This window comes from Doryrhamphus excisus, linkage group LG19 (assembly GCF_037039965.1).
Source record: "Doryrhamphus excisus strain RoL-2023G ecotype Guam linkage group LG19, RoL_Dexc_Guam_v1.1, whole genome shotgun sequence".
Lineage (NCBI taxonomy): Eukaryota > Metazoa > Chordata > Actinopteri > Syngnathiformes > Syngnathidae > Doryrhamphus > Doryrhamphus excisus.
The window spans coordinates 13,201,961-13,274,049 of NC_136375.1; the positions used below are offsets into that span (position 1 = coordinate 13,201,961).

Below are 72,089 nucleotides of genomic sequence, written 5' to 3' on the forward strand. Positions count from 1 at the left end.
CGCTGCGTTTATTACGTTTATTAGGACTCCCCGGGGATGTGCGTGTGCGATGTTGTTGCTAGCGTCATGCCATTTCCTCTCTTGGCCCGTTAGGACGTTAGTTTTTATGTTTTATATGTTTTGTCACCAGAGTATGTGTTTTGTGTGTGATCTTAAGGTGGGGGACACATTGTTCTAGTTTAGGTTTGACCAAGAGAATAGGGCTTGGCAGGCAACAATGTACTTGTTGCCGCTTAAAGGTAATTTAATATAACCCCATTTGAAAGTGGAACATTCCAACAATCCTGTTTTTGTTTTTTTTTGTCCTTTTTGTGACTTTAACTCAAGTGGTGTTTGAGCTGCATGAGCAATGCTATGATGATGACACGAAAGATACGCGTTTAATTCAATTGCAACAAATGCCTGGTTTAGAGTCTCTAACTTAGGGGTCTCAAACATGCGGCCCGCCAGGAGACTAGTTTGAGGCCCCCGTCTTGATATGAAAGTTTAATGTTAGTACGGCCCGCGCAAGTTTGATATGGATGCTGTATGGTATCATGTACCCAGAAAAAAAATTATTATTATTATAATTATAATTATTATTATGAAATTATAACATTAAATTATTGTAAAATTAAATTGTTATAAAATTATTATTATTATTATTGTGTAGAAAAATAAAAAGTAAGATATTTGAGAACAGTGGAATGTTTTATCAGAGCTTTCCTTGTAGAAAATTGGAACCAAGGCGAAGTTTTTAAAATTTTTTAGTTTTTAATAAATGCGTTTTTTTTTGTTTTTGAAAACCTGATGCGGCCCAGTCTCACCCAGACCCGAGCTCCAATTGAGTTTGAGACTCCTGCTCTAACTGCATTATTTCTCTTTTTTATGAAATTATTGAGAACAGATGTATTGAACAACCGCACATTTTTGGGCGGGAAATTTACTCAATTAAATTTATTTTTGCCCCAAACTTGACCAAACTGCAGTTCCCAATTTCACCACTAGGTAGAGCAACTCCTAGCTACTCCGGCATGCCATTCCAGGTCTGATTTTTGTTGTTATTCACAAAGTTAATTTAATTCAAATGATCCTCCATTGCCATCTTGAAGTCACTGGCGGTTAAGGCGAGTAATAAATAAAATAAAACATTTTTATCAAGCCTGACTCGCGTTTTTAATGGATGCACCTGCTAGTGTTTGCAAAATAGTGCCTCATAGTAAATTGGCGTGTTTGTGTTGGGATGTTGGCGTCCCTCGTGGGATGGGCGTGCCGCTGACACGTTTCTACTAGCGTGTTGAGACAGAAATATCATCTTTTATCTTTCAGCGCGTCCTAAGAGCTTCCACCATGAAATGGTGAAATGATGAAATCAGATAGACGCCTCCGCTAGTGTTTATGTTGTTATGCTACTAATTGCAAGTTACTTTTCTCTACTTCGTACTCTACTTTGTGTTTTTAAGATTCGTGTGTGCCAACCTTTCTGAAATTGTTTTTTTTTAAATAAAATGAATTGAATTCTTAGAAATCAAAATAGAGGTTCTATGTTCCACAAAGAGGTGACAGCAAGGTCATGTAGGGCAGCTTTTTCACTTCGGTGTCAACCTGGCAACTTTTTGATTTACAGCTGAGGTCGTGCTCCCATTCATCCACCCATGGCCCGGCTGGGACGTGGCAGCCTTTTAACAGGGGACCCGTTCACTGTGGCACCACTCATTCTTGCCCATTGTTTGGCCGCCCCACTGACAGACCGAGCCACAATGGACGTCAGAGCGGACGCTGTGTGCCAAGTGCGCGGCGAGTGCAAGTTTACGAGGTGAGCAATGCCTTGCCAAAGAAATTAGATTGCTCCACTGTGGAAACATCTAAGCGGGACCGTCTTGATCACAAACGGTCGTACCCCATCACCATCACAAAGGCAGAATGAAGTGCAGTACTTGGATGCAACCAGCAGAGGTGCTGATGAGTCACTCTCAAGACCGAAGAAGGAGACCATGACAGAGGCTGAGCTCCTCTTCACTCCCAAACATCTCATGAAAGATAGACGTCATTCATTCATTTTCTACTGCTTATCCTGGAGCCTATCCCAACTGTCTTCGGGCGAGAGGCGGGGTACACCCTGGACTGGTGGCCAGCCAATCACAGGGCACATATAGACAAACAACCATTCACACTCACATTCATACCTATGGAGAAAACCCACGCATCCAGGGGAAGAACATGCAAACTCCACACAGAGATGGCCGAGGGTGGGATTGAACTCGGGTCTCCATTTTTAGGACATATTGAATTATTGTAAAATGTCGTCGGACTGTATAAGGCAACCAGAACGTTACCGTGCAGCTCTAGACTGCAGTGTTGAAGCTTCTAAATGGAAATGTTGTGGTTGAAGGACTTGTGTGAAGATGGCAAAGCCGGACTCGAACACAGTAAAATCCCATGAATCCTCCTCTCTAGCGTCTCTAATCCTCCCTTCTATCATCAGTCGCCTTTATTTCTTCCACATGGACGTCTTGCAGATGTCTCGCAGACGCATCGGTGAACTTTGGCTTTTTCTCCAGTGAGATAAAAGTGAAAGTGTTATTGTGCGATTACAGCATCTCATTAATGCCCCCCCACCCCACCTCCTTCCTAGATCAGTCATCGGCCGTCTGCTCCCCCTGGCCAGCGTCACGTACAAGGCAGCCCTCTGGTCCCCATTAGTGACCATCTCCCCCACCCCCTCCAGTACAGTATCTGTGAGTGCGATGGATAAAAGAGCCTGGTGGGTTCCGTTTTGCATCCGTTTGGTTTGTGCTCCATGATGGAGCGGCGCTGCGTTTCCTTTGCTTTGATGGCCTCACATTTTGTCTGATAGACTTTTTTTTTTTTTTTTTTACAGCGACCGTTTTGGCGGGAGGCTGGGTGGGGGGTCGCAGCAATGTTAGAAAGTGAAAGAAGGCGGTGGCGGGCGGGCGGGGGTGTGGGGTGGGGTGAAGAACCCAAACGGAAGGTTTTAGGTTCCTCTTGACTTGATTGGATTGGTTTTGTACTAAAAGTAATGTGCTGTCATTAGAAATGTGAAAGCCCAGCGGCATTGAACGCATCAATGGGAAGGAGACAGAGACCATTGTAGCATCAAATATCACAGAGTGGATGTGGGGCCCGTCCTCGTCCTCGTCCTTGCTCCAATGCTTTCACAGATCATACGAGGGAGCGCATGCCGCTGATTCATGGCAAACAAGGAAAGAAGTACCGATCCCACTCCATCCTGATTTGCCGATCTGCCTCCAGTTGGACGAGGCGGCCTTCGGAAATATTCCGATAGCTTCAAGTTGCATAACGACAGTATCTGTTGGTCCAAATCCTCCGACAGCCAATCACTGCTCCACCGTCTCGTTTTCCCATCCTTGGAAGTCTTCTGAGTGATGGTGGCCATAGCAACAGCCGGGCTACCCGGAAGCCCCCCTACCACCCACCCCACTGTGTGGATTTTGATGCCATCCAAACGTGTCACAGAGTAATTATTGCATCGTGGACAGGGACGAGACGCGGCCCCCCGAAGGTGTGACACAATGTGTGAAGTGGAGCAGGTGGTGGGTGTCCAGGACCCCCCTTCCACCCCCAGTGGGCCCCTGATGACAGTCAGCCAATGGTTGTTCCCACATCAGGTGTAAAAACACTCAGCCTCTCTGGGATGTGCACTTGTCTGGAAAATAAGCTTGGTTTCTAACGTTGTTGGGTTTTTGGCAGCTTTTCTTCGATCGCCTTTACGAGCACTTACATCAAGTTGGCCGCCCGCCACATGCAAAGCGGGACTCAAAGTAGACTCTGAGGTTTGTGCTGGTCAAATTCTCCGGTTAAATTAAGACTTTGTGCTGTTTTTGTGGCCCCTGTCATCTCCAGATGAAAAGAATATGGTCGGTTGTTTTGGTAAACACAACACAACTGATCATTTTTACAGCGCAAAAAAGAATGAGTCTACTTTGGTTTCATTCAGAGCTGGACTATGGAATCACCAGACGCACAAAGACCCTTTAAACCAGGGGTCTCAAACTCAATTTACCTGGGGGCCACTGGAGCTAGCGTCTGGGCAAGGCTGGGCTGCATCAGGTTTTCAAAAAAAAAAAACCAATGCATTTATTAAAAACAGAAAAATATACAAACTTTTTCAGTGCTTTGGTTCCGATTTTCTACAATAAAAGCTCTGATAAAACATTCCACTGTTCTCAAATATCTTAATTTTTATTTTTCTGCACAAAATAAGATGAAAATAAATAAACAAATCAAGAATAAAGAAAATCAATCAATCAGTAATAAATAAATAAATATAATAATAATAATAAAACGGTAAATAATAAAAACTTAAGAAACCACATATAGTTGGTGGGTAGACAAATTATTTTTTTCAGATTAAAATGAACAAAGCATTATTAGAGCCCTGTAGACATGACAAAACACGACTATAGTCACATTTATACTATTTTTATTTACAACATATTGCGCAACTGCAGGGTCTTGAGACACATGCTAACTCGCAAACTAGAGAGCTAGCGACCTAAACGGTAGCCTTCAAGTTATTTCCTTTAAACTTAGATAGCCAAAAACTTACCACTTCCACACGGATAGGGAGGATAACTATTAGCAGTTATTTAACCTTTAACATGAACATTAATCAAACGTAATAATTTTTTCGGGGTACATGATACCATACAGCATCCATATCAAACTTGCGCGGGCCGCACTAACATTAAACTTTCATATCAAGGCGGGCCACATTTGGCCCGCGGGCCGCATATTTGAGACCCCTGCTTTAAACGGCACAAATGTAGCACAAACAATTAACGATTAATTTGATGAACTTTGAGAATGATCTGGATGAAAGATGCAGTGTTTACTTTTAGTATTACCTCGGGAAAAGTATGTTTTTCTCAATCATCTGAATCTGGTTGCAAAATCCTTTTTTTTACAAGGTTGGAAGCAACTTCCTGAGCTGTCGAGCGTAGCTTTAGTTTAGCCAACAGACGTTTAATCCTGATCTGGATTAAGGATGTGGATGCTGAATACAGCAGGAGAAGGACTTGCCTTGAGTTTTTTGATGTGGATCCAGATTGGGATGAAAAGATACAACACTTGCTAATAATCATCAATATTACCGATTTTTGGTGTGCTGGAAAATGTTGGAATCCAGTTGTGATATTTTTTGTGTAGCAGACAAAAGTTTAATCCCAATTGGGCTCTGGACCTCGAGTCTTTGTAACATTTACAGCATTTTTGTTTAGTGTGAGTCTTCATGATGCCTGAAGAAAGACCTGATTTACGCTTGATAGTGATCTGGATCTCAGGTTGAAATCTGAACCTTGAATCTGGATCAGGATTAGGATACCCGACAAAAAGATGTGAACACATTTGATCAAACGAGGCATCACTGATGTATTTAATATTGTTTTTACTCCTCATTTGCAGAGAATGTAATTTAGAGTAGAATGATAGTTTATTTAGTTTTTCGACTACAGCATCAAAAACCGTTGAGCCTGGATTTGTATTCCAGCAGCTGCTGAAACAATCCAGCTGATTTGTGTTGGATCCGTTTCACTTGTCCGGACCATTTCCAGGACGTTCCGTCTAAGTTGGCCAACAACTTGACGAAACCAGGGATTGTTTTCTTGTGGTTGCGATTAAAATGAGCGAGTTTTCTCCCTAATGGAGCTTGACCGGCGCTTTAGCTGTCATGCATACTTGATGTCTGAATCCTCCCTTGCAGCCCTCCTGACACAGGAGCTTATAGAAAAGTATGCATGCGTGTTTGCCAGCCGCTCTATCAGAGTGTCCAGATGAAATGGAGCGGATGTGGATTGGAAGGAAGGGAGCTGTCACGTTACACTTGTACATCCATCAGCGGCGGCGTCGGGTGTCGCAGCGATGGCATAGCTTACTTGTTTCTGACATGCTTAACAAGTTACGTTAAGGAACATGCATTACATTGAAAGGAGTGAGACCCCTTCTCCAGCTCTATTATTAATCATTCACAGCATATCTTATACACAATGAAAAGGTAATAGAAGTCATAAAATTACAATACATTTAGTTTTCATGTTCAAGTAAATGTTTAAAATATTAAATTTAATTCTTATTAGTAATTGTATATGTATAATTAAAGAACAGGAAGAAATAAAATGAAGTAATGTAATAGGAAAATTACAAACAAATAAATAAAGGACTTAGAATAAGTAGATATATGAAACATAACTAATTTCTGCATATATTTTCATAACTTATTGGTGAAGTTGAATGAATGAAATGTATTGCTGAATTGACTACAAGCGATGTTAGCGTTATTGGAGCGTTATTGTTGATGACATGAAGCTGCATGGTGGAGATGATGCCATCGTTTTTCCCCCTGCTTCCTGAAGTCGTGTGCTTTCCTGGCGATGTCGGTGTTTTGTTTCATCGGATGCTCACTTACACAAAATAGTGTCAGTGTGATGCGATGAAGTTGTCATCCCCACAATAATAAACACAAGGCGATTCCAATCAGTTTGTATTGCTAAATATGGCCGAAATGGCACAATTATGCACATAAATCTGCGGCTGAGGCGTATGTTAAAGGATGGGGGCACACAAAGGTTTTCCTTACGTCACTGGTGCAATGAATGGAAAATAATAAACAAAAAACTCCCTGTTCCTGTGCCCGGCCCCCATAAATCCCCAGCGTGAAGGAAGTGTGTTTAAATCATCAGCCAAGTGCCGTCGCTCATTCATTCTCGCTGGAAAAGGCATTCCCATGATGCCCTCAAAAATAAACAGTAGCTAGCGCACGGTGCGGGACACAATGGTGTGAAATTGTACCCTGCTGCTGGACACGCAGCCGGCATGGCAACCAGGCAGCACGGCGTGCCATTCCCAGGGAGGAAGTTGGTCAGGAGAGGTTGGCCATTTAGCCTCCAGGAGGTCGGCTGGGTGTGCTGACACCACATCTCTTTCAATACGAACCCCAACACAAATCTAGTCATCATTCCTTCTCCAGCCTGATTTGACTGAAACCCTTCTCCAACCCCCCTGGGTCTCACTTGACTCATCAGAGCAAAGGGGAGGCAATTACGTGAATGGACAGACCCACACTCACCTTTCATGTGTATGCAAATGGACAGAGTGAGGAGAATGCTGTTAGATCATGTTTGTGAACGGAGAAACAGATGTTCACATTATAATATGTGAATGGACAAACTGACCATCACATTGTGTTTATGTGAGCAAACAAGTGGATTCTCATGTTCTGTGACTTGACAAACTATTTTCTTTTACATTATAAGGCATGTGAATCCGAATGGACAAACACATCTTCACATTGTGTGAATGAACCGACTGATGTTTAGAATAAATGCCTACGTGAATGGACATACAGATGTTCCCATTACATAAATGGTGTAACAGTGAATGGACAGATCACACTGTGTGTATATGTTTGGATGAAGTGCCTATGTGAATGGTGTTTACGCGAATGGAGAGACTTGCATAGTATGTGTGAATCTTCATGTTATCAGTGACAGTCCCTGTGTATGTGAATGGACTGACACATGGGTAGTGTTTACGTAATGTGAATAGTCGTCTGGTGTTGACGCCGTGTGTGTATAAGGTGTTTACATTGATGGGTAGAAATGACTGTGTGTGTGAATGGACCGACACATGGGTAGTGATGTTTATGTAATGTAAATGGTCGTCTGGCGTTGACACTGTGTGTGTGTATAAGGTGTTTACATCCATGGGTAGAAATGACTGTGTGTGTGAATGGACCGACACATGGGTAGTGATGTTTACGTAATGTGAATGGTCGTCTGGTGTTGACACTGTGTGTTTGTGTGGTTGTGTGTGTATAGGGTGTTTACATCCATGGGTAGAAATGACTATGTGTGTGAATGGACCGACACATGGGTAGTGATGTTTGCATAATGTGAATGGTCGTCCGGTGTTGACACTGCGTGTGTATAAGGTGTTTACATCCATGGGTAGAAATGACTGTGTGTGAATGGACCGACACATGGGTAGTGATGTTTATGTAATGTGAATGGTCGTCTGGTGTTGACACTGTGTGTGTATAAGGTGTTTACATCCATGGGTAGAAATGACTGTGTGTGTGAATGGACCGACATAGCCACTAAACTAGAAGTGAAGATGGAGCCACCATCAACGCCAAGCGTTTTTCCTCTTTATTAAAAATGGTATTTGAAGATATCAGTATAAGTGAAAGAAATCAGGCAGCTGTCTTGATTCCAGCCAATTTCATTTGCAGGGAAAGCAAATTGCGGGTATTTGACCATCTGCTCTTACGCCTTCCACCCAATCTCCTCCTGCCCGGGGGTCCTTGTTGGACTAACGGGATTGGGCAAGACATACTCAGGCATTAAAGCTCTCGCTAAGTACACCACTGGGGAAGAAGGAGCTTTGGCTCTCTGGGGGCGGGGGTGCGTTCAAGCCTTGAAAATAGTGATTTGTTGGTGTAGGCGGGAAGCATGCCTCCAACTGGTTTTTGTAGCATCTCCGTGCCATCCAGAGCTTGCAGGATCAAGAAGGGAAATAAATTTAAACAATTTGGGATGGGTTGGTGCGAGAATTTTTTTATGGCGAAGTCCTCCTGGACACAATTAAACGCATTTTTGTTTCATTTTCTCCCAAAAGATTTACAGGAAAGTTCCTGGCGATTACTAGCCAACATCCTGTACTTCTTTTATTTAGCCATTTTAATGGAAGCAATGTGCGCGTCGTGATGTAGTCCTCATAAGGGACGTGCCCTAAAAATACATTCCACATTCATCGGCGATAAATGCAACCCAAAGTGCTTAAACGGGCCCTCGTGGCCCCGCAACACAAACATTGGCGAGGCTACGCTTATCAGGACGGCTTAATGAATATTCTCACTCTGTAAGAGTGACTGTGAGGCTGAGATAGCAGCTGGGACCGAGAGATCGGGGTCTGGGCGGCCTTGACAATTAGAAGGGATGCTATTTATCACACCAATACACCACACCTGTTGCCAAGAGGGCTTTGGTTCGGGTAAAAGGCGGTAGTCAAGCTGGACTGGTGTCCAACTCAAGCCGAAATGAGTAAAGAGGAATACTTATACACCGTATTTCATCAAATAGTACTTGATATGTGTACCTCCGTGTTTAGTACAGGGAGCTACGCAACATATTAGTACCACGTAGTCAGCCTCATTTCAAGTCCAGTTTCACCTAACATACAGTATGGTACAGGGGTGCCTTGGTTAAAGTCATGAGGGTGGACTCAAACCAAAACGTACTCTCACCAAAGCACATTTTGTAATGTAATTTCCAAAAATTTTAACATTTTATAGACAATAGTTAAAAATCAGGGCAAAATCATTCTAAATGAAAAATGAGAGTAAACAAAACATGGACCAATGTGGCAATACGTGATATGTCAATCCAGGTCTTAATGGCTCTGGGCCTGGTGTCCTTAAACTGCACACTTAAGCCATAAAACATCTGTTTCAGTGTTGTCATAATGGACTTTAGTGGATATTTTATCAGTGTTATAAACTGAAGTCATCCAATAAAGTCTTATTGGCCATATGCTCTTTTTGATGTTGGAACTGGACAAATGAACTTCTTGTTTATCGCATGGCTCCTCGGTCAGTCCCTCCGGGATTTCACAGGGTGTTTGTGTGAATGTTGCGGCCTACAATTCCAGATGTCAACACACTGTACCCCTCATTTTTGTTGAGAACATTGAGGAACCATTGAGAGTGCTCCATCCATTCATTTCCATCCGCTTACCCGAGGTCGGGTTGCGGCGGGAACAGCCGAAGCTTGATGAATTCGATAATTGAACCACGTGACACACCAAACTACAGAAGAAGAAAGAACCCAGAACTACAAATTACAGAACCAATCGTTTTCCGCTTTCCAAGGTTCATCTAGACTTGGGACAAAATAGAAGTCCAACTCCAGGATATCGTGTCAGAACCTCTTCTGGAGGCCATTAGTAGTTGTTTATCGTCCCGAGTGGAGCATCCTTCCTGTCTGCATCTTGTGCAGGGGTGGACTCTTTGCCACAGAACCAAACAAAGCAATAAATATTCCAAGCTTGTTTGATGCCGCAGGACAAGGAACAGGCTTTGATGGTGTCCCGCAGCTTGGGACACTTTATGGGACCGAGTCGGGGAGTGTTTCCTCATGGATGGACAAAGATTTCACTACCCGTCTGTGTCGTCCATGTTGCTGTCATGGCTCTAAATGAAGGCGGTTACGATACGAAGATGTGCAGCAAGATAAATATTTTTTATGGAACGTGGCCCAGATGCATTTTTTCTATATATAATATAAAAAAATAATAAAAAAATAAAAAAATAAAATAATATAAAATATTTATTTCAATGTGAGGAAAAAAAATTAAAAGTCAAAATAAAACAAAAAGAAATACTCAATGACTGATGTTGCCCAATGTCTGACCACGTTAATTATCGGTCCCATTGCTCACTGACACCCCTAGTGGTCAACAGAAAAAATGATTGTAGCAATTGGAAGCCATTGGGCAAGATAGACCTATAAAAATATTTTTTCAATTAAAAACATAAAAAATAAAAATACAAAAAATATAGAAATACTTATTTAAGTTGACTTAATTCTTATTTATTTTAATTAAAATTAAAAAATAATGTTATTTAGTGTTTGTTTGTTTCATTGCCCCTAGTGGCCAAAGCAAAAACACAAAAAATAAAAATACTAAAAATATAGAAATACTTATTTAAGTTGACTTAATTGGTATTTATTTTAATTAAAATAAAAAAATAATGTTATTTAGTGTTTGTTTGTTTCATTGCCCCTAGTGGCCAAAGCTAAAACACAAATAATAATCACATCCAAATAATGCAATAATAATCCAAATAATCCCATCTGCAGTGTTTATTATGTTAGTTCGCTTTGGAAAGTGCATCTGGCGTCTTTATTGATTATTTTATTTCAGCAAAAGACATTATATACTGTATTCTTCCAAGCCCACTGGGATTCTAAAATGCGACTCTACAATGATCTCCATTTAGTCTTATTTCCTTCTTTTGATTTCATCCATTCATTATCCCCCCCGTCCCCCCTCCCCTCCGCCCATCTATCCTCCCCTCCCTGCCGTTTGACAGGGTGTGTATGTTGTCTTTATCGCCGTGACATGGTGTCTCTTCCCAGGGCACGTCCCCTTGGAGGAGCAAGTTCACCCTGATGGCTCCCCCGGGGTCCTTCCTGCCCCCGGCCCCCTGTCCCCCTGCCCCCTTTACATGAGCGTTCATGCTCCCTGTCTTGCTAACATACGGACACTCCATGCAAGCACCAGCAGGCTGAAAGCATGTCATAAAAAACAAACAAAAAAAGAGGACGTCTCCCTTATTGCAGGACACAGTGCATGTTTATTCAGGTATATCCTTCCTGACTCGGCCCTTTCGTTGTCATGAGGTTGTCATTGGCGCTGCAAAACGCCTGAAAACTACACGTTAGCTTTCCTGCGGCGAAAAGGTTGTTGCAGTACAGTAGCTAGCTTTTACCGCGGTGGTGGAGGTTTTAACACAGGATGCCCCCATCATCCAACATTAACCCTTAAGGAGGGCGAGACCCCTTCACCAGGTCACCGGCTAACACGCCCAAAAAAATCCTCGACGTGAGACACAAACACAGACGCAACGAACAGCAGGCCGCCATTAAACTGTCCGCCGTTTTACGTCTTCTCCAGTCTGACTCCTGGCAGCTTCCACGCACGCCGCTTGTCAGCAAAACGGCCGCTCGTATTTCTTCCTGACAGCGCTGCTTGAAGCGTCATGCCCTGACGCCCTACGCTTCAAAATCTCAGGAACCTGGTAACGATCCCGCGAGATTATGACGTGATTACAAAAAAAATATTATGATCATAAATGAATGAAACACTTCATATTGGGGTTTTATAGAACAACGGCAAACAGAGTGAGACCTCCTGTCGCTTTGTCTCGGTGGGGGGAGGCGGGGCTGCGAGCGTGCACACGAGTGGAGCTTTGTGAGGAACAATGCCATGTCACCTAGGAAACGGCCTAACGCCACGGCGTTGACCAAGGTGAGCCCATCAACACCAACTAGCCATTATGCTAAATTTATTAAAGGCAGATTACTTTATCACGTCTCTACTACATCATATTTTGTGTCAGCGACAGGGTCAAACTTACAGCTTTATTTTAAGACATGTAGCTAAGCCTGAGGAACGTGTTCCCCTCATCCCGCAAACCATCATTTGAGCAAAAAGAGAGGGACACGCGTAACTGTTAGAACGTCATCTGAAAAGTGTGGTGCTGTCGTGGAACCAAGTAAATCCAAGCATCCTAAACACAACTAGGACCTCAAGTCACTTGCATCATTAGCGAAAGCACACATGTGAATAACGGAACTTTTGACCCCCATAACGTTCTGCCCTGTTAATGATGCAGAAACACGCATAGTGGTATTCATGTGTGTGTATGTGTGTGTGTGGAGGGGATGGAGTAGCGATGGCGGGCCTTTAAGGAGGAAAACGATACCTCGCTAATCTCCTTCTCCTTTCAGCTCCCTCCTCTGCTTTCTATTGACAGCCAACACTCTGTTTGTTTTTTTCTTTTCTTTTTTTTTCCCTCCCCACCTTTATGCATCTCCCGCCCGTGCCGCTTCTCCAAGCGGTGTCCGTTTCTTTCTTTCCATCACTTCTCCTGCTCTTTTGCCGCGCTTGCATTAATCTGCGTTTATTGTCAAAGGAAGGAAGTACTATTACTACTACTACTACTACTTTACCATTAGGTTGGCTAAAATTGTTCTGTTTTAATTTTTTTAAATAATTTTCTTACTTTTTTTGTTAGTTATTGCTTCTTTTGCGACTTTATTTTCTTTTTAAAAAAATGTAAAAAAACCAAAACAAAACCAGGAATTGAATGTAATGATTATCGTTACGGGCGGCACGGCGGTCTAGTGGTTAGCATGCAGACCTCACAGCTAGGAGACCAGGGTTCAATTCCATCCTCGGCCATCTCTGTGTGGAGTTTGCATGTTCTCCCCGTGTATGCGTGGGTTTTCTCCGGGTACTCCGGTTTCTTCCCACATTCCAAAAACATGCGACTCCAAATTGTCCATAGGTATGAATGTGAGTGTGAATGGTTGTTTGTCTATATGTGCCCTGTGATTGGCTGGCGACCAGTCCAGGGTGTACCCCGCCTCTCGCCCAAAGACAGCTGGGATAGGCTCTAGCACCCCCCTGTGACCCTCGTGAGGAAAAGCGGTAGAAAATGAATGAATGATTATCGTTACATCCTTGGCTTAAATCATTATATTTGCAATCATTCCAAAGCTATTAGGATTAGTAGGTTTAAGCCACATTTATGAATTAAAAATACCAAATAAATAAAAAGAGAAGGTTTTACAGTAATTACAATTTTGGTATAAAATCCTAGTTAATTTACTGGTGTCCTACTTTGCTCAAACGTCTGCTTTAGTGGCATTACTTTTACTATATTTGTATTTTTCTGAATTAAAATGTAATTACTTTTTAGTTTAGTTACGTTTTTATACATGCTTTATTCAGGGATTAATTTGAATTGTATAAAAATATTAGAATGTATGATGAGGTATTATCTGTGCTTTTCATTTGTAAGCCCCACCTTCCACCTGCAGGGCTAGAAGCTGCATATAATTAATATTATTTCATGAAAATATGTATTTCTTCATATTCATACCGTTTTTATGCATATTTTCTATTCAAAAGTTATGCATCTGCTAGATACATTTGAAAAAAGTATTTTAAGATTTAAAATGATTTGAAAGCAAACTGTTTTTTGTGTAGCTCGAAGTTGAGATGATGTAATGAGGAACGAGGAGGCTTCTGTTCTCCGTGATGGTTCTTTCAGCTCCATCCTTCCTTCCATCCGTCCTTCCTTCCTTCCATCCTTCCCCATCGCCCCTTCTTCCCTTCTCCCTCGCTCGCTCTTCGGCCCACTCAAAAACTCCCACACACGCGCTCGTCTACCTCTCACCTACATCCTCCTCTCTCTTCTTTTGACACACACACACACACACACACTTCTCACCCCTCTCATTATTGTTTCCATGCCAACATCCACGGCAACAGTCCTCTTCCAACGCTACAATGACATAAAAACAGGAAAAGCTGGAAGGTGAACGCTATTCCCCGATATGTTTTTCCACATAAAGATACCTTGAACCTAACCTACAGACAGGTGATGATAACCATAGAACGGTAAATAGCAACACAGGAAAGGGGTCAGCGAGGCTATGCGGTGTATCAGATACAAACACCGCCGGTCAAAAGTTTGGAGACGCTCCCTCGGTCATTACAATGTGAAATGTTGGTTACTCGGTTACTCGATGGCCACAAAAACATCTTTTTAAAAGCACTTCCAACCCCTTTAAAAAATAATTTGGGGGTGTCTAATTTGTCCTACAGAACACACACACACACACACACACACACACACACTTGGGTCAAGGCAATGGAGTGGCTCCCATTTACACACAACTGTAAATTACCCAACTCCTCTCAATCAATTATTCATAATCCCTAATTAATTATGAAACGATCAGTAATCCAACACCGGTCCGCTGGTTGTTGGTTGCTTAGTAACCAGCGCCCATATTAAATGCCACCATTGTTGCCCACCGTAACCAGAGTGCCAATTTCGGGGGGCTTGAGGCCTGGGAGGCAGCATGGAAGGGGGTGCGTGGGGACGGGGGAGAGTAAACAACATGTGCGCCATATCATAGCGGGGAGAGCGTAAACAAGCGGCTGGTTAATAATGCAGCAGCGGGGGTGTCTCGTGCCGCCAGTGAGTTGTAGCGGGACGCTAATGGGGCGTGCTAGCAGCAGCAGCCGCTAATGCTGCTACACGTCTCCAGGGACGCATAACTGCAATATTTTGTCAGCAAATTCGGGGATGGGCCCGGATGGGGGACTTATGGAAGAGTTTTGGGGGAGTACACGAGTACGATGAATGTGATGATTGTGGTCACATGTTTCCCTCCACGGTATTTTGCTTCCTGTTTCTGTAAATCCCACAAAAGTAGGGAAAGGTACCAAAACATGTGATCTATACCATTATGTAACGTTTCTGTGCTACTAGTACTAGAATTTGATTTGAGACTCCGTCCAGTGCCTCTGCAGTGTTTAATTCCAGGGTCCAAACACCAGCTATAAATACAGAAACCATATTTGTATCAATGCCGAGCCAAAATATCCCGTCAAACATCCTGCCGGTGCTGAGCAGTTTTTCACCTGGACGGGGTAAAACCTACTTGGAGCTCGTCCACTAAGGAGGCAGCTTGGGTGAAAACCTGAAAGAAGTGAGGAAAGGAGCTGGAGGGTGGGTCCAAGTGGAGGGGAAGTGGCGAGCACCGTGTGACCAGACTGCGGTTCCTTCCTCGCCAGCCTGAGAATCAGGAAGTGTTCCTACATTATTGGAACTAACAGGAAATGCATGAGGTCTTCAGGAGGGGTGAAGTTGTCTTGACGCTTTATTTTGTCCTGTGTAACAGGGGCACCATGAACACAACGGTTATACTGCTGTTGTTTTGATTTGATTGTGAATCCCGACACTGTTTTCCACTCAGAAACGTACAGTAGATCCCAAATTCATGAGGTTGATTCCTAGTAACTTTACATATGAACACTTGATGGACCATCCATAGTTCCAGTTCTTGGTGCTCTGATGTTGGGGACCATATCCAAGAAGGATTCCCTCATAGACTATTAAGAATTCATTGGTTTAAACCGTGTCGTGCTTATGCTGATGGAAACTCAGTCACAGGAGACGTGGTTTCAGTTCGGTTCTTGGTTCGTTCCGGTTCTTGGTACTCTTATGCTGGTGACTTTCATGTCATCTGTCTCCAGAGACCGCCTTCTCTCCTCACTCTCTCAGCCTCGTTAGCTTACTTGTTGCATGCCAGGCTGAAGTGCAGATCCATATCTCACTTTTCTGGGCTATCTATCATAGACCACTATGTCTGAGACCATTGTTGCCCCCTCCAAGCTAAGACCTTGACCTGGAACACTGCTGTTATGATCAGTTGGTACTAGACTAAACGGTACCAGTTTAACACAAACACAAAACACGACTTCTGACCACGTTTCAGTGCAGTTCCCACTCATTTTTAGTGTTTTTTCCACAAAAGGTGAAAAATTCAGGAGCAAAGTAGCAGATCCTTAGACCACAAACTAAACTCTTTCTTCCCTACTTTGATGAACACACTAGAACAGGGGTGGGCAAACTTTTTGACTCGCGGGCCGCATTGATATGACAAAATTTACGGGGGGGGGGCAGACTATATATTTTACACGTAACAGTCCACCTGGTATTATTGTATTTGTAAAATTGTCATGCAATCTGCTATTATTATTTATTATTTTATATTTATATTTAAATATTTTAAAAATAAGAAAATATTATAATAATTACAATAAAATTAAAATAATAATTATTATATTATTATTATGTAAAATACACAAATATAACATTATATTATATATAATTAATATAATAATTAGCATTAATATAATAATTATAATAATCATAATAGTTCTAATGATAATTATAATAATCTAATAATAATCTAATAATAATAATAATAATAATTATTATTATTATTAGATTATTATTAGATTATTAGATTATTATAATTATTATTAGAACAATTATGATAATAATAATAATAATAATAATAATAATAATAATAATAATAATAATAATAATAATAATAATAATAATAATAATAAAATAATAATAATTATTATTATTATTATTATTATTATTATTATTATTATTATGTGCTTGTGTCCCTTTTTTCAGGAGCACTTTGTAAACAACAGACCATGTCAAAAAACGATATTGATAAAACCATCAAAAGGTTGGCTCAGGCCATGATGCCAGGTTGTATGTTGAGTTTAAATGAAATACTTTGGAAAGATTGGGCGGGCCGTATTCAAACATTTGGCGGGCCGGATGTGGCCCCCGGGCCGTAGTTTGCCCACCCCTGCACTAGAACCATCACCAGGGGGGCTCGTAGCCTGGAGGGGATCGTCAAACGGAGGTTGACTCATGTCTTGATTGTTGCTCTTCTTAACTCCGAGGTTTGGACTCTTTCTTTGTGTTTTTACTTCTGCGACTCCTCGTTGTCCTCCTGCCCAATTCCAGCTGTCCAAATGGACGACAATCCAGAGGGAGATGAGAGCGAGAGAAGAGCATAAAAATAAGCAGCCCTGCTTGTGCAAACAGTGTGCAGGTGCTCCACCCTCCGTCCTCCGATGCCACCTTGCAAGAACCAAGCAGCAGCAGGTTGCCTTGGGAACCCTCGGCTACCCCCTTTTTCTTGTCATCAGGCCCTGCACCCCCCCCCCCCCCCCCCTTTTTAATCTATCTGTGCATGACAACCCCCCACCTTCTTTTCTTGAAATATACACACAGTGTGCACACGCTCTCTCAACATACATACATGGACATCAGGCCTGTAAAGATAAGCGCGCTATTATATCCATCGCTGAGCCCGTAAAGCCCTTTTCAATCTGTCTGTGCCTGTTTTGGGCGGGAATTAAATCAAGCCACAGTAAGAGTATTAACTACTTTAGCTTTGACAAAAATATATTTATATGTTGTGGTTGTTATGTTCCTAAAAGACTACTGATGAAGGTAGCCTCTGATGCTTCAAAGCCTATTGAACAACCCCCAAACCCTCAGGCCTCAATCAGCCCCCCGCCCTCTTCCAAATGTCTACATAATATACATATACCATTCAGAGTATACATTTAATGGATGCTGCTTTTTAGGAGGAACAATGTCAGTCAAAGTGGATGATTGTGACTCTAATTTCAATGTACGCCTTTATTGGTTTTAATCCAAGATCTGACAAGACGATGGCACTGCTTCTTGTCATTATCGGTTTTATTGCCATTTATGCATGAATATTGGATGTTTTGGGGTTGCTTCAGGCTGTTGAAATTAAACCGGAAAAAGAGGAAGAAAAAACAGCTGTTAAAATGTTATATGGAACATAAAAACGTGCTAAAAACGCTTTCAAATACTACATTTAATCTGTGCTTTTATGACAGGAATTACTATGTTGACACAAAATGTATTGTTGCGTACTTTCAGGTAAGCATATAAGTACTATGCTCCCCTCTAGTGGCCAAAGACAAGAACTGCTTCTCCCATTTTTTTTTTGAACGATAGAGTTTTACATGAAATGTGACTGTTTTGTCTTCATGTTCACTTCTTAAAAGCACAATTAACAGTAAGTATTCCAAAATAAACAACGAACTCTAAACTAAATCATTCTAAAATGTTTCCCAAAGGTCACACACACACATACACATACTGGTCCATTGGTGGTATTTGAATGTGTCAATCACACAGGAAGTTGTTAATGGCTTCCTTTTCCTCTTCTCAGGACGAGCAGGGCAGAGCGATCCAGACCTGACCCCGCAACAAGGTCATGCCAGGAGGTCTATGTGGTACCCGTGGGAGGGATATCCTGTAACCCCCATCGCCCCACCCCACCGCCCCCCACCCCTCTAAGGACTCCTTTGTACCAGTCACAATAAGTAAGTACAGCAACACAATGAATATGACCTGGAGCGGAGTTGTCAAGTGAGACAAGTGAATCTACTGGAGGGGAGGGACAGCAGCTTGAAAATAATAAAAAGATATGTTATGAAAATTAGTTTTTCTGGGATGGAAACATCTTGCAAAAAAATGTGGAAAGATTTCCCTTCAATCCCAAATGAGGGAACAACAAACTTCTCTCCGCACATATTAAGTAGCTGCTGTCGTTATTTGTAGCTGAATTGGGCTTTTGTCATGATCCTCATCGGCCTGGTGAGTCTTTGTGTCAGCATGACAAAGTTTTGTCAGAGGAAAATACTGTAAATGAACAAGGTGACAGTTGTAGAAGTACTGGTAGTTTCATAAATGACCACTAGAGGTCAGTGCAGCCTTAAAATAAACCTCTATCGTCTGCATCCATTCATCCATCCATCGTCTATGCCAATTATCCTCACTAGGGTGGGGGGATGCTGGAGCCTATCCTAGCTGTCTTCGGACAAGAGGCGGGGTACACCCTGGACTGGTAGCCAGCCAATCACAGGACACATATAGACAAACAACCATTCACACTCACATTCATACCTATGGACAATTTGGAGTGGCCAATGAAGCTAACATGCATGTGGAGAACCACACGGAGATTCCAACCCAGGTCTTCCCATCTATGTGGCCTCCATGCTAACCACTCGTCCACCATGCAGCCTGCAGCCCATTTTTTTGAGTCTTGAGTATTCTAAAAACAACCTCTACACGCCCTGTGATTGGACCTCATTGACCAGTCCAGAGTGTACCCTGCCTCTCAACCAAAGACAGCTGGGATAGGCTCCAGCATCCCCGCGACCCTTGTGAGGAAAAGTGGTAGAAAATGAATGAATGAATGAATGAACAACCGCTACACCACATGTGTTAAACTCAAGACCAGAGCCAGATTTGGCCTGCCATGTTGTTTTATGAAAGTCTGGAAAAATACACTTTAACAAATGTATTTGATTTATTTTATTGTTTCATTCTTAAATAGTAGTGGTGTCACGAGACGAAACAATACCCGGTTGCGTCTACAAAAACGAGACGTACATTTCCTTTCCTTATCCATGTGTGAATGTCTCCTTGAAAGGTAAAGCCGTGCAGGCGGCCATGAGCGGAGCCGTCGACTCCAAAAGGATGCAAATGTGACATTTTAGCATGAATAAGCGCCATCCATCTGGACAAATGTTGGCATTTTTTTGTGAAACACGATCCAACGCCTCTGATTGTGATATTGTGAGACTTGGAAGATACCATCTTTCATAACTTCAAACACGTGTAGAGGACCAGGATGTTTGTGGACGTTCCTATCGATTACTGCAGTTTGCGTTGGTACAGTGGACCATTGTTAAAACCCTTTGTTAAAGATGTACTCGGCTCGGCTCGGCTCAGTTTGGCACAGCAGGAAGCTGTGTGTCTACATTATGCTTCAAGCTTGCAAGCTAACTTGCATCACTTTTAATAACCATCAGTGGCCCCAGAGACCAAATGTTTGCTACGAGACGGTCTACGGCGGAGGCGGATTGGCAGTCAAACGCATGAAGCCATGTGGAAAAAGTTCAGTTGGTTTCCCATTAAAAGCCAATGTTTGCTTTGGACTATATTAAGGCCTGCTATTGACTCCAGACTCCAGCCTTGCGCCTTCATCGATCCGCTCTGCCGGGGGAGTGCCCCAGGTCGCCTCCCCTCCCTGTAGGTGCTCCGTGGAAAAGGTCACACAGACCCTCCACATTGCAGGGAGCCTCATTGAGATTGCCCGCCAGAAGCCTCTCACTCCCGGAACGAGATCCCGGTGGCGTTGAAATCCAGGCATCGATCGCAGCGGCCGCGCTCTCATATTGTGACTTGATTTGGCAATTAGGGTCTCTTTTCACACTCGATAGCTGTCAGACCGAGCGTTAAATGGCCAACTGTTTGCACCATGATGCTGGGCCACCATTGTCCACTAGATTGATAGACTGCCCTCCTCTCCGAAGCACCTCCATGCAGCCTGTCATCATTCACATCAGCAATCCATCACCATGGATTAGGATTAGGACTCAGCACTAAGGCCTGTCAGGGGACACTCGGTTCACGTGACGACAATCCACGAGATTGGCTCTACGAGACGAGAGTTTGATGTGACTTTTAAGAAAGGTACAATGAAACAATATTTGACAATATATTGCGATCTGCTTGGGTTGTAAATAATAAACCGATGCTACCGGACATCCGGTTTGACAAGCGATGAAGTCCTGGATCGGCCGCCAATCCTTCGACGAATGGATTGTACAGACACGCACGGCTATCGCAAGGCTAGCAACCGGTTGGCAGTCCATCTCTTAAACAACGCAATAGCCTGGGCCGCCGTCCAAACGATTGTCTTAGCATGACTGGAGGCCAGAATGGATGTAAATACGTAGCATTAGCGGCACACTAGCTCGTCACCGGGAAAGAGTTCCAACACCTCGACAATACGAATACATTTATCTTATGTATGTTGTTTTGTCTTATGTAAGATTCTGTGATTATATGTGTGGAAAAAATCACTTCTTGAATTGGTAACTGCTCTGGCGTGGAGAAGGGGTAGGATTTAATAAGCTTTGCTTCTGCCTGCTCCTTTTCAGACATGTGTAGCAATGAGGTGTTTTGTATGTATGTATGTATTTATGTATTTGTGTATATATATATATACATACATACATATATACATGTATGCATATACGTGTATGTACGTATATGTGTGTGTGTATATATATATATATATATATATATGCGTATATATATATATGTGTGTGTATATGTATGAATATATGTATGTATGATGCATATATATATATACGTGTATATATACATATATAAGTATATATATATATATATAGCTATTGTAAGTACATTGTATTTTAAATGTATATGTGAGATACATTAATGTAACATAGCATGCATGTCTGAAATAAATGAAGAAGAAGAAGAAGTAAAACAGACAGGAACAGCATCAAATTAAAAGCACTAAATGAATACAGAGCCACAATCCACCAGTCCCAGCCTGGACTTTGTTTTTTCAGAGAGCTGAAAAACTGTGTACCCAACAAATACATACATTAGCACCCAATCGGGTCATCAAATGTTCCCTATATCCACCCCCACATAGTACCAGCATTTGGGACCAAACGTGAGGGGAAAGAAAAAGATAGTAAATGCAGTATAGTCGTCTATTTGCACAGAGTCGGAGGAAGTTAGATGGTGTGTTCAAGAACCATCGAATAAACACTCGCAACAAACATTTACTCTCATGTGGTATTCACTGAGGAGGAGATGCACAGTTTGTTTGCTGATGTGCTGCTTCTTCTTCTTCTTTCTCTTTGGGCTTTAGCAAATACATCTTCTCCATCCAGCTTCAGCTTTTGGATCCTATGTAGCTTGAATGGCGAGTCGTGTGTGGCTGTTTGCTTCACCCTGCCAACCAAGAAGTCGCTTGATGAGAAGAAATCCTGCCAGGGAAGATCCGCACCACAAAAACTAAGCTGATAATCTGCCAAAGAAGCTAAAATGAAGCTGGTGTGGGATCACCTCAAAAAGGGACGAGTACCTGTCCAAAGGGACCCTGTACGTTCCTAAGAATAGACTATCATCCTCATCCTCATCCTTCCTTAGACAGCCTTGGTAATTGCTTCTGGGCTATTTGGGTTCTTGTTGCTGCAGCGCTTTTTTAAAGTGAATTCCTCATTTGGGAGGCAAATATTTGTGTTGTCCCTGGTGGAATATTTGTGTTCTTGCGGGGAGGACACCTTCTCTGTCTTCATCACTGCGTATGCTACTGCTGCTAGCTTTGCTGTCACTGGAAAACATGCATGGACACTAATCCCTCACCGCTTCCTGCTTCCAATTTAGCAGCTTCACTCTTTCACAGTTTTACTAAGATACGTTCATTAAGAAATCATACTGTTTCGCTGTTGAACATGGCCTTTTATTACAAAAATATTCACACCTAAATGAAGCATTTGTAAGCATAAAATTGTCTAAATGTATGAGGCATTAAGTAGATGTAATACTCGACACCGGTCACTAATTTTACTGTAATATTCTGAAGAATGCCACAATAACAGCCTTTTATTGCAGGATTGAATTATCTCACAACATGCACAATAATCCCTTACATAGGCTGCACCAAGCTAAAATGCAACACTTCCTGTCTGTGGCCTGTGGGGCACTGGCCTCTACTGCCCCACCCAGCCGAGAAAGGACAGGAAAGGCAGCAACTCAGTCAAATCAACGACTTTTCAAGGTTTGAGTCCACTACTCTGACAAGATAGCAGATTAAATAATTTCATTGGTTGTTGGGTTTTTGTCTACCACAGCTCCATCTGCTGGATCTGGTGGGGCAGTGTTGGTACCTGCCCCTAGAAACGGCCCCTGACTGTGGCAGTTGTGTTAAATAAGCCATTGGCAAGTCACGATGTAAAAGAGAAAAATAAATAAATTAAAAATAAAAGCGCTTAAGGCGGTGCCGCTTTCCAACATGGAGGCCGACTTTGTCGATTCTCTTTCAGTCTGCAAAGGTTTTTGTTCCAGATAGTCTTGACGGGTGGAGTTTCATGCTGCCTCATTATAAGCAGCCTTCATCAAACGCTGCAAACCGTGCGTGTGTTGATAGGCGTTTTTTTTTTTTCTGCGCTGCCTGCAGAGATTTGACTCAAACGGAAAACACTGCAATTAAAAATCAAAGAGCACTTTTGTGGTATAAAGCTCTTGTTTTGTTTTTCTAAGGAGGATCTGAATGGACCTTTCACAGGACATTACATATATTTCCTTTGATAAATTCCACTTGTTTTTCTTTCTCCCGTGGTCCTGAACGCAGCAGGAAAGTATAAAAAGCTGCTTCCCAGGTGAACTGGAAGCAACGTCAAGCGTCATTAACCTATTTGTTTTGACAGCCGCCGGTTTTGCTTTTGGGACGAAATGCACTTTGAAGCGAAGACCCGGCCTGAACCGGAAGACGGCTAACGACATCGGGATTTGCTGGAGCCGCCAATCAAACGGGGTGGCCTACTTTAAATCAGCAACAACCTGTCAAGGTAACACAAGCATCCCACTTTAATGCAACAGGCTTGGAAACACTTGCTTGTTATGCTCACAAATGGAAACATAGCGCCAACAAGATTCAATTTCCATAATGTATAGCCATCGCCATCACTTACGCTAATTTTGGTTTTGGCTCACTTTTTCCTCCCTTCACATTTTGATCCATAGTATAAAGTTTGTACTTTGACTTTCTTACTGGTGCAATGTGACCTAAAAGCACGGAAACGACCCAAGCAGGACCGCAGCGTGTTCTGAGCGATCCAGTCCAGCTCAGAAGAGCTTAGACGGTCCAGTCAGGGCTGAGGAGGATGAAGTCAAAGTCAACAGAAGCGGGATCAGCGGGGAAATGCGGCTTGAGATGGGAGAGAAAAAGGTGAGCATCCAACGTTTGAGCACTTAAAAAATATATAAATATATACTACTATTCTTCCCTTTAGACTGAGAGTATGACCCGTTGCCATGGAAACAACACAGCCTATAATTACTGTTGAAAACTAAATTGCTTAGTGATAGTTAGTACAATTAAATAAAATAAAAGATTAGATTTGCACCCATTTTAATGATATAATAAAAAACAGTAATAATTGAATCCAATTATATGCAATATTTTTAATAATAGTAAATAACAATCTGTGCTATAATAATAATAATGTTAATAATAATAATGTTAATAGCAACTATTAATATTATTTATTATTGTTAATATAATAATACCAATGTTAATAATAATAATGTTAATAATGTTAATAATAATAATGTTAATAGTAACTTAATATTATTATTGTTAATACTATTATTATAATTATTATTATTGCTATTATTAGTATATCATTGTGATTTCTGGGTTGGTTTAAAATGTGTAAATAAGATCTTATTTATTACTGAATAAAAAATTATCGTTTCTGTGACCACAACAGTGAGCGCTCTTCTCGCTATTAGACAATCTTTGAGGTATTTCCTCCCCAGTGAAACACAAGCAAGGCAGAAAGGAAGTCCGAAAAATATAATTAAAGAGATGTTAGCTCTAAAACTTTTGAGCCTCAGCAAGCCTTCGTCTTTGTGAGTATCTTTGAGTACAAACACTTCAAGTAGTCTCAACTATTCCTGAAATTTTACTTGGAATATGTTTATTGAGACGTGCTGGTAGAGTAACGTATGTGTTTTGGCTAGCGATAGCTATAGCAGCATAAGGTGGCGTGATGAGAGGAAAGGGCTTGTAAACCTTGTCTCGTGGGACAAACATAGTCAGCTCATTCAGGCCACAACATTAGGTACACCTGCACCATCCAATCAAATGCAGCACACAATTCTCCTGTATGATATACCTTACAGTGTGCATCATGCAGGCCTTGCTGATACTGTGGCTGGCTTATCTTACCTCCAGTGTCTTGCTTTCATTATGAAAAATAAATAGTGATATGTCCAGAAAGAACAAGCACAGTTGAATATACAGAAAGCCAAAGCAGACAGTTGTGCCTGAAATGAACTCTGAAAGATGGTGACACACACACACACACACACACACACACAGTATACATACACACAGTGTATTTCCTTAGAGAAAATAGAAAATCCGTCTGTGGAGGGAAGAAGCACAGATTAAGAGGAGGGATGTCCATAAAGCCTACAGGATACATTGTGTTGTTACACCTGTGTACTATTTCCATATAGATTACCTGTCCGTCATTTCCATTTTGACACTGCCGGAGAGGATCACGGTCGGCCATAGTAGTGTTATATATTGCTATCATACTCTAGTAGTATGTACTCTATGTACTGCTATCTTTCTGTAGTAGTATGTACTGCTATCGTACTCTAGTAGTATATACTGCTATCATACTCTAGTAATATGTACTCTATGTACTGCTATCTTTCTGTAGTAGTATGTACTGCTATCGTACTCTAGTAGTATGTACTGCTATCGTACTCTAGTAGTATGTACTGCTATCGTACTCTAGTAGTATGTACTGCTATCGTACTCTAGTAGTATGTACTGCTATCGTACTCTAGTAGTATATACTGCTATTGTACTCTAGTAGTATATACTGCTATTGTACTCTAGTAGTATGTACTTCTATCGTACTCTAGTAGTATGTACTGCTATCGTCCTCTTGTAGTATATACTGCTATCGTCCTCTTGTAGTATGCACTGCTATCGTACTCTAGTAGTATGTACTGCTATTGTACTCTAGTAGTATGTACTGCTATTGTACTCTAGTAGTATGTACTGCTATCATGCACTAGTAGTATGTACTGTATGTACTGCTATCATACTCTAGTAATATGTACTCTATGTACTGCTATCTTTCTGTAGTAGTATGTACTGCTATCGTACTCTAGTAGTATGTACTGCTATCGTACTCTAGTAGTATGTACTGCTATTGTACTCTAGTAGTATGTACTGCTATCATGCACTAGTAGTATGTACTGTATGTACTGCTATCATACTCTAGTAATATGTACTCTATGTACTGTTATCTTTCTGTAGTAGTATGTACTGCTATCGTACTCTAGTAGTATGTACTGCTATCGTACTCTAGTAGTATGTACTGCTATCGTACTCTAGTAGTATGTACTGCTATCGTACTCTAGTAGTATGCTCTGCTATTGTACTCTAGTAGTATGTACTGCTATTGTACTCTAGTAGTATGTACTGCTATCATGCACTAGTAGTATGTACTGTATGTACTGCTATCATTGTGTAGTAATATGTACTGCTATCGTACACTAGTAGTATGTACTGTATGTACTGCTATCGTACTCTAGTTGCATGTACTCTATGTACTGCTATCATACTCTAGTTGTATCGCACTCTATTAGCATGTACTGTATATACTGCGGGGCTGCACGGTGTTCCAGTGGTTAGCATGCAGGCCTCACAGCTAGGAGACCCGAGCTCAATTCCGCCCTCTGCAATATATTGAGGCCGACAAAATGATCCATGATTTTCATGAATGATGTGATGAATTAATTTAGGAATGTCCCAGGCCTACTGACCTGGAGACAGTTTTTTTAGGAAGGAGAAATCTTGTGACACCCAAAGTAGTATTATTAGTAGTAGGAGTAGTAGCTGGTGTACTGCCCATGCAGGATGCATAATCTGAACATACATATCTTATTACTGACATACAGAAATATGCATATGTATGTATAAGTGTGCATATGAAATATGTATAAGTGTATATGACACAAGGCACCATGCCCCCCGCCCCCCATCCCCCTTCGACCCTGAAAGAACCTCATTCACAATCCAACATTGACCCCAAACACCTCAATTATTGCATACATTAATCCCATCACTCTTAACCTCTTAACACACACACACACACACACACACACACACACACACTCCTCATGTGCTAAAGTAATCAATCAAGCTTTATTTGCAGCCCCCACTAAATAATGGAGTCCCTTTGAGTAGGTTGGTACAAAGCTGGCATCCTTTCCTCTTTCTACCACCCCCCGCCCCCACGTCCCAACACCGTCTGCTTGTCCAGCGTCGTGAGGACGACAAGATGTCTGGTCTTTGCATGGATCCGCTGATAGCGGCCAACTTATTCCCCATAAATGGATCAAATTCTTATCTCCGGCCGAGGTCACTTCCCGGGGTGCTCGTCTGAGATAATTGCCTTTTTTTTTTTCTTGCCTAATCAAGAAGCAGCGAGACAATGAAGGCGGCCCAGTTTGGTTCGGCGAGACGGAATGATGGACATTTTAGGCTGCGTCAATATTCAAATAGTTTTAGTGTGCAGCTTGAGCCGGTTAACGGCCGCTGGGCTTCTATTGGGGATGTAGCTGGATGCATGCGACTGGCTGTCATGCATGATTGTATTACATTACTCTAGTATTACTACATTCATAATAGTATTATACAAGATCAAAGGTATATATACCTGTATTACTTCATTTGTTGTTGGGTACTGCAGAGGACGTAATAAATAGGAAGTTGCTTGTCGATGTGAAATGTTGATCTGTGATGGTGGCCATCTTGAAATCCCCCATGAGAACATCCAAGTATATTCCACCTCTGTTTGAGCAAAGAGACGTTTGTGCTGCCGTGGACACATTTTGTATCCACTGGGAGGGACACTGGGGGCAGCGTGTTGGTTTTATCCTCAAGAAAAGTCAACGTAAAGGTGGCGGCTTCCTTGCGCCTGCGGCAGAGGCTCGCAAATAAGAAGAAACAAACAGAAAAAAAACGACTGCAGAGCGAGGTGGTAAGAGCTGCGAGTCTCCGTTGTGAGAGGATGCTGCCGTTCACCTCGTTTGTCTTCGAGGAGAAAAGGTCACGTCATGTCTGCTCATCTTCAGGCCATCGCCGTGGCGCCAGCACACATCAACAATGCTTGATAAGTTCTAATTTATGGGTCCGTGTCACCATAATAGGAAAGATTGGTTACGCTCTCTTAACAGGCAGGGATGTCGGATATCGATTTTCCTCTCACTTTGGAGCATTTCATTGTACGTCAGTTTCCTGTGGTACAAAAATGTTACCAAAATGTTAGCGTCTTCTGGATACTAAGAAGCTAACATTGCCATCCTGGGGAACCTCGCTCCATTTCACCAGCCTGTCGTATGGTTGACAGTTCTACACAACATGCCTCCTCTTCCTGTTCAGACTACTTCCAGTATTGATTTATTTTTTCCTACATTTTTATTGTCTTTTATTATTGTTTGTTTTTTTTCTTTCAGCTTTTTTAAAATTTTATTTTATGGTCCATTTGGAACACAAATATTTTGTGTTGAAAATGTTGAAAGTCCTTCCTGTTTTGAGTTTTCCCGTAGCCCGTTTAGGCAGCAAACTAGTCGGGCCTGAATTAGTTGCACTCTCATTCCTCACATTTGTACAGTTGTTGACGGGTTGTTGTTGCGTTGTCGCAGGGCCCCACCAAAAACGGATAATTTCGCGGAAAATGTAAACATTTTGGATTCTGCCACATATCGTGGATGCGATGACGATTGGCGTTGGCTGTTTGAGCGCTAAAATCAAGAAGGGCGGCCCCCACCAATTTAATCTGAATATCTTAGATCAGATTAGATTAATCTAATCTGATCTAATGTATTACAACCTCTAAAGATTAGATTAGAGTAGATTAATCTAGATTAGATTAGAGTAGATTAATCTACTCTAATCTACTCTAATGTATTACAACCTCTAAAGATTAGATTAGAGTAGATTAATCTAGAGTAGATTAATCTACTCTAATCTAATGTATTACAACCTCTAAAGATTAGGTTAGAGTAGATTAATCTACTGTAATCTACTCTAACCTAATGTATTACAACCTCTAAAGATTAGATTAGAGTAGATTAATCTACTCTAATCTAGATTAATGTACTCTAATCTAATTTAGATTAATTTATTCTAATAAAATCTTTAGAGGTTGTAATACATTAGATTAGATTAGATTAGATTAATCTACTCTAATGTAATGTAATCTAATCTATTCTAATCTAATGTATTACCACCTCTGTTGGGTTCAACATGGACACAATATAGTTGTTTTGTTTGTCCCTCATGTACTAAATCCTTGTGTAAAAAGGTTCTGCTTTGCTTCTCAGTAGCTTTCTGTCTACTTCCTCCACAGATGACAGCTTTACAGATGCCACGTATGCTGTTTTTACTGGTGTAAAAAGGTAATTACATGCATCACCTGGGACAAAAAAAGCCTATTTGAGGTGGGGTGATTAATTAGGGCTGCGGCATCCATTAGAGTAGAGGCTTCTATTTACCTCTGTTGTATTGGATGTCACGGTACGGTTCAGGTCCTACCTAGTAATGTATGCTAGTTTATTCACTTTAATAGGAAGACGAGGCATTGTTTAATATCAATGACTTATGTATAACTTGATATATTTTTAATGTGTGTGAGTGTTTGTGTGTGTGTGTCGTACGCTGACGTGCACGAGGCGACACATGAGGTCAAAAAAACAGAGGAGAAGCAGAAGAAGACGTGTGACTGCTGGAAAGAAAACATCCATTAAGAACCTGTGAGGAGCAGAGCTACACACACACACACACTGCGTGGTGTAATGCATGTGTGTGGTATTTTGCGCCCGCACCTTTATTAGTCTTTACGACAAGCCTGCAGCCTGCTGGGGTGGAGTGGTGGTAAAACGTGATAATTCAATCTCTTCTTTATGAATTAAACATCCAGTAGGTATAAGAAGGTGCATGCATTTGCAATGCAATGATTTGCATTATTGCTTTAAAGAGTCATACAGTGTGTGCATTTTTCTACATTTAAGCATCTTGGAAATGCACCGTGCTCTGTACGATATAGCAGCAGAAATAGAAAAAGTATTTTATATATATTTTTCTTCCACAGGGTAGAAAAAAAAGCAAGAAGTGTACCCGAGGGAGGTCAATATCGAGCTAACCTCGCCTCAGGAGCCCAAGCCGTTACATGGATGCTTCTGTTCTCCTCCTCAACGCCTGGAGGCTTGTGGACTCTAGAAGGTACCTCACTCTGTCTCCTACCCGTTTTTTTTTTTTTTTAACCACCACGAATACTGTAATATAAGAGAAAACATAAAATCCAGCGTTATGCACTGGTATTGTCTGCTGGCTACAAGTTGTCACTCGGCTAGCCCAAGCTGAAGCATCATCACAGCACAGGCAGGCGGGCGGCTGGAAAAAGCAGAGAGAGAGAAGATGAGCCCGATGCCACTGAGACTGTGGAAAGTTACTGATTTATTTTTAATATACTGTCAAACTTTTCACCAGTGGGGGCAGCTATCTGTTATGTGCCTGGAAAAGTGCACGGGGAAGGCTGTCAAGCTTGGTTGGATATCTGCAGGATGGACCTCGGCCACAGATAAGACAAATAAATCACCCGCTGCAGCCCCTTCACAAGGAGAGGAACATATTTGGTAACTTCAGTTTCACTTAACACGGCTTCAAAATCCATCAAACCTTTTCTTTTTAGAAAATAATGTCATAGTTTTTGGAGGTGTTTTTGTCTTATAGAAAGAGAAAATTCTCTGATGAGTTCACAAAAACGAATAACTGCTGTTGGCAGTAACAGCTGTGGCTGCAGGCAACCTCCTGATGTTGTTTTGTAATGAACCCCACAAGATGGCAGTAGCTGCATTTACCTCTGTGGGCACTTTAAAACATTGCTACTCAGCATTCATTCATTTTCTACCGCTTATCCTCACGAGGGCCGCGGGAGTGCTGGAGCCTGGACTGGTGGCCAGCCAATCACAGGGCACATATAGACAAACAACCATTCACACTCACATTCATACCTATGGACAATTTGGAGTGGCCAATTAACCTAGCATGTTTTTGGAATGTGGGAGGAAACCGGAGTACCCGGAGAAAACCCACGCATGCACGGACAGAACATGCAAACTCCACACAGAGATGGCCGAGGGTGGAATTGAACCCTGATCTAGCTGTGAGGTCTGTGCGCTAACCACTTGTCCACCGTGCCGCCCACTAGTATGGAATGTGGGAGGAAACCCACGCATGCACTGGGAGAACATGCAAACTCCACACCGAGATGGCCGATGGTGGGATTGAACTTGGGTGTCCCAGCTGTGAGGTCTGTGCGCTAACCACTCAACCGCCGTGCAGCCCTGCTACTCAGCCGGCTTTCACACTAACTGTGTGAAAGCCGCACTGTTGTTTACCATCAACGCCTTACCATGATTACAACATTGGTTCTCTTGCTGCTGTGTTTTGCAATGCAGCGATCCCTCGTTTATCACAGGCAATTGGTTCCAGACCCAACAGTGATAAGTGAAGACCTTATTTACAAATGGAATATTTTGGTGGTTAGAGCATAGAAACCTGTGTGACTAATAATGAGAGCATTCATGTTATTTTACGCCGGGTCCATGGAGACATGATTGTAGTTCAGCCGCTTTCATCCATTGTTCAGCAGATGCAGCATCTTTAAATGTTTTGGTGAAGTCAAGGTGACACACAGGTCAGTCTGTCAATCAAGGCTGTCCATCAAGTCAGTCAGTCAAGTGCACTTTCAGTCTGCTTGAGGATGTCGGTGATAAGAGAGCCGAGGCAACAATTACTTCTGACAGCCCGAGCCGGTGGATCGGGTCTCTTTTTTTGCCCTCATTTCGCTAGAAACCAAAACTCTTCAGTAAAAGACAGAGAAGGTAGACAGACGGCCGCTTTTATCTTTGTAGCTTACCAACAGATAGGATGGAAGGAAACTGACTTTCACTTCAACCTAGCACCTTAACATTAACCTTAACTTTGGATTAGGATTAGGGTGCTGTTGGGGTTGGCGTTAGTATTGGGGCGAGGGCTAAAGGTGGGGCTAGCGTTGGGGTTAGTGTTGAGGCTAGGGCTTGGGGCTCGTGTTGGGGTGGTGGTTTGGGCTTGGGGCTCGGATCGGGTTTGGAGTTGAGGTTGAGGTTTGGCTAAGGTTGGGGTTAATGTTGTGCTTGGTGTGTGTTGGGGTTGGGGCTAAGTTTGGGGTTGGAGCTCGGGTTCGGTTTGGCTAGGGTTGAGGTCAGTGTTTGGGTTCAGTTGGTGTGGGATTTGGGCTAGCGTTGACTTTAGGTTCAGTGTTAGGGTTGGGGCTAGAGTCGGCATTCGTGTTGGGCCAGGGTTGGGTTTAAAGTTATAGCTAGAACTAGGGTTATGATTTGGACTGGGGTTGGGGTCTGACCTACACATGGAAGCTTCTGGAAGAAAAAAAGACCCAATAAATGCAAGAATGTCCCCATAACAGACGGCCATAGTGCAAAACTAAGCAATAGAAGACAAATGCAAATGTTGGACTGATAGTAGAGATTGTCAGTGTGCAGAAGTTTGGCTTTCGGTTTTGAGGTAGAAACCAAAAACACTACCAAAGCCTTCCTCCCAAATCCTACAGTGAGCAGTATATACTGTAGCCTGTCATTCATTGTGACAGCATGTTATTATTATTCTCCTAATTACTACATGAATCTACATGAGTTAGGAAAGCCAGTCTGCCTAATTGAAGTGAGAAAGCGTGTCCATCATAATCTTTGCTAAATGAGACATGATGATGAATGATAAATGATGCTGAAGATCCCACCCCTTGTCCGCAGCTATAAAGTCCCTTTTAGGGCTTTTCCAGTGAAATATCACTTTCATCTACCATCCAGCTGGGACAAATGATTATTTACTGTTCAATGCCGGGGAAAAAAAACCCTGACGCTTCAGTATGGGCAGGCAGCTGCTGCTTTTTAAATGTTTGTATCGTCTTGGGGGTTCTTAGGAAGCACTGCACGTTCTCTTGTCTGGGATTATGGGGGGTGTGGTGGAGGTGGGGGGGGGTTCAGAACAGGTCCAGGATGCTGCAGAGACCCAAATCTTCAAATGTATACCTTAAACCGCACAGCATCATTAATGCAACCCCAGCTCACTTTTGATACTTTACACATCAATCAACTATACTGGATCACATGACAGGTGTCACATGACACCACATCATTGCACCTCCAGGTTACGTTTGCTTCATTTTGTTTTCCATTCTAAAAGGAACATCCTTTAAATTGTCTGTACACTTAATTACACTTTTTAGAGCCGTTGACATTGTGATGAGATGTCAGTAATGTTACATTGATGAGACGATAGCCACCACAGGAAGTACGCTGTCCAGAAAAAAAACAAAAGGAAATCTCCAATGCTAATGTGTGAGTCTATGTTATGTCCTTTTTATGTCCAATGTGTCGTATTCTGTCTTATTATATCTACTACTTTGGGTAATAGGGGTGTAAAAGTGACTATAGGGATGTTATTTCATGTCTAGAGGGCTCTAAAATGTTAGAAAGCATGTTTGAATGGTAGTAAACAGGTTTTCTATGCTTGAACTGTGAAAATATTCCATTTATATGTGAGGAGTTCTAACAGTCATTTCTCTCTGGAACCAATTAACCGCCGTAAACGAGTATTTGTGGTTCTTGTGCGGCATCTGTGAGGTCTTTGCGTTAAATGGTTCACATAAACAATGAAAACGATGCTAAAATTTAGATTTTGCCGTGAGCGCGCTGCTGCCGGTGTCTTGAAAAAGGCAGGAATGACGAGTGCACGTGACTCGCTAACTTGTAATGAAGCTTTCCTTGCACGCCGCCGCTGGTGGTGCAACCCTCGCCGGCAGATTTCACGCTGCTGCCTGTCAAGGTGAACGACGTTGGCTCGTACAAAGCTCGCACAGGTCGGGGAGGCGAAGAGGGGGTGCGTCAATGCCTCCAGGTGTTTGCTATTTATCATGCGGCGGCGGCCTTGTAGAGAGCTCAATTATTGTTCCAATGCCGTTGGGCCTCAAAGACACTGTGTGAATCGTGGAGAAAACTGCAAATATTGGATCTGGGATGGACTTGGTCTGTTCCAGGGTCAAACTTGGCCATCATAGAACCTTTCTGAACAGCAGAAATGGGCCTCTCTTCACATGAACATGCAAAACAGCCAACTTTGTGGTGCTTATCATTTCCTGATAACTGATCATTTAAAAAAATGCTCCAATTACCCGTACTGTGCGGGTGAGCAAATCAAGCGCTTCTTTTTTCCCCTGCCTGTGACGTTGATGGCATGTTATAACGTCCCCTGAGCTCACCCTAGCGCCATGGTGTTTGCAAAGTGCAACAGGTTTGCCAGAGACCTTCGTGGCATGACAATGGTTGCTCGGAGCGTGTACCCAAATACAGTGCACCTTGCTGGGCCACAGCAGGTGGCCCCTCCTTTATTTTTATAGCTACTGTATTTATGTTTTTAATGACATGAGAATGCATTAAGAACCCTGATGTTCAGTGTGTATAATTACTACAAATAATTGTCTCTGTGTACATTGGAGTATATTCCCATGTTGCTAAGACACGTGAAAAGTGTTTGCCCTCCACTCAGACGCCGATGAAGCTATTTTGCACCTCCTAATCCCACCACTCCAGAGTTGACCCACCTCCTGTTTTCCTCTCTGCTACAAGTCCCGGCTAGGCTTGTTTTTTTGTTGGAGTGAATCATCCTTGCTGTGAGCAGAGAAGCCATCAAGTACACCCCCCCCCCCCAAAAAAACCCAAAAAACTCTTCCTGCAAGAAAAAACAAGCTCATATTTCTTTAAATTAAACATGATTGCTCTTCCCATTCAGCAAAACCGTTTAGACTGAACAACAGGAAGTAGCTGCTGCTGCTTTCTTCTTCTTTAAGGCTGCAAATAAAACACAGCATGTTAGATCAAGGTCTCCAAAGTGCGGCTCAGGGCCATATGCGCCCTGCAGCGTTTTTTATTGGCCACGGCACATTGTGAAATTATCATATACTAAAGAAACTCTAAAAGTAGTAGTATGTAGCATGAGTAGCATAACCTTCAAATTAATGTATTTATCTTCTGTGCCGCTTGTCCTCATCACGGTTGCCGGGTTATGACGTGACCTCGCTAACTTCGGGCAAGAGGCGGAGTACACCATGAACTGGTCACTAGCCAATCACAGAGCACATATAGACAATCAAGTATTACAGAAAAAAACATGTTATTCCAAGTCATTTTATTTTCTTCATTAAGACTGAAATTTTCATGAATTTTGTGTTTTTAGGGTGAAAAATACAAAAGTGCACACAAGCAAACGGACTGACCAGAGGGATGCCTGTCTTTAAAGACATTTTTTCCTCCCATGTTTTTCCACCAGCACGTAATGTATGTGACTTATCAGCCATCGATAATGTTGACATTCATCCCACCGCTAATTAACACCATCGTAGGAGAAAAACAAGCGTTTGACATTTAGGCCAAGAAGCACCACAAATATTGTGTTGATTTAGTCCTCGGGTGTCATGCAGCCTCATCGGATGTGCTTGTACTCGTAGATAACTAAATATTTACAGAGAAACCACAAGTCCATCATTTTCCCTTTGTTTTCATGCATCAAAGTACATTTGAGAATAAGACACATGCGTTTAAGTGTTTGCATAAATACTCATAAAAAATGCAAGAGTAGTTAAAATGTGTCAAGAAAGTACATTTAACATCTTCAGGAAGTTCCATGCAAAAAGAATCAATGCCAGCGAGACAGAAACAATTTTCACTATGCAATTTATTGCAACAAAGCATTAAAATGAAATAGGCTGTTCATCAGCCGATCAACACGTTAAGACCGCAGCCCCCCGCCCCCAAAACCCTGAGGCATTACCTCAAATAGAATAGAAAGAAAATACAGAATAAAGAAAGCTCTGCATTATTTCCATTCCATCCCAGGCTCTCCACTTTTGCCTTGTTCTCCCGCTAACGACAGCTAATCTTCAGAAGTGTTCATGCACTTCTGTATTTCCCAGAAACGATGCCCAGTACGCTTGACCTTGGCATGTTCTATTATGTAGCAAGTCCGGCTGCTCGGAACACGGCACCTCTTGGCGTCCCAAACGAATGCTGAGACCGAACCATGAGGAACTGCTGCACAAAGCAGAGGATGAGTGGCTATAAGGCCTTTGTGTGGCTGGTGGGGTTTTTCATGCTTTCCTTGAGGCTCCCTGCGTGTCTGTTAGATGCTAAAAACCACATCATTTCAGTCGTTTGGTTACAACACAACAGGGTAACGGTTTGATTCTAAGAATATGAATACATGAAAATGCAATGAATAAATGAGTCCAAGACATTTTTCTCATAAAAGTGTCATATTGCAGCATGTTAATGCACGGCCCCAGTTGGTCATGTACCCGCTACTCCAGGCAAACGCTGCTCACACCAGATACTGTCTGTTTTTCTGACCCCCCTGTTCCAAATATAATTAACCTGCACATTTTAGGGTGGCCTTTTATTGTGGCCAGATTTGGAATTCAGCAGTTTTGTTGAGTGTACCACTGTCCCTCGTTTATAGTAGTTAATTGGCTCCAGACACTTAAATAAAGAAATAGAATTCAATGTCAACAAATGGAATATTTTCATAGTTGGAGCATAGAAAATCTGTTTGACTTTCTAAATATTATAATAGTTTAACATTATCTATCTATGATGACCTGTAGTGTTAAGTTAATGTCATGGAAGCTAATGTTTCAATGTTTTGTGTCTTTACTGCCACCTAGTGCCCAGAATACTACATCCATCCATTCTATGCCGCTTATGCTGACTTGGGTTGCAAATATGCTGGAGCCTATCCCAGCTGTCTTTGGGCGAGAGGCGGGGTACACCCTGCACTGGTGGCCAGCCAATCACAGGACACATATAGAAACAACCATTCAGAATATTTCAGTATATGTCAATTGTATTTCAATACGTTTTTACCATAGACCATAGTGCATAGTCCATAGACCATAGTCTACTACCAAACTGTCATCATTTATTATTTCAATCATTTCTGGATATAGCAAGGGAGTGTTAATCAAACCGCGACACGGAGAAAATGTATCAACATTGCCAACTACTGGCCTGCCAGGTGTATTACAGTAACAGTACAGGGGGCGAGTCTGGAACCAATTCGCCACAATAAACCAGGGACGACTTTATTAGCAGACTGGATCTGCTCTTTGCTCATTTGTCATTTAGTCATGTAAACATCAGTTTTTTGTAAAGACTCCCACAACTCCAAAGAGTTGCTGCTAGGAAGGAAAGCGTTCACAAGCGGTCACTTGGGTCAGAGATGTGTTTGTTCATTCCTCTTTGCAACAAATAGAATTGTTAGTAAGAATTTACCAGCTGATTTTCACTCTTGGCCCCCACAAACCACTCACTCTCACTTCCTGGGATTGGCAATTATATAAAAAAAGGCAAACAAATAAATGAGATTTAGCGGCCGAGATCGCAAAACAACAAACCACACCTGCATTTGTTTCCCAGCCTTTTCATTTGTTTCAATTAGCAAAACCACCATCATCACTTTGATTGGGATGCAGAAGATGCGAGTATATCCGCATGACGGCATTAGGGCCAAATAAGCGGCGGTGCTGCGGTGGAGCATCATCAGGTAAAGTGTTAATTAGGAGAGAATGAAGATGTTCCCGCAAACTGCTGCTGAGAGGAGCGTCATTAGCGAGCTGCATGACAGATCTTCACCTCCGCGTGTGTGCGCTTCTTTCCGCAGCGGCGCCCCCTGCAGTGCATGCAGAAAGTGCTGACATGACATTTTCAACTTGGAACGAAAATTCAGCCCGCCGACTTCGACTCAATTTAGACGTTAAGAAGCAGCGGCCTCTGCAAGATGGCGGCCATTTACCACTCACAGAGACGCCTCATTTAAGTATTCATCATGTCTTTCCTTCAGCACGCAAACATCATCACGCACAAGTCTGTGAGGACCCGGTAGCTCTTTATCTCACAGGAGCCAATCATATGCTATGAAAAAAACCCACAAGCTTACTAACACATTGGAAGTTGCATTAGAGGTCATTACTGAATGTAACATAATTAAAATCATCACGCAACAACTTAACACTCAAGGAAACACCACAGGCTTACTAACACATTGGAAGTTACATTAGAGGACATTACTGAATGTAACATAATTAAAATCATCACACAACAACTTAACTCTCAAGGAAACACCACAGGCTTACTAACACATTGGAAGTTGCATTAGAGGTCATTACTGAATGTAACACAATTAAAATCATCACGCAACAACTTAACACTCAAGGAAACACCACAGGCTTACTAACACATTGGAAGTTACATTAGAGGACATTACTGAATGTAACATAATTAAAATCATCACACAACAACTTAACACTCAAGATACAGTACCTTGGGAATATACAATACCAATACGAGTTTAACATAACCACGAACAGCTATGGCAACATGGGCCCACAATGCTGTCTGATATTAGATTCAACATTTTAAAGGAAGGCGTCTTTCTTTTCGTCACCGTCCAAACAGTATTTTGTGTCTGTGTTTCAGTGCCTTTGGGAGTCTGCCAGAGTGCTGCTGGCCTTTTCGCCTTCAATTGGAATTCCATCTGAAGCCTCTGATTGTTCCAGGTATGCTGTGTGTATCCGTGTGTGTGTGAAGCTGGCTGAAATTTGGCTCATTTTACAGCCAGCGGACCACAGGATTGTTGTCAGGACACCTTCAGCCAGCTAGAAGTAAAAACCCAGCAGCAACATTCTCTCTTTTCTTTGAACTTTTGCTTGATGAACAGAGGCAGGCAGAGGATGGATACTCGTACTAGCAACTGAAGTACTCGACTGTTCGCACCTACAACCCTCAGCAGTTGTTCTCTTAAGAGTACCATCAGCACCTCCCAAAAAATCCTTAAGTTGTCGCCATATGAACAGTTCAGGCCACGGCTTTGGTGGCCATCAAACAGAAAGATCTCAAAGGACGTTTGTCCCTCAAGGTAGGCTCATGCCATGCCGTTTTGTTCCATCTCGGACATACTATGCAGAGTTAGGGATAAGTCCAGGCTGCCGAGGCAGGCTAAGGCATCATCCGTTGGCTCATGGATTACCTGGAGACCATCTGGTCAGCATCTGAAGGCCAGTCTTACACAAGAGGAAAACCAGGATCACCATCACATGCCAACGCCAGGCTGTCTCTTGGCCGTCCTGCTGTGGGTTGCACAGATAGAAGGGATCCTATGACTGGATGTCCACTACTTCCTCCCAAGGTCCCAGCCCGCTGGTTTTGATGCGGGGTCCTCAATGAGGACCGAGGTGCCAGAACGCAGATCTTTTAGTCGGAATGGCTTGTGTACAGCATGGACCGCATGGAGGTTGCCATCTCTCACACCAGCAGCTCCTCAGGGGGAAGCAGCAAGACCACTGAAACCACAGGATGCTGTCTGTCTGTCAGTCGCCATGGTTACGCATGTGTACGCAAAGCGGAGGAAGACCAAGTGAAGGCTCGGAGTGTGTGGAGGGAAAAAGACTGAATGGGTAGAAAGAAACGTTTGCCTTCTGACATTACGTTCATCCTCTTAATGTGGATGAATGTGTTAATTTGATTAATCTTATGTTAATCTTACATGACATTCATCTTGTTAATTTTACATTACGTTCATCTTCTTAATCTTACATTGTGTTAATTTGATTAATCTTATGTGCATCTTACATTGCATTCATCTTGTTAATTTTACATTACATTCATCCTCTTAATCTTACATTGTGTTAATTTAATTAATCTTATGTTCATCTACGTTAATCTTACATTACATGAATTTTATTCATCTTATATTGCATTAATCTTGTTAATCTTACATTAGATACATTTGATTAATCGTACATTTTGTTTATCTTACAATAGATTAATCTTTTTAATCTTACATTACATTCATCATGTGTGTTCAGATGTGTGTGGTTTGTGTAGCAGTGTGTATGTGCACATGTGTGTACTGGAACATTTGGACGTCAGTGTATCTGCAGATGCTTTTGAACTTGTTATCTTCACAATAACTCCAACAGCGGCTGAGATGTGACCTCGCCGTCACCCTGCATTCCAGAGCGGGGGCTGGGATAACGGCGGTCACGCAGCAACAATATCCTGTTACACATATTTGGGCCGCCACCATCAAAGCGGCATTATCTCTGGTTGACCCCCACGAGGCCAAACCTGCTCTTCTCACGCTGCTGAGGAGCTGCTGAGGAGCTGCTGAGTAGGCGTTTTCTCCTAATGGGATTTCCTTATCTCGTTTTTGTAAGTAGAACGTCGCTGGCAGGAGATGGACGGAAGGAGGATGGATGGACGGAGGCTCTGTTTGGATCTTTAATTCAATTCCTTCTCTTAACTCTCTACACAGGTGAGATAAAGATGATGGCGGTCAGATGTTTGGTGATGGGGGAAGACGCGTCACATGCTAACTTTTACATCTATTACCTTATTATCATATTTACCTAGCGATGAACGTCAGGAGCAACTGGGGGTTCAGTATCTTGGCCAAGGATACTTCCACATGATCACAGGAGGATGGAACCCGCAACCTTCAGGTTGGGAGACGACCACCGTACCGCGTGAGCCATGCCGCCCAGTGAGTAACTATTTTACAGTTGGGTTTGGACTGGACTATCAGGAACACATTTAGATCAGATGCTAGGAAGTCATATACTGTTTATTTCAGAAACAACCGTCATCTCAGCTTTGTCTTATATGCAGGTGAAAAAACTATTATTACAATCAACATTTTTCCCCAGTTTCCCTGTTTTTAAAAAAAATATTTTCCAAATTTGTAAACTTTCTTCTTCAATTATGTTAGTAAATTATTCATTCATTCATTCATTCATTCATTCATTTTCTACCGCTTATTTCACGAGGGTCGCAGGGGGTGCTGGAGCCTATCCCAGCTGTCTTCGGGCGAGAGGCAGGGTACACCCTGGACTGGACGCCAGCCAATCACAGGGCACATATAGACAAACAACCATTCACACTCACATTCATACCTATGGACAATTTGGAGTGGCTAATTAACCTAGCATGTTTTTGGAATGTGGGAGGAAACCAGAGTACCCGCAGTAAACCCACGCATGCACGGGGAGAACATGCAAACTCCACACAGAGATGGCAGAGGGTGGAATTGAACACTGGTCTCCTAGCTGTGAGGTCTGCGCGCTAACCACTCGTCCACCGTGCCGCCCGTTAATATTTTGACTTTTACATTTTGCAGCTTTTGTTTTTTTTTTTTTTTTTAGTTTTCTTGTTAAATGGTGTTGTACCAGGGGATGGGGACCGGGGGCCAGCCACAGCAATTATGGCAAGGGGGCACCCACTTGGCCCCATTTGGACCCCCCATCCATAATAATGAGTCAAGCTATCACAGACGATGTTGCTCAGAAGGACAATGACGTGGTCACACTTCCATGAGTTGTAAAAGTGTGAGAAGGCGTAAGAAGAAGAGAGGGGGGGGCATCCACGGATGAAGACGGAGCGCTTCCATCTCGGCGTCCTTGTCGCGGCGCGTACTTCATCACGCTGACAACATCGCCTTTGCTCAAGTCACCCGTCAAGGTCGTTAATGAGTCGTTACAACCTTCTTCCGCCGCATTCCTCAACTTTAATAACGCGTGCCTTCGCCCGGCTGTATAGCAGACGGGCTAGCTTTTGGCTGACCCAGGCCCCGCACCGATTCCACCCATCTGTGACAGCCCTTTCGTCCCCACTCTCCTCCTTGACTTTGACGCGGGTGATTTAGATCCTGCAAGTCGTGCCACAAATGATCCGTCATTTGGAGCGAGGCCTCTGCTTCCTGCTAATACGCTCCATGGAGGCTTCAATGTTCTTCTGTCTTCTTCTCTTTGTCTCCTGGATCACACAACGGGAAAAATGAAGCGTCAGCCCCCCTGCCGCTTAAAATGGACAAAGACGGCAGCCGTCCATACTCAGCAAAAGATTTGGTCTCTCCGCCTGGGGAAGTGACCCGTGTGACAGAAACTCTGCGGGTGTATGGCTCTGCTTGGCACCTTCATAAATCCACCAAAAAAACCTACTTCCTGCCATACATCCAGTCAAATACGCCACAAAAATCTGTTCCTTAAAGCAAGGTTGTCCAAAGTGTGCCCGAGGGCCATTTACTGCACGTGTTTTTGTTTTTTTTTGTCTGCAGCCCACTTGCTGTAAAGGCTGTGACTGGCTCCTCACACATGAGCACCCGGGGGTTGGAGATGGAGAGACTGCCATCAAGTGAAAAGGTGCTTCGTCAGCGTGGCATCGACCACAGGTAAGAACGAGGCCCGGCACAGCCGACACTTCACAAACGGAGGCTCCAATCACCTCTGAAATGGAATCACGGAGCTCTTCACAGCTCAGTGGCGTTTGGCAATAAAGCGGGCGAAAGAAGGAGGCTTAGACAGGCAGGAAATGATAGCGGCGGCGGCGCGGAGACGGCGAGAGACTCAAGCGTGCACTTCCAAGTTGCTGCCCAAGATTTGTGTCTTATCTTTTGGTCTTTTTTATATTTGCCCTCTCTGACCGTGTGCGAAGTGCAGTCCCTGGAATCCCGATGGCGAAGACGTTCTCTATTTTATTCACAATGTCTTTTTTTACAAGCTTTCCTTTTCCTGCAGTCTGGAGGCTACCAATGATTACTCCATCATTTTAGTTCTAGTAAATGACAGTTCCTTTTTTTGGAGAGCTTTCAAAGTGCAGCTGGGGGGTCACATAAAATAATATAAATAATGTATTTTAATTAAAGTATTTCAAATGACATTTTTATTTTACTTTTAAATTGTACTAAATTCAGATATAAATTTTTATTCTATTTCAAATGATCTATAATTTAACAAGAAAATAAAAAAACAGCCAAAATGGAAAAATGTATATTCATTTTACAAGAAGTAAAAATATTAATGAGAAAAAGTCAAAGAACATATTGTGTGGAAAAATAACATTTTAGGATCAAAAAGTTGAAATATTAAGAAAAAACAATACAAGATACAAACAAAAATTATGCTGCAGAAAAGGTTCTCTCTAAAGTTGGATATTATGGAAATTTAAGTCAGAACTATGAGTAGAAAATTTACAAGAACAGTCAAAATATGTCATTAAAAAATATACAACAATGACAGCAGAAACAGCTGCAATATAAAGGTTATAAAGTCAAAAGCTGAAGAGAAATAGTCACACTTTTACAAGGGTAAACTAATAAAAATACTAATCACAAAGATTAGAAAGTTAAAATGCATTTTAAAAAAACTGCTAAAATGGAGAAAAAGGAGCAAAGAGTGACACTGTTGATACTAAATAAATTTTATACTACTACTTTATTACTATAGGGGTGTTATTTCATGTTTAAAGGGCTCTAATAGTGATAAAAAGTGTATTTAGAAGGTGGTTTTCTATCCTCTAACTATAAACCTAATATTCCACTTAGAAACAAAGAATCCTACTTTGCGGATTCTCAGTCGGCTATGGAGGGATGGATTCCTGATGTCTGGCTTTTTAATTTTGCCAATAAACGTAGAGCCTTTGTGCACCACTGACTTCCTCCATGAAAAGCAATAACCCCCCCTCTGAACTGCTATCAGTGTGAGATGAAAACAAGCTCCAGTCGGATGAAAAGTCAAAGTTGTCATTTAAATGATAATGAATGCCCTCCAAAAAACAGCTCATGTGGAGATTCCTAACACCCGACATTTCTATTTTCATTTACAGCGGCGCCGAGATCGCCCACGCGAAGGAAACATGAACAAGCCTGCAATGCAAAGAAGTAAAGCCCTGGTGGGGACCCGGCTTGTTGCTTCATCATCCAACCTGTGCAGGAGGCCAGCCCTTAATGGTGCTTTTCTCTCAGCATCCTTCAGCGCTCCTCCATGTTGTCCGGCTTTACACGTGGAAATCCATCTGCGCCTTTCCACGCCAAAGGGATTCACGTTTTTAGTATTCAGCAAGTCATGTCAGAAAGGTAACAGCTTCATGCTGTTTTTATTTTTTTGTGTCTGTTTGGGATCCCTGGTCCACTCACCCCTGACAGAGTCCTCTGGGACATTTTAATTAGCGGGTGTCAGGGGCGACCCCCCCCCCCCCCAAACAGAGGACTTACTGAGCAGTGGCAGAGGTGAACAGGGGTGCAAGGAGCTTTTGGGGTCACCACCGGATGATGATCCACTTCAGGAATGGCAAAGTCGGAGGCAGATGTGCCAGCGGTCATTAGACAAACCAAACCTCGCCGTGTGGTCTAAACCTTGCAGGCAGCAGAGCATTTGTGGCGTGTCACGAGGCATCTGGAGCTCCCCTCATTTGCCGGCCTTCCAGCAAATGTTGCTGCCTAATGAAGGGCCGGCTTACAGGGTTTAATACCGCAGCGGTCCGAGCCCATTAAAATCATCCCGGATGGCAAACCTCCCCACACAATCCAGGAGCACAAAGTGTGGCTGTCAGAATAGCAAATACGTATCCCAGACTAGAGAATTCCATTACGGATATGATAGCGCCTCATGATGTCACACCCGGAATGCTAAGGGTGCCCCTGACATTCCGCCAGATACATGCGGCTTCATTTCCTCCCCTTTAAATGCGACATAGTATCATCATCTCCAGAGACACAGCAGGGGGGTGGGGGGGGGGGCAGCGTCTGGAATATAAAGTACCTTAAGCGGCGATGGCATTTAAGTCAAGCCGTCAGGGTGGAGCCATACAGTACAATCCTTAAAAACTGCTTTAGAACACGGAATTTTCACAAGCCCGCAGATATCTGGCACTAAAAACCAAGGTTTTCCAAACCTCTGGTTACGTAAATTCGGTTATGGTATTCATTCATTTTCTACCGCTTTTCCTCACGAGGGTCACGGGGGGTGCTGGAACCTATCCCAGCTGTCTTCAGGCGAGAGGCGGGGTACACCCTGGACTGGTGGCCCGCCAATCACAGGGCACATATAGACAAACAACCATTCACACTCACATTCATACCTATGGACAATTTGGAGTGGCCAATTAACCTAGCATGTTTTTGGAATGTGGGAGGAAACCGGAGAGAACCCACGCATGCACTGGGAGAACATGCAAACTCCACACAGAGATGACCGAGGGTGGAATTGAACCCTTGTCTCCAAGCTGTGAGTTCTGCATGCTAACCACTCAACCGCCGTGCAGCCACATTTATGGTATGGATGCAAATAACCAGTTATAAGTTATAAATACATGTCATAAATGCGACCTTTGTTTACATCAGAAACAACATGGACGCCATCAGAGCTGTGTGGTTTTAGCTATATTCTTCAAGCGCTTTTTGCTTGCTTGTTTTAGCAAGTCCAAATTCTGCTTCACGTTGAAGAGCAGAACTTAAGAAGCATTGAGGTTGGTCATTTTTCATCAAATATTCCACGGCCAAGGCATCTTCCGGTTTTGGGTCAGACTGGGACGCACTGCCAGCTGGGGGGAGAACTTTGAGATGGAAGTCGTCCCCTCGCAGGAATGGCGTGGCAATTTCCCAGTCTCTGAAAGACCTCTGTTCCGCAACCGTTTTTTGGTATTTTGTGCATTTTTTTCACACAAGTTGTTCCAAACAAGCAACTGGAGAAGTGGCTAACTTCTTTTTACACTTTACACGCGAATAATGTAAAAAAATTAGTTGAATTTGATGATCCTCAAGCAGACTTTTCATTTGGTGTATAAGGCTGTAGTTTGCATGCCAGGCCTGTAGAGGCAGTATAAGTCATTCATTGGGTTTGTTTTGTAACTTCCACCAAAGCAGCAGCCGGATCGGACTCTGTCGCTAGCGTGCTCATCACTCATTAGCCTCGTTTGTTAAGTTGCTTTCTCTGTAGCAGTTGACAGGCAGAAGCGCTTGAACAAGAAGAAGGTTATTTGCGGTGCACGAGAAACACAAACAAGCATTAGCTTTTGTCTGAGTGCGACGGATACACAATGCAATTATCTACGCCTAATTACCCCCCCCCCTCCCCACAATATGATGGATTTCACAGTGTGTGTCCTAACGCTAGCCGACAGCAGCAATTTCTCTTCATTAACGCCGGTGAACTTGCTTTTCCTTTCTGGGCTCTTCATTAACACGGAGCAAGAGTTTGGTGTCAAACACACACAGGACCTCATGGCAGGAACACATGCTGGATGCTGGATGTGGGATGATGCTGGATCATGCTGGATGTGGGATGATGCTGGATGATGCTGGATGTGGGATGATGCTGGATGATGCTGGATGTGGGATGATGCTGGATGATGCTGGATGTGGGATGATGCTGGATGATGCTGGATGTGGGATGATGCTGGATGATGCTGGATGTGGGATGATGCTGGATGTGGGATGATGCTGGATGTGGGATGATGCTGGATGCTTGATGTGGGATGATGCTGGATGATGCTGCATGCTTGATGTGGGATGATGCTGGATGTGGGATGATGCTGGATGATGCTGGATGTGGGATGATGCTGGATGATGCTGGATGTGGGATGATGCTGGATGATGCTGGATGCTTGATGTGCGATGATGCTGGATGATGCTGCATGCTTGATGTGGGATGATGCTGGATGATGCTGGATGATGCTGCATGCTTGATGTGGAATGATGCTGGATGATGCTGCATGCTTGATGTGGGATGATGCTGGATGTGGGATGATGCTGGATGATGCTGCATGCTTGGTGTGGGATGATGCTGGATGTGGGATGATGCTGGATGTGGGATGATGCTGGATGATGCTGGATGTGGGATGATGCTGGATGATGCTGGATGTGGGATGATGCTGGATGATGCTGGATGTGGGATGATGCTGGATGATGCTGCATGCTTGATGTGGGATGATGCTGGATGTGGGATGATGCTGGATGATGCTGGATGTGGGATGATGTGGGATGATGCTGGATGCTGGATGTGGGATGATGCTGGATGATGCTTGATGCGGGATGATGCTGGATGCTGGATGTGGGATGATGCTGGATGATGCTGGATGCTTGATGTGGGATGATGCTGGATGATGCTGGATGTGGGATGATGCTGGATGCTGGATGCTGGCGGCGTCGCTTAAAAGCTTCACTAAAGGACCGCCTTGTCCGCCGTGGTGCAGAACACTGCGCTTTTACGGGAGACTGATGTGAGCCCCCCCCCCCCCCCCCCGTCTCCCCTAAGATATACCACATTCACTTATCGTCTCGTTGTTGTAAAAGTAGCAGAACATAAAGTTCCGGCGGCTGCAACGCAAGTGAAGCTATCATGTCAGAAAGAGACAATAGAGACAATAGATGCAACATATGACTTCCTAGCTTGGGATAAAAAGGGGCTGTTAAGTTGGGGGGGTGGGGGGGTGTCTTTGTGGCCAAGTTTCCATAAAATAAAAAGGACGCTGTCTGGCAGTGATTGAGGTTACCACCTCTGGGAAATAAAACCGCAATTTCTGCGATTGAATTCTGACATTTTGTCATCTGGCCCACATGGGACTTCTGCAGCTCTATGAGAACGTCACATGACCTTTCCCCCCTGGCAGGCAAGAAAGGAGGTCCTGTCCTGCTTGTATCCATCCATGTGATCAGTCATGGTCGTGGGGCATATCATCGTTGCTCTGAAGTGAAATGCATTCGTGGAGAGTTGCATCATCACCTCTTTTTGCCTCTTGAGCATGTGATGGAAATCTTGTATGCGACTATGCATGATGTCCTGTCCTGATTTGCTAGCAGAAGAGACGATGCTCCAGCCCCTCTGTCTCCAACACGACTTTCTCCAATGGCGTTTCCATGTCAACCGGTTCTGATGAGCCCAGCGTACGTCCTTGCACCTGATCCAGTCCTGCTAATGTTTGTATCACGATGCCTGCTTTGCACAATGCTAAAAATGGTTCCATGAAGATATTATACGCAGTTTAATGTTTTTCTTTAGGAGCCGGGACCTGGGAAGTGACGCTAGCTAGCTAGCTAGCTAGCTACTGAGTGTTAAGAAGGTAAGCAGTTGTGGCGACTACTTCTACTAAACCGGTCACCAGCTGTCAAGAAAATGACCACCAACTATGAATGCTAACGTGTGCGTCCATGTGATGTCTTATTGATGTCTAAGATGTCTTATTATCTGTTAGAATGTCAACTATATTGGCTAATACAAATGTAAAAGTGACTATAGGGGTGCTAGAGGGCTCTAATCTAAGAACTACAAGGTCATAAACAGGTTTTCCAAGGTCTAACTATGAAAATATTCCATTCTATTATGGGATTTATCAGTAAGATGTCAGAAACTGTTGTGCTAGTCAGTAGCTGACTCCCGGCATCCTTTTTGATGCTAACTTGACGACACTTTTTGCTTTCAAGGGGGAACACGGAGGTCAAACCAACAACCTGCCACCGACTGCGACACCACCTGATCACCATCTGGCCCTGCGGCTCAACACCAGCGTCGTTTCCCCAAATCAGAACCAACCCAAGAGGATGCTAGCAGCTTAGCGCGTCCCCGCTAGCAGCAAGGTAGCGTGCTGTGAAAGAACGTGTATGCTTTACCGCTGAACCCTCAGCTCATCTTTAAAGCGTAGGTAGGTAGGTGTGGAGGTGGGGGGGGTTGGACCATCTGGGAACCTGTTGGCGCTGTCGGTAATTGAGGACGTGCGGGTTAGAGTCGAGGCCCCTGCGGAAAACCGTCGGCAGAAGGGCCATTATCCGGGCGCTGAGGAGCGGAGGAAGGGACTCCTTCCTGCTGACATTTCCATTTATATCTGTCACGTTTGGAACGCTGGGAAGCAGACAGCGTTGACACGGCGCTGAGGAAGCGGTGAAGTATTTATCCAACACCGATCCTCTCGCCGTGGGCTCGTCCGTGTATTGATAGCGTTTTCACACCAGATCACGCCACCTCAGCTTGGACTCCTTCCCGTAAAGACGATTGAAAAGACTAGCGAGATATGAGCGTGATGCCAATTACCAAAGTTCTTTTATCAGTTTGCAGACCTAAGATGTTTAAGTTTGATGTGATGATCCCAGCACGGCGACCATTTGTTGGCGCCAAAGCAGGAGTATCCATCCGCTTGTCGGCGCTAAAAGGCCCGTGGGATCCGAGGAGGAACAAATGGGGACGGGGACCGGGAGATCCCTGCTAATAAATGGAGCACTTGATCTGGGGTCCGCTGCCACAGTTGGATGTGGACAGGGTGATGAATCGGGGAACAGCGAGCTGTCCTCACTTCTTCTCCCCACCTGCTTAAAGCCGAGCCATAATTCATGTCTGGAAGCCCGGTGTGGCTTGGCGCTCCCAACACGGACCGCTCGCGTCTGACTGGAATTTAAAGCAACATAAACACATTTCCGTGAGCTCGATGGGCGGGACTTGAGGAAAAACCTTTTTGAACGAGCGCCTAACAAATGCATGAAGACGTCACATTTGTCCAATCTGGCACATTGCATGTGTGCATGTTTTTTTTAATGCCGTAGATGTATGGACTTCCCAAAGACGGGGACAGTGCATATTCATAATCAGCATTTCATGTAAATATGCAAGATTGTAGCCAGTAGCTCATTTGCATATTTCCTTCCTGAGGGCAGGTTGATGTTTAGCATAGTAGCAAGAAGAAAAACATGACAGACGAGACACGAAACCGCATGCACTTGATGAAACCATGGAATTGGGGAGATGTAGCGTTTAGCTAAAGCGGCTAGCTGCTAACGTGCTTGAGCGCTGAAGTTGAGTATGAAAGTTGCATCCCGACTGCTTTTTGCCTTCCCAGTGAAGACTTTGTCACGTCTTACTATCATGTTTCAGTTCACGTGAAAATGTACGTTGCAATATTGCGTATTGTTTACGTACATTTTCCACTTAGTATCCCATGTGCCACGTGGCTTCTTTGTTTGTTTGTTTTTCATATAATGTCTTTTCTTGAGAGAAATTATTTCTGGACATTTCTTCAATGAAATGTCTTTAAGTTAATAACTTGTTTTCTTTAAAAAATAACAAATTATGTTTAAAAATGTTTGCCTAAAAAAAGAAATACTTTGAAACCAAAAAAACACAAACAACTTTTTAGCCGCAGTACAATGACTTGTTAGCTTAACAAATCATTGCAGCATTATGGTAATATCGGCACAAATACAAAACTTCATTCAAATTCATGTTTGCAAAAATATATATTTTTTCATATTTTTCTTGTAAAAAATGTAATTAAATTAAAAAAACAGAAATTGTCCAAATTTTTTGTAATTTTTCAAATAACATTTCTAATATTACTATGACGTTATTCTTAGTATTATTATTGATTTTGGAAAACAAACTTGAGAAAATGCAAATACATTTTTTATATATGAAAAAAGAAAACATAAATAAAAGAAAACCCCACAAAAAGTATATAAATTCCCTCTCCAACATGATGACTTGCCCCAGTAGGACTGGGATGGTTTGTTTAAACAATCATGATTAATTATGATGAATTGATGAATTATGGTCAAATCAGGACTTTTTACATGCATGAAAGAATCGTAAATGCATGGAAATGATGAATGAAAGGAATAAATAAACATTGAAACCTTCTTTCTTCTGACCTTGCTGAAGGACGTGATTGTTCCCAAAGATACAATGTGGCGGCGAGATCAACCACCGCCGCCTTCCTGTTTTTGCTCCCGTTAAGAATAGCATCCTCAGCCAAGGTAAACGTCACCTTCAGTGTTCTTTGTTCATTTCATTCATCATTGCTATGCCTTTCACGTTGCTTTCTGCCTGACAAACCGCCATTGTAAAACTATACAAACATGTTTTCTCATCCCTTTCATTGGATTGAAATGATTTCTTACGGGAACATTTGATTCGGTTAACGTCCGTTTTCAGCTTTCAGACGCGAGCGTACGTCATGTAGATGTTCTGCTAAAGATGAGGGGGGTGTCAGCGCCAGCTTTCCTCCGCTTCCCGTGTGACGCGGCCCAGCCACTAATTGCTGCTGCAGTCCTTTCATGTCCTGGGGCGTTGCGAAAGAGCCGGCCAACGTGGGACTCCCACGCCAAACGTGCACGCGTGCATGGAAATTCATCCTCATGTTTCCGACGCCAGCCTCCAGCAGGTGCGTCGCCTGGAACGCTGCGTGACTGAAGCCGCGCCAAACGACGACCTGCTTACACGCAGAACATTAGCTAACGTAGCTGTTTTATTTTCAGACTTTTTTCTCAAAAAGACAAAAACAAAACCCTGAAATAATCCCAAACGTAACAAATATATATATATTTTAGTGTTAAATAATACAAAAGAAATAATCTAAAACCAAAAACATGTCAACACCATAAAACATATTTTTGAAAATTAATTTTCTAACATGACAACTTTTTTCCTGTCATAAATGGACTCCTTATTGTTGTTAAACATTATAATAATTATAATTATATTATCATTATTACATATATAAATATATATACAATTATATATAAATAAAGAAATATATAATATATTATTATGCAAAAACAAAAGTTGATTGAAATGTCTGTTTGCAAAATTATATAATAATAAAATAAAATAATACAATATAAACACCATAAAACAAAAAAATATTTATAATATCTAATATTCTATAGCTAATATCTATTTCTAATATTTCAACTTTATTTTCAGTAATAAGACTTTAAAACTAACATGACATTACAATTACATGCATTATTATGCTAATAATAATTTAATAATAATTTAATAATTTTTTTCTTAAAAAAAAGCTATTTCATGCTCATATTTGTCTTAAAAAAACTAATAATCCAAAACAAAAACAACACCACAAAACATTTTTTGGCAAATTTTTCAACAACATTTGTGATATTAAAAGTTTTTTCCAGTTTGTTTTCTTTAAAAACAACAACATGATATTAATATGGTAATATTCTAACCTTTTAAACTATTTTCTTCTTATATTTCTGGTTCCTCCAGCAGGCACGCTGCCCGGAACGCCGGGATTGAGGCCGTGCCAGACGAGTACCTGCTTACAGGCGGAACATGGAAGAGCGCAGCTGGACGGATGTCTCCATCACGCACGAGACAAAACGTGAAAGACGGCTCGGTGGTCGTGCCAAGCGCCGCCTTCAGAGCAAAGAAACGTGGATGATGGATGGAAGCCGTGTTTCCATGGTAATCAGGTTGGGGTGGGACACCCCCCCCCCCACTCCCCCGAGAGAGGAAACAACACACCATCTAATCTGATCACCACAAACGGATCAATAAGGTGATTATTTTATTGTGAGACTGTCAAATTGGTCTCAGAGAAAGCAATCGGGGATTATACATAAGACTATACATGAGACTATACTCCATACTTTACTATATATTGTAGTATCTTGGCTCACATATAAATCACTGAGAATCAACTGGGATCTTTCTCAGGCAGTAGAGCGATCCCTACTTTATTGTACTTCACTGCTTCCAGACCCAACTGGGACAAATCCATTTCTTATTATTGGGTCAAATATTTCTTAGTTTGAGAACAGAAAACCTGTTTAAAACCTTCTAAATGCACTTTTTAATATGATTAGAGCCCTCTACACATGATATAACACCCCTATAGTCACATTTACACTCTTTTTCATCAATATAGTAGACATAATTAGAGAAAATAAGAATATTGGACAGAAATATGTGGGTGGGTGGGGGACAGGAAGTGATGTCGGAGGTTTGAAGTTGAGTTTTATGCTTAAATATAATTTTTGTTTCAATTACAAACAATAGGTCGTAATGATCAATATATCAATAGTTTTAAATGCCAACTTCGATGACTGCACCCAGCTAGCTACCTGGCTACCCAACTGACCCGGGCCGAAAAATATAGTGAAACACACTCAGCTCCTTTCAAAGATTTAGGCGGCACTTTGGAAGCAGCGGGCGGAGCAGAGAGCGAGAGTGTGTGTGTGTGTACGTGTACACGGACGCCGCACACCGATGTGTATTTTTAGCAGTTGTGTTACCTTTGTGCCTCTCATGTTGCTTGGCTTTTGAATCACAGGCTGGTTCGTCTGCTGCTCCCGCAGTCATCAACTCCAATTAGGAAAGCATCAACGCCTGGAGGAGAAGCGCTTGGCTGGCCTCTGTTGCTAGGCAACCAAATCAGCATCATCCTGTCTTTGCACACTTTGATACACGTGCAAAAATCTTATGATTTTTATTCTTGGAATTTTTCTCTACCTACCTAACCACCCATCCACCCACCAACGTACTAACCCGACCCAACCCCACCCGCCCACCACGACCCACCTACCAACCTCTTTTCTTTGGAAATAAAGTTTTACAGAAGTTTTACTTTGTGTCTTCGGATGAGAAAACCGTGCATTCCAGATCCCTGCAGGATGTTCCTTGCCGTGAAGTATGAAGAAAGATGCTGACTACGTGCACACTACGTCCACCCGTATAGAAGAAGCACGCAGTCAGCTGTTGTTTATCCCGTGCGAGCGTGCAGCATTTGGTGGACGCCGTCCCACCGGGCCGCCGTCCAAGCTAATGCCTACCTGCTGTGATTTGTCCAAACTGGCAGAGGCTCAGACACGCACCTGCCCGCTGCCTCCGTGCATGCTCTCGTGCCGCCGGGCACCAGATGGAACGTCAGGGACAAAAAGGACGCGCTGCAAGCTTGACCATGCGTGAAGCCTTGCAGACCCCGACTGAGAGGGGAAGAGAGCAAGGGAGTAAAACGTGTAAAGTGATCATTGCATATTTCATCAGACGCACTTTGGAAAATAAAGCTTCCTCTTCCTGTCTCACATGCCATAAAGTACACGGCGAACAGCTGCTCGCTTTCACGTCCAACCTCTTTGACTGCCTATCAGGTTTTTAAAGTGGACCAGGTCTTAATAACACGATAGAAACATACCTTGACTGCACTTTGACAAAGGTTTTTATCAACCTTGGGGCCTGTAGGTTCATCTAACCCAGGCTTGAGAAGTCTACGTCTGGTGGTTTGGAACACTTTAGTCAGACCTGATGAAAAAAAGTTGATTAAGTTGAGAAAAAAAAAAGTAATGAGAAAAAAAACTATATTCATGAGCAAATATTGTAGTTATGTTGGCCTTGAGTACAAACAGCTGCTGGAAAGGGATACCTCCACCTGTAACCATAACCATAACCATAACCCTGATCCTAGCCCTAACCATAACTCTAATCCTAGCCTTAACCATAACCATAACCCTGATCCTAGCCCTACCAATAATCCTAACCACAAAAATACCCATAACCATAACCCTAATCCTGGCCCTAGCCCTAGCCTTACCAATAACCCTAACCATAAAATTACCCCTAACCATAACTCTAATCCTAGGCCTACCCATAACCATAACCCTAATCCTAGTCCTAGCCCTACCAATAACCCTAACCATAAAATTACCCCTAACCATAACTCTAATCCTAGCCCTACCCAATGATAACCATAACCCTAGGACTACACATAACCATAACCCTAACGTTAACCATAACCATACCCCTAACCATAACCCTAACCTTAGCTCTAACCATAACCGTACCCCAACCATAACCTCACACACAACCCTAAACCCTAACCATAACCCATCCAAACCATAACTACATATAACATACTCCTAATCGTAACTATAAGTATAAGCATACCCCTAACCATAACTATAAGTATAAGCATACCCCTAACCATAACTATAAGTATAAGCATACCCCTAACCATAACTATAAGTATAAGCATACCCCTAACCATAACTATAAGTATAAGCATACCCCTAACCATAACTATAAGTATAAGCATACCCCTAACCATAACTATAAGCATACCCCTAACCATAACTATAAGCATAAGCATACCCCTAACCATAACTATAAGTATAAGCCTAACCATAACTATAAGTATAAGCATATCCCTAACCATAACTATAAGTATAAGCATACCCCTAACCATAACTATAAGTATAAGCATACCCCTAACCATAACTATAAGTACAAGCATACCCCTAACCATAACTATAAGTATAAGCATACCCCTAACCATAACTATAAGTATAAGCCTAACCCTAACCTTAGCTCTACCAGGCATGCACACTGCAGCATTTGAATGCGTGACTGATGTGAACGTCTCCAAGGCATCCACCTTTTATTTCAGGCTAAATTCCAACAGCAATAGCAGGGCACCAAAAAAGGAATTGAACTCTATCTCACGTAACTTTTCTTTTCTCTTCATTCCGTCCACAACGTCTCTGCTTCACCGCTGTGGTCATCAGTGTAGGGGATTGCATCACTTTGATCTGCGCTCAAGTCTGGTATTTGACTCCTGATACACACACATACACACACATACACACATACACCCACACACATACACATACACATACACCGACACACATGAACCAGTGATTGTGTGTTCTTGCCCCCTCCCTAAAAGCAGCTTTTTCCTCAGCAACAATGCCCCCCTCCCTCCCCCCACCTCCACTGTTTTAAATGTCAGCTTTTTAAAAGCGTGTTTTTGCTGTTGTCCTGTGGTGTGTTCTTTCATGAGCGAAGTGTACACGCTGGGATCGTACTTCCTGTTATCACTTCAAATTACTTCACTTTTTAAGCTTTGTTCAGACATTGCTTTTCAATCAATGATGCCAACCCCAGCGGCAAAGGAAGAAAAAATATCAGCTCCTTCATTTGTTTGCTACACATACTTACATACTGTATGTATTCACATATATACACACATGTATACATATATGTATACACATACATAGATTTATACACACATATGTACATGCATATATACACATACACACACGTATATACACATTTACATACATATGTATATACGTACATTTATAGATACACATATAAATGCATATATCCACACATGTACACACATTTATAGATACATATATACACAGTATATACATACATAAATGTATACACACAGATACAGTATACACATGCATGTACGAACATACATACATTCATGCATACACATATGTGCATACTGAAACATGAATGTATACACGTACATACATGTGCGCACATACATACATACATACACGTGCATGTATGAACATACATATATACATACATGTAGTATTTGAGGGCGGTGTATAAATGTGTGTGTAGATGTGTATACAGGTGTATGTATGTGTGTATATATGTTTGACATGTTTGTGTATTTTGTGTATATGTGTGTGTGTGTGTGTTCATGTATACATTTGTGTGTAAAAATGTATAAGTGTGTGTATATGTATGTACATATATGTGTATGTTTATAAATGTATATGTGTGTGTGTGTATATATTTTTTGCACATATTTTTGTGAACATATGTACATGTGTATGTGTATATGTGTGTAGATCTATGACATGTAGATACAGTATATAATATGTATTGGTAGACATATGACATGTATTCGGTTGTATTGGTAGATACAGTATATAACATGTATGACAACATGTAGTATAAAATGTGTGTTAAGTACACAACAGTCTTTTGTGTAGACACACAAGTGTTGAACAATATTTGAAATAGGAATAAATGTGCTCTACCAAGCTCCTACCTGTATTGTCCTGTAGCGTTGCATGCTAGTTAGCATTCTGTTAGCCTGCTCCGTCACTGATAAGCTGCCAGTCGCTGGGGGAAGAAAAAAAGTCATCTTTTTAGTGTGCTACAGACACAATATGAACCTTTCAGTGCAAAGTCAAGCGTGTGCTGCCTTCAAAGACCTAATCTTAGTACGCACACGGCTTCTCGGCTACAAAAATGACTTCCACAAAAGGAATTTAGGCAAATGAAAGAGCCTGCGGGTGCAAAAAGGACATTGTTCACGCCTTTTTTTCTTCCGTTTGTTGTTGCTTTGGGAGGAAAATGAACTGCTGGAAGAAAAGAAAAAATATCTGGACTTGATCCTGAGCAGTTTTGTTCTTTTCAAAAGTCTTTTTGCTTCTTTTAATATTTTTTCCAATTTTCCAAGAAAAATCTAAAAAAAAAAAGTCAAGCAAGACGTCTTTATGAATCCCTAATTCATGGCGGTTAAGTGATGAGTGAGTTGGATTCATTCATTCATTCGTTTTCTACCGTTTATCCTCAAGGGGGGTGCTGGAGCCTATCCCAGCTGTCTTCGGACAAGAGGCGGGGTACACCCTGGACTGGTGGCCAGCCAATCACAGGGCACATATAGACAAACAACCATTCACACTCACATTCATACCTATGGACAATTTGGAGTGGCCAATTAACCTAGCATGTTTTTGGAATGTGGGAGGAAACCAGAGTACCCGAAGAAAACCCACGCATGCACGGGGAGAACATGCAAACTCCACACAAAGATGGCCGAGGGTGGAATTGAACCCTGATCTAGCTGTGAGGTTTGCACGCTAACCACTCGTCCACCGTGCTGCCCACTAGTAAACATAAGAGAAAAGAACACATAATTGGCCATTGTTTATGACCTTCTAAATACAACTTTTTAATATTATTAGAGATCTTTAGATATGAAATAACAACCCTATAGTAACCTTTACACCAGTAAACATAAGAGAAAATAACACATAATTGGCCATTGTTTATGACCTTCTAAATACAACTTTTGAATATTATTAGAGATCTTTAGATATAAAATAACAACCCTATAGTGACCTTTACACCAGTAAACATAAGAGAAAATAACACATAATTGGCCTGTTTATGACCTTCTAAATACAACTTTTTAATATTATTAGAGATCTTTAGATATGAAATAACAACCCTATAGTGACCTTTACACCAGTAAACATAATAAGAGAAAATAACACATAATTGGCCTGTTTATGACCTTCTAAATACAACTTTTTTAATATTATTAGAGATCTTTAGATATGAAATAACAACCCTATAGTAACCTTTACACCAGTAAACATAATGAGAAAATAACACATAATTGGCCATTGTTTATAACCTTCTAAATACAACTTTTTAATATTATTAGAGATCTTTAGATATGAAATAACAACCCTATAGTGACCTTTACACCAGTAAACATAATAAGAGAAAATAACACATAATTGGCCTGTTTATGACCTTCTAAATACAACTTTTTAATATTATTAGAGAACTCCATACAGAGATGGCCGAGGGTGGAATTGAACTCGGGTCTCCTGGCCGTGAGGCCTGCATGCTGACCACTTGTCCGCCATGCAGCCCAAGTTGGATTCCTTATTCATTAATCAAATCTTTTCAAAGATAGCATTAAAAAAAAAACCTTTACCACCTTCTTTTGAACATTATTAGAGCCCTCTAGACGTGAAATAACACCCCTACAGTAACCTTTACACTCCCACCCAATATAGTAGACATAACATTAACATATTTCTTCCTATTGTTATTGTTATTGATAATATCACTTTATCCTTTTAGAATGTACCGTGGGCCAATGAAAAACAGCCGCGGGCTACAGATGGCCCCGTGTGCCATACTTTGAACACTGCTGCACGGAGAGTCACGGTGTGGGCTCCAGCCTGATTGCCAAGCTAGAGAAGGCGGCGTCTCGTGCAGATGCATTTGTGTCTTCTCCTCCAATCTTGCTTCTTTAGTGACGACAAAGAGCTCCAATCCATCAGACGCTCATGCTAAGTCTTAGCCAAGCTGGAGATGCTTTCACTTGTGTTTGTTTGCGCTTTACAATCACATCTGAGTCCTGCAGATTGCAGGGAAATCTGTTGCTAGGACGCGAGCCAAGCACAAGATTAGTCCCCTTTTTTTGATGTGCATCCTAATGTCTACGTTCAACATTGAAATAAACGGCCACCTACAGTCGGACGCGGTGGAATGGCCTTTCACGGTGTGAGCTAGCACCACCATCAGTCCTTTACGATTGTTCTTCACTTGGTGAAAGTGACGCTCGCTCGTGCCGGATTCAAAAGAGAACAATCACCTCGCTTTAGACGAGCGTTTCGTCCTCTGCGGCTTAACTTCAGATGACGTTTTAAAGCCTCGCTGGCGTCGCATCGCAAGGCGAGGAGAGGGGACAAGAAAAGAGAAAAGTTCCTGTGATGTGACTGTCAGCTTCCCCCGAAGTGTGAGGAAGGAACAGGCAGGAGACGACTGTGGATAAGACTCAGCTGCCACCAGACTTTGTCTCTTTCATTTCAACGCTTTCACACAATTACATATACTCCTTTACATATACTTTATACTTCACTTCAACATGACCGGTACTGCTAACAACTTATACTGGCCTTTTCTCACATAATAACAACAAATAACATCTAACCGGCCTGTCTGGGAATATAGAGTCCAGGGTGTACCCCGCCTCTTGCCCAAAGACAGCTGGGATAGGCTCCAGCAACCCACCCTAGTGAGGAAAAGCAGTAGAAAATTAACGAATTGCAGCATTTCCAGTCGCCAGCCAATCACAGGGCACATATAGACAAACAACCATTCACACTCACATTCATACCTATGGACAATTTGGAGTGGCCAATTAACCTAGCATGTTTTTGGAATGTGGGAGGAAACCGGAGTACCCGGAGAAAACCCACGCATGCACGGGGAGAACATGCAAACTCCACACAGAGATGGCCGAGTGTGGAATTGAACCCTGGTCTCCTAGCTGTGAGGTCTGCGCGCTAACCACTCAACCACCGTGCATGCTGCAATTCATTCATTCATTCATTTTCTACCGCTTATCCTCACAAGGGTCGCGGGGGGGGGGCTGGAGCCTATCCCAGCTGTCTTCGGCTGAGAGGCGGGGTACACCCTGGACTGGTGGCCAGCCAATCACAGGGCACATATAGACAAACAACCATTCACACTCACATTCATACCTATGGACAATTTGGAGTGGCCAATTAACCTAGCATGTTTTTGGAATGTGGGAGGAAACCGGAGTACCCGGAGAAAACCCACGCATGCACGGGGAGAACATGCAAACTCCACACAAAGATGGCCGAGGGTGGAATTGAACCCTGGTCTCTAGCTGTGAGGTCTGCGCGCTAACCACTCAACCACCGTGCATGCTGCAATTAAAGCTGTAATTATTATATGAATTAATATATTGTTTTATTGAAATTTGTTTGGGGAAGAAGATAAAGTAAAAAATATCATGGGAATAAAGTCAGAATATTATGAGAAGAACATTTACAAACAAAGGTTGGAACATTTAAAAAAAAGCAAAAAATTAATTAGTTAAAGTTAATTTTTACAAGAATAAAGTCCAAATATTAAGAGGAAAAAGGCATCTTGTAGCAAGAAAACAAGTGTCAATTTTACGAGAATAAACTTGTCATATTATGATGATAAATACTCATTTTAGTAGCATAGAGTTGAAACATTACACATTTGTTGTTTTTTTTGTTGTTTATCGTAATTTTATGAGCAACAAACAAAGAAAATGTCAAATTTAGTTTGAGGAAAAGATATACAACGTGAATAAAGGCATAATATTACCAGAAGATAATAAAGTGGAAGTACAGCTGTTTGGTTTCTTGCCTGGAGACGGTGACATAACATCTGATAGCATTTCCATAACACACAGGAACGCCTGAAAACAAAACAATGGCGACGTGAAAAGAAGGCTGGATTGTCCTCCTCGAGCGCCAACGAGGAAAGATGTCTCCCCCAAGGAGCAGAAACGTGTAAGATATGCTACTTTGGAAATGAAATGGCCAGTCTAGAATAAAAATATAGTCTGCAACCGTCCGACCGGTGATAACGGTCCTCGGTTTGATGTCGTGTCTATTCTGATAGCTCCGCGTTGGCACAGCAGGGGAGCTTCTACGACCTGGGAAGCGGCCGCCGTGCCTCCCGGGGGCTATAAAAAGCCTTCAAATGGAGCAACACCAGCCGAGATGACAGCGACGAGGCCCGTCTAACCCGGCTGGCCTGATTCGGCTGCTCCACTGGCGGGGGGTCAGGCGGAATCCACAGAGTCCATTAGCACATCAGCCAGAAGGAGGAGAAGCTGCACAATGGAGCCGCCATGCTACGACAGCGGAGGATGACTTTAAGGAAGAGATATGAGGAAACAAATGAAATGGCTTCCGCTGATGATCTTTCGCGTCGTTAAGAGGACGTGTGGGAAGTGGAATGTTCCTCTGCTCGAGGTAGGATCATGCAAAATAAAAGCTGTGCCCATTTTGCATCTTCTCATGAAGATGGATGCTCTTCTCATGAAGATGCAGGCCACCAAAAACCAGTGAGTCCCATTTGGACCAGTACAGCTACCGTAGATTTGGGGCTCCCTGTTAAGAATCCGCCATGTTTATTCACGTTTAGACGCAGACTCTTCAAAACGTCATATCCGTTACGGTTTTGTACAGTACGGGTAAATCTCTTTTTTTTTTTCAAATTTATTATTTATTATTTATTATTTATTATTTATTATTTATTATTTATTATTTATTATCTATTATCTATTATTTATTATTATAATTTATTATTTAATGTGTATTATTTATTATATATTAGTTCTTATATATTATTTATTATTTAAGTTTATTATGTATTGTGTATTAATTATTTATTATGTATTGTGTATTATATATTATATATTATATATTATATATTATATATTATATATTATATATTATATTTATTATATATTATTTATTATTCATTATTCATTATCTATTATTTATTATTATAATTTATTATTTATTGTGTATTATTTATTGTATATTAGTTCTTATATATTAGTTCTTATTTATTATTTATTATTATAATTTATTATGTATTGTGTATTGTGTATTATTCATAATTTATTATTTATAATTTATTATTTATAATTTATTATTTATAATTTATTATGTATTGTGTATTATTTATTATATATTATATATTATATATTATATATTATATATTATATATTATATATTATATATTATATTTATTATATATTATTTATTGTTTATTATAATTATAATAATTAATCATTATTTGTCGGTAGGACGTCTCAATTTCTTCACATCATTATCGTGCACCCCTAATAATCAAAAACCTAACACAATTTCTGGCAAACTTTCTACAGGTCAAAAAATTAATTTCTGTGCCCGAGCGAGGGCAGACAGTTAGGAACGTTAGGAATGGATGCACAGGATTTTACCATCTGGGAAGAAATGGAACGTAACTCGACACAAATTCGGAAAACTGTATTTGCGGTAACAACAAAAGGGGTCAAGTTTTAGGATCTTAGGAGGTGAGGGACAACCTGAACCTAAGCCTAACCCTGACCCAAATTAACTCAATTAATTAATATCTCTCAACACATTTCACAATTTTGTATTCATATGGCTGCCAACTAAGAGTGAAAGGTGCTAAAACCGATTTGTACGTCCCGTGTTCTTGTTGTCATGCAAGCCAGCGGAAAGGAGAAGGTGGTCCCGTGGGCGCTGATCCATCCCGGTGAACTTTCTGTTCCAGTCGGAAGGTTTCTGGGCCACTGAGAGTGCATTATGTAGCGTACGTGTTGTGCATTTGTCATGTATGATGGATGGTCGCAGTCCTCTGCTACAACAAAGCCAGACTGAGAATTAATATGAAAAAAAAAACACTCCATTGGGAGAGCTGCTTTTTTTAAATGCATCACCATCAGTGTGTTTTGCTGCACTTGCTCTGCACTCTCATTCTCTGGGGTTAGCTCGCTTTGTTAGCACATCAAAAGGATGTGATAGCAGCCACAAACTTGCTATTTTTATTACCGCTATTATTTTTTATCATCATTGTTATTATTGTGCCGTAGCCTCAGGGCATGGAAACTCATCCATATGTTTCGTCTCCACCAACACGGTCACAAATCTCAACAGTACTGTTAGCACTAGAGCTAATGCTAATGCTAACATACTAGGTGTCCAGGCTGGTCCACTGCTACAGTAGGTGCCTCTGCGCCATCAACAATAAATTAAAACAAAGTTAGCACAGATGCTAATGCTAACAACGTGTGACTGGGGGTCCAGCCTGGTCCACCGCTCAAGTAGATGATCCTGTCACCACGGCGACAACAGAACTGACACTATTGAAGTATTACTTCAAACATTTTTCACTAGTTAGCACTAAAGCTAATGCTAACATGCTAGGTGTCCAGGCTGGTCCACTGCTACAGTAGGTGCCTCTGCGCCATCAACGATAAATTAAAACAAAGTTAGCACAGATGCTAATGCTAACAACGTGTGACTGGGGGTCCAGCCTGGTCCACCGCTCAAGTAGATGATCCTGTCACCACGGCGACAACAGAACTGACACTATTGAAGTATTACTTCAAACATTTTTCACTAGTTAGCACTAAAGCTAATGCTAACATGCTAGGTGTCCAGGCTGGTCCACTGCTACAGTAGGTGCCTCTGCGCCATCAACGATAAATTAAAACAAAGTTAGCACAGATGCTAATGCTAACAACGTGCGACTGGGGGTCCAGCCTGGTCCACCGCTCAAGTAGATGATCCTGTCACCACGGCGACAACAGAACTGACACTATTGAAGTATTACTTCAAACATTTTTCACTAGTTAGCACTAAAGCTAATGCTAACATGCTAGGTGTCCAGGCTGGTCCACTGCTACAGTAGGTGCCTCTGCGCCATCAACGATAAATTAAAACAAAGTTAGCACAGATGCTAATGCTAACAACGTGTGACGGGGGGTCCAGCCTGGTCCACCGCTCAAGTAGATGATCCTGTCACCATGGCGACAACAGAACTGATACTATTTACTATTACTATATTACTATTACACTGTTACTTCAAACATTTTTCACCAATGTTAGCACTGAAGCTAATGCTAATGCTAACATTCTTGGTTTCCAGGCTGGTCCACTGCTACAGTAGGTGCCGCTGTGCCATTAACGATAAAATAAAATGTTGCTAAAACCATTAATCGCTGCTTTGAACAACAATAAAGTTAGCACAGATGCTAATGCTAACATAGTGTGACTGGGGATCCAGCCTGGTCCACCGCTCAAGTAGATGATCCTGTCACCACGGCAACAACAGAATTGACACTACTGGAGTATTCAAAGATTTTTCACCAATGTTAGCACTGAAGCTAATGCTAACACAGCATGAGAGGTGTCCAGGCTGGTCCACCACTAAAGTAGATGATCCTGTAACCATGGCAACAACAGACAGAGCTGATAATAAATACTGTAGTATTGCTTCAACATTAGACAACTTTCATTGGCACTGAAGCTAATGCTAACAGAGGTGTCCAGCCAGGTCCAGGCATATTATAGGCTGCTAATATAAGTGGCTGAGGGTTGCCATGGCAACAACAAAGCTTCTTTTTTTGTTATTGTAAGCATTGCACACAGCTTCGGCGTGTCCGGGTTAGTATTGCGTTATTTTTTCTAAATCTGCGACATATCACAAGCAAACTGTAGCATCCCAAGTAGCTTCAAAGAATCACCTAATGTGGCTTTAATTTAGCGTTAACGTCAAAACAGTAAGCTAAAAAGAAGCTAAGAACACATAAAGCTGCCAAGCAACCTCAACATTGTTGACAAGATTTCATATTTGGGATGACCTCCGTACCATCATCATCATACCTGCACTGGCCATTTCATTAGGCACACCGTCCCCATATCAAACGGGAATGTACTTTCAACTAAAGAAACCTCTCTAAAAAAGGCAACACAACGCCAGTCAGAGCTGCTGGCTCTCTGGATCCGTCCATCCGTCCATCCATCACGGTAACGAGACAGGACGTGTCTGGAGAGTTTCAGTTGATAAAAAGCAAAGAAAGAAGACAGCAGAAGGAAGAAGCTTTGAGAGTTTTTGACAAGCGCCGTCCAATCGTCCAATCGTCCAATCGTCCAATCGCTATCTGCGGCTGCAGATAGAGCGTAGCCTCGGGGTCGCACTGCCCAAAGCAGATAGAACAGAAGCCCAGATGGACTCCCAGATAGCAGCAATCTATAATCACTTTCAACTCTATATTTACTCATCTGCTCCACAAAGCGCACGCCGAGATATGACGTGCTGCAGATACGTCTGGCATAAATAATCCCTTTACAAAAGCTCCTGCTCTCCGTCGAGGTAAATATTATTTAGATAGAAACATACTTGACCCCGGTGTCGCCCTCACGGCTTCTGCCAGCATGCGAACGCGGCACTCAGCCAATCAGATTGCAGCAAAGACGATGCAGGTACGGAGGAGGATTCCGTCACAACAACACGTTGCTACGGTGACAGCAGGAGTCTTGGAGTTAATATGGAATCATATCGACAGGCCATGAAAATCACATGTCATTTGAATTCCACAATCATTGACTTTATTAGTAATTTTCTCCCGAACGTGGGGAGACAGGGCCTTCTCCATCGCTGCCCCCACCCTCTGGTATTTTGAAGTATTTTGAAAAGCGCTATACAAATATAAAGTATTATTATTATTATTATTTATTAGCGTTCTTGCAGGCTGATTTTTTTTTATTTTACCTTGCATTTAGATTAAGTCTAATATAAATTCAAAATAAGGCATTTTGAAAACATGAATACTTATCTACTGTATATTTTATATACACACACATATATATATATATATACATACATATATATTAGGGCTGTAAATCGATTACAATATTTGATTGTGATTAATGGCACTTTGTCTGTAGTTAACTCACAATTAATCGCATTTAATCGCAGATAGAAATACATTTTTATCTATAATAAGTGAGGATGAGTGGCATAAAAAATGGATTCCCGGGAACTTTGACCAAATAAGGCCGAATGAAAATCACAGATACTAGACAGACGGGCAACGGGGCGTTGCTGAGGATTTTAGGAGGTGGGCGGGGCACAGAACTCAGGTGAACTCTTAGATGGGCGACGGTGTGAGCTTTCATTTGAATTGCAATTATTTGGGGGATGTTTTTTTTTCATTTTTATTGTTATTCTTTTGTTCCACAGCAGCAAAGCACAAAAAAAAACATTTATTATCCATTTATTATCCAACTATGCCTCAAAGGGAAACATGACCTGATAAGCTATTTCAAAGAAAAACTGAAGCATGCTTCATTTTTGGGGTATTCTACTGGATGGAATATGTGAAATAAAGTCAGAACTAGGGATGTTTCTCTCACCCTGCCAACGGAGAGAGACTGCCGCACACAACAAAGCCCAGGAGTTGACATTTGGTCCACGTGCACCACGCTACAGCCTCATTCGTCTCTGCAGAAACGTGTCAGTGTCCATTAGAAAGGCCCCACGACTTGCTCCAAATGCCAGAAGCACGGCGCCAGAAGGTACTGCTGGAGCACGCTTTCATCAGACCGAGAAAATGAGAAAAAGAAAAAGCTTCTGTTGCTCACTGGAAAACCAACGCCGGCGTACGGGATGTCATTGGAAAAATGGAACGCTGGACGTGATGTTTTTCTAGAAAAGAATGGGGGGGGGGGTGTTTAAGGACTTCATTGTAAACTTTCTACATGTCGGCATGCAAAACAGCAAGGAAGCTTTCACATCTTGTCGCTAGGCAGAGTTCTGATGATGGTTATTATGATTATGATCTAAAGCAGGGGTCTCAAACTCAATTTACTTGGGGGCCACCGGAGCTAGGGTCTGGGTGAGACTGGGCCGCATCAGGTTTTCCCCCCCAAAAAACACATTTATTAAAAAACGGAAAAATATACAAACTTTTTCAGTGCTTTGATTCCGATTTTCTACAATAAAAGCTCTGATAAAACATTCCACTGTTCTCAAATATCTTTTTTATTTTTCTGCACAAAATAAGATGAAAAATAAACAAATCAAGAATAAAAAAATCAATCAATCAGTAATAAATAAATATAATAATAATAATAATAAAACAGCAAATAATAAAAACTTAAGAAACCACATACAGTTGGTGGGTAGACAAATTATTTTTTTCAGATTAAAATGAACAAAGCATTATTAGAGCCCTGTAGACATGACAAAACACGACTATAGTCACATTTATACTCTTTTTATTTACAACATATTGCGCAACTGCAGGGTCTTGAGACACATGCTAACTCACAAACTAGAGAGCTAGCGACCTAAACGGTAGCCTTCAAGTTATTTCCTTTCAACTTAAATAGCCAAAAACTTACCACTTCCACACGGACAGGGAGGATAACTATTAACAGTTATTTAACCTTTAACATGAACATGAATCAAACGTAATAATTTTTTCTGGGTACATGATACCATACAGCATCCATATCAAACTTACGCGGGCCGCACTAACGTTAAACTTTCATATGAAGGCGGGGGCCTCAAACTAGTGTCCTGCGGGCCACATTTGGCCCGCGGGCCGCGTGTTTGAGACCCCTGATCTAAAGTACGGACACGGGACCCTGATTGCGTCGTCATGCATAGCCGCTGCATAGGTTCATACTCTACATAGAAATTGATGATATCAGCGGTGATGAGCATGATTTAAAAAGAGCCAATCTGGCAGACAAGTGTTCCGGCTGCTTTATCCAAAAAAAAAAAAGTCTGACACGGTGAGTCCTTAAACGGCTTGGCTGGTTTCATTTAGTCCTCGCCGCTTTCCACAGCATAATGGAGACCAAATTGCCTCCTGCCGCTCACTGAGGCCTTTTTCCCTTCTGTTGGAAGGCAGGAGCCGTGTGAGTGTGATGACGTTTTTATTACACGCAAACACGCTGCTATTCCTGGACAGATCCGCCCCGAATACTGAACTTCCTGGATGTACGGACTGTGGCGATACGATGGATCCCAGCCTGGATAAATGATATCAGACGCTGGGGATAAGCCTACTACACTATCAGGACATTGATTGACATTAGCGATATGTCAATCGATACTGCAGTATGGACGCGTCCCATGCCAGCTTTTCATGCTCTGAAGGAGGAAATATTAATCAATACTTTGGAACGCCCGTCATGTCAGCTCATGTTTGTCTGTTGAAACGTTGACCAATAAAGTTTTCATTCTTAAAGTTATTAATAACTCATCACGCAGGTCAATGCTTTATTGTTTCACATATTTGATATGATTTGGTTTTTTTATCTCCTCTGTACTTTATATTGCAATTCATTCAATGGAACATTATTCATGTATTTACATTTATAGTTATTATTTATAGTTATTATTATAGTATGAATTTCATTTCACTGAATTTCATCAGCACCCCGCCTCTCGCCCGAAGACAGCTGGGATAGGCTCCAGCACCCCGCACAACCCTCATGAGGAAAAAGCGGTAGAAAATGAATGAATGAATTATAGTATGAATTTCATTTCACTGAATTTCATCAGCACCCCGCCTCTCGCCCGAAAACAGCTGGGATAGGCTCCAGCACCCCGCGCAACCCTCATGAGGAAAAAGCGGTAGAAAATGAATGAATGAATTATAGTATGAATTTCATTTTACTGAATTTAATCAGTACCCCGCCTCTCGCCCGAAGACAGCTGGGATAGGCTCCAGCATACCTGCATGAAAATGAATGAATGAATGAATGAATGTTATACGCATATTTTGTGTAATGTTGCTCTACATTGTTCCATTTCCATTCATTCATTTTCATGCAGGTATGCTGGAGCCTATCCCAGCTGTCTCGGGGCGAGAGGCGGGGTACACCCTGAACTGGTGGCCAGCCAATCACAGGGCACATATAGACAAATGAGCCAATGAAGCTAACATGCTAACATGTTTTTTGGAAGGAAGCAAAACCCGAACATGCACGAGGAGAACATGCAAACTCCACACAGAAATAGCAGAAGGTGGAATCAAACTCGGGTCTCCAAGCTGTGAGGCCTGCGTGCTAACCACTCATACTCCGTGCAGCCTATGTATAAGATACTTAAGCAAAGTTGGCGCCTTTAAGATGATGTAGCGCCGATTTCGGATGTCATTTGCGTTCAGGCTTTCCCGCGTGCAGAATGTTCTTATCGTGGTCCGCATGAGCTGGATTGTGGCCGCCGTTCAATGCGGCTGCGGTTCCCTGTGATGCGTGCCTGCAGTCTTGGCCGCTGATGAGAGCGCATCTCTTCGTTCAAACTCAAAGCTTTGATTGGCTTCCCTCTTTCTTCTGCAGTCTGTCTGCGTTTCACCAGGAGCTTTCGGTCCTCAACGTGTCCACAACGAAGGTGACTGCACTGCAGCTCTTTTTTGGCCACGCACGTCACACCGCAACACCAGCTTCTTGTTCGTTACGCCTTCAATGAGGGATCTCATCGTTAGCTTTTCTTAAGCGACAAACACTTTAACACGTGTCTTTATCCTACCACAACTTCATTCGTCTGACATTGTTCTCTTCATTCTAGTATCTCTACAAATATGTTCTTCCTAAATGTCATGAAATTCTCACATTAACTTTAAGACCTCGGAAAATTCCAACTTTTTACGTTATTCTCCGAAAAACATCTGTGGCAATACTGTCGTCCCTCATTTATCACTGTTAATTGGTTCCATTTTGTGAAGTCGGATCCATCCATCATCTAACAGCAGCACCGTATAGATTGTTCCGGAAATATTACGACGTTTTTACACTGATTTTTTGTTTGACAAGCATTTTTTGGTTTAAAATTCGGACTTTACTTTCATTCATTCATTCATTCATTTTCTACTGTGGTAGTGGGGGGTGCTGGAGCCTATCCCAGCTGTCTTCGGGTGAGACGCGGGGTACAACCTGGACTGGTGGCCAGCCAATCACAGGGCACATATAGACAAACAACCATTCACACTCACATTCATACCTATGGACAATTTGGAGATGCTACTTGCTAATTAACCTAGCATGTTTTTGGAATGTGGGAGGAAACCGGAGTACCCGGAGAAAACCCACGCATGCACGGGGAGAACATGCAAACTCCACACAGAGATGGCCGAGGGTGGAATTGAACCCTGATCTAGCTGTGAGGTTTGCACGCTAACCACTCGTCCACCATGCCGCCCACTAGTAAACATAAGAGAAAAGAACACATAATTGGCCATTGTTTATGACCTTCTAAATACAACTTTTTAATATTATTAGAGATCTTTAGATATGAAATAACACCCCTATAGTAACCTTTACACCAGTAAACATAATAAGAGAAAATAACACATAATTGGCCATTGTTTATGACCTTCTAAATACAACTTTTGAATATTATTAGAGATCTTTAGATATAAAATAACAACCCTATAGTGACCTTTACACCAGTAAACATAAGAGAAAATAACACATAATTGGCCATTGTTTATGACCTTCTATATATAACTTTTGAATATTATTAGAGATCTTTAGATACGAAATAACAACCCTATAGTAACCTTTACACCAGTAAACATAATAAGAGAAAATAACACATAATTGGCCATTGTTTATAACCTTCTAAATACAACTTTTTAATATTATTAGAGATCTTTAGATATGAAATAACAACCCTATAGTGACCTTTACACCAGTAAACATAATAAGAGAAAATAACACATAATTGGCCTGTTTATGACCTTCTAAATACAACTTTTAAATATTATTAGAGAACTCCACACAGAGATGGCCGAGGGTGGAATTGAACTCGGGTCTCCTGGCCGTGAGGCCTGCATGCTGACCACTTGTCCGCCATGCAGCCCAAGTTGGATTCCTTATTCATTAATCAAATCTTTTCAAAGATAGCATTAAAAAAAAAACCTTTACCACCTTCTTTTGAACATTATTAGAGCCCTCTAGACGTGAAATAACACCCCTACAGTAACCTTTACACTCCCACCCAATATAGTAGACATAACATTAACATATTTCTTCCTATTGTTATTGTTATTGATAATATCACTTTATCCTTTTAGAATGTACCGCGGGCCAATGAAAAACAGCCGCGGGCTACAGATGGCCCCGTGTGCCATACTTTGAACACTGCTGCACGGAGAGTCACGGTGTGGGCTCCAGCCTGATCGCCAAGCTAGAGAAGGCGGCGTCTCGTGCAGATGCATTTGTGTCTTCTCCTCCAATCTTGCTTCTTTAGTGACGACAAAGAGCTCCAATCCATCAGACGCTCATGCTAAGTCTTAGCCAAGCTGGAGATGCTTTCACTTGTGTTTGTTTGCGCTTTACAATCACATCTGAGTCCTGCAGATTGCAGGGAAATCTGTTGCTAGGACGCGAGCCAAGCACAAGATTAGTCCCCTTTTTTTGATGTGCATCCTAATGTTTACGTTCAACATTGAAATAAACGGCCACCTACAGTCGGACGCGGTGGAATGGCCTTTCACGGTGAGAGCTAGCACCACCATCAGTCCTTTACGATTGTTCTTCACTTGGTGAAAGTGACGCTCGCTCGTGCCGGATTCAAAAGAGAACAATCACCTCGCTTTAGACGAGCGTTTCGTCCTCTGCGGCTTAACTTCAGATGACGTTTTAAAGCCTCGCTGGCGTCGCATCGCAAGGCGAGGAGAGGGGACAAGAAAAGAGAAAAGTTCCTGTGATGTGACTGTCAGCTTCCCCCGAAGTGGGAGGAAGGAACAGGCAGGAGACGACTGTGGATAAGACTCAGCTGCCACCAGACTTTGTCTCTTTCATTTCAACGCTTTCACACAATTACATATACTCCTTTACATATACTTTATACTTCACTTCAACATGACCGGTACTGCTAACAACTTATACTGGCCTTTTCTCACATAATAACAACAAATAACATCTAACCGGCCTGCCTGGGAATATAGAGTCCAGGGTGTACCCCGCCTCTTGCCCAAAGACAGCTGGGATAGGCTCCAGCAACCCACCCTAGTGAGGAAAAGCAGTAGAAAATTAACGAATTGCAGCATTTCCAGTCGCCAGCCAATCACAGGGCACATATAGACAAACAACCATTCACACTCACATTCATACCTATGGACAATTTGGAGTCGCCAATTAACCTAGCATGTTTTTGGAATGTGGGAGGAAACCGGAGTACCCGGAGAAAACCCACGCATGCACGGGGAGAACATGCAAACTCCACACAGAGATGGCCGAGTGTGGAATTGAACCCTGGTCTCCTAGCTGTGAGGTCTGCGCGCTAACCACTCAAACACCGTGCATGCTGCAATTCATTCATTCATTCATTTTCTACCGCTTATCCTCACAAGGGTCGCGGGGGGGGCTGGAGCCTATCCCAGCTGTCTTCGGCTGAGAGGCGGGGTACACCCTGGACTGGTGGCCAGCCAATCACAGGGCACATATAGACAAACAACCATTCACACTCACATTCATACCTATGGACAATTTGGAGTGGCTAATTAACCTAGCATGTTTTTGGAATGTGGGAGGAAACCGGAGTACCCGGAGAAAACCCACGCATGCACGGGGAGAACATGCAAACTCCACACAGAGATGGCC

General features: G+C 42.2%; 1 long non-coding RNA gene across 1 annotated transcript; it reads left to right on the top strand.

The window, feature by feature from the left end:
• The first annotated feature begins 29,978 nt into the window (after window positions 1-29,978).
• On the top strand, window positions 29,979-53,924 carry LOC131106749 (uncharacterized). Its single transcript, XR_013630400.1, has 13 exons — window positions 29,979-30,104; window positions 38,468-38,547; window positions 40,210-40,304; window positions 40,403-40,532; window positions 42,102-42,215; window positions 43,649-43,714; window positions 43,798-43,898; window positions 47,622-47,738; window positions 47,821-47,881; window positions 48,243-48,395; window positions 50,852-50,965; window positions 51,814-52,105; window positions 52,880-53,924. It is a non-coding gene; the product is annotated as an uncharacterized LOC131106749 (long non-coding RNA).
• The last annotated feature ends 18,165 nt before the right edge of the window (window positions 53,925-72,089 follow it).